The 57,885-nt window shown below is 51.3% G+C and overlaps 2 protein-coding genes across 4 annotated transcripts; one reads left to right on the top strand and one right to left on the bottom strand.

Moving 5' to 3' along the window:
- The first annotated feature begins 310 nt into the window (after positions 1-310).
- Positions 311-21,822, top strand: BOK (BCL2 family apoptosis regulator BOK). Of its 3 annotated transcripts, none has more exons than XM_074912431.1 (5): positions 311-684; positions 1,531-1,909; positions 5,874-6,002; positions 13,447-13,610; positions 14,366-15,251. In XM_074912431.1, the coding sequence occupies exons 2-5, from the start codon at positions 1,687-1,689 to the stop codon at positions 14,456-14,458; spliced, it is 609 nt and encodes a 202-aa protein (XP_074768532.1). In that variant the 5' UTR covers positions 311-684; positions 1,531-1,686; the 3' UTR covers positions 14,459-15,251. The 3 variants fall into 3 exon arrangements, with proteins under 3 accessions (XP_074768532.1, XP_074768533.1, XP_074768531.1); XM_074912432.1 differs by lacking the exon at positions 14,366-15,251 and adding an exon at positions 18,607-18,716 and having other exon boundaries at positions 314-684; positions 13,447-13,617; XM_074912430.1 differs by lacking the exon at positions 14,366-15,251 and adding an exon at positions 18,607-21,822 and having other exon boundaries at positions 325-684.
- Positions 21,823-42,904: 21,082 nt separating this feature from the next.
- On the bottom strand, positions 42,905-56,648 carry ETV5 (ETS variant transcription factor 5). Its single transcript, XM_074911867.1, has 13 exons — positions 56,530-56,648; positions 55,857-55,993; positions 55,671-55,758; positions 55,475-55,522; positions 55,326-55,376; positions 50,036-50,165; positions 49,668-49,919; positions 47,646-47,905; positions 46,885-46,944; positions 46,344-46,412; positions 45,838-46,007; positions 44,900-45,001; positions 42,905-44,718 (listed from the first exon to the last, which is right to left on the bottom strand). The coding sequence occupies exons 2-13, from the start codon at positions 55,899-55,901 to the stop codon at positions 44,497-44,499; spliced, it is 1,497 nt and encodes a 498-aa protein (XP_074767968.1). The 5' UTR covers positions 55,902-55,993; positions 56,530-56,648; the 3' UTR covers positions 42,905-44,496.
- Positions 56,649-57,885: the final 1,237 nt, after the last annotated feature.

The following is a 57,885-nucleotide window of genomic DNA, read 5'->3' on the forward strand; positions in this document are numbered from 1 at the left end:
CCAATCAGCAAACCCACTACCAGACTGTAGGTCTCTTTGCTAATCACCTCTACCGTTTCAGATTGGACGGGTATGACTGAAGTGTAACAATCTGCAGCCCCCCCAGCCCGGCTATCCTCTGAAAATGATTGGCAAACATCAGTTCTGCAAAATCTGCCGTGAGACTTCATCAGGAACTATTCCTATTTCAGCAGTGTGTTCACCGCTGTCTGTACCTGGGATGACCTGGGCCAGAAATTCTGCTCCTACTCTCATCCCCCAAGACGGGTCCTTGAATGAAGGCCCTGCGCCCGCAGCAGAACAACAGAGAACGTCCTTAAGAGAGAAGGGGAGGAGAAAGCGTTGCTCTCTGGCTCTAGCAACCCCACCTCCCGGTATTTCATCTTCCTTACAAGGCTACAGCGAGCAGCTTTCCTCTGCCGCCTGGGTCCCTTAAAAGCAGCAGAGCAAGCCCCGAGGATCCCGGTGGAGTGCAGCCGGGATGAGGCTGACAGAGATGGGGAAGGAGGAGGCGCTGGCGTGAGCCCCGCGGAGAGCACGGCAGAGAAGGCTGGTGCTCTCCAGAGAAGTGTGACAGTATCCTATGAATCCTTAAACCAGGTGTCCATTGATGCAGATCTTCCAAAGAAACATGAAACCAAACCCAAATGAAATCACTGAGGGGGAAAAAGTGCAACATGAGAGGTAAATATATTTTTCATTGGGACAAACAAAAATAACTGGTTTTATTTTGTTTGAAAATCGTTGCTGTAAGTAGATGTCTAAAACCGGGGACTGAAAAAAAATTGCTAACATCTGAATAAAGACTGGTCTGACTGACTTCAAAAGCAGCACTGGGTTAAAAAGTCAGATCAACAGATTAATTCATGTGCCTCTGAAGAAAATCTGAATTTTCTCTTTAGGCATACACACATTAAAACGTTTTTACAATCTGCTTTTGTGTTTTGCTCTCTCTGCTATTGCTAAAGGTTACTGAGAAATAGTATGCACATTGTTTTGGGAAAAAAAAAAAAAAAAAAAAAAAGAAAGGAAAAGAGAAGGAGTGGCAAAACCGAAACCTAAACTGAGAATGTAGTAAACTGTCTCCATCGAGACATTTCAGATGCTCTCGTACCCCTGTTCTTGCAATAGTGCCATTTCTTCAGAAAGATGCATGACCTACTGAGCTGGAATGTCTGTTGACGTCTGGTTGAGGTTACTGTAGCTGGTATTTGGGATTCAGCTTTTTCCAGTTTAATTGAAACAAGCTGAGATTGTCTACACATTCTATGAATTGTTTCCACGCCCTGACCATCTAGTCTCTCTGAAGGGTAATTCTAGGACTGCTGAATCTGAACTGGAAAAGAGGAAACACCTTCACAGTTCAAAACTGCAGCACTTCTGTGGGTCATGCTGCAAAGACAGAAGACTTAGCTCCTTGTCTGTAAGATGCACTGTGATACTACTATCTTCAGTGCAACTAAGGTTATTTGGGCTTCTGATTTACAGCTTTGCAATGCTAGAGGACTTACAGATGCTTTTATTCACCAGGTAAAATGAAAAACTGGTCTTTTGAGAAGAACTGCTGGGAGCTGTGACAAACCAAGAGACCAGAGGATTACTACACAGCTCCTACAGGTTCTGATCTAAGGCACCGGCTCAGCCTTCCAGCAAGTGTATGCTGAGGTGTGGGTTCAGCAGCCAAGGATGGAAGTACTACGCCGTTCCTCAGTCTTTGCTGCAGAGGTGATGGAGGTTTTTGACAGGTCTCCCACTGACAAGGAGCTTGTGTCCCAAGCCAAGGCTCTCTGCAGAGACTACATAAATTCGAGGCTAATTCGAGCAGGTGTCAGCTGGAGCAAACCTGAGCACAACGCACCAGTGCCTGGCGGTAAGCTGGCTGAGGTGTCCACCATACTGCTGCGACTGGGTAAGTCCCTGCAGGTATGGGAGGGAACTGAAACTACAGAGAGCAATTCAGACCAGACTAAAGTTTCTGGGGCTGATGAGTGCCAAGAGACTTTTCATGTGATGATACAGAAGTTTTTCTTCTCTGCTTTGAGCATTTAGATTTGGTTGTGTGGATCAGCGCTAGGCAGCTCCTTTACTTGCATTTCTTCAGTCTCTTGGAGCACTGCTCAGCACAGTGTTTCTGCAGAGCTACTTTTTTCCAAGGACTCGTAACAAGTTAAAAGCATGATGCAGCTCAAGAAAGCCCAACAGCAAACTGATTCTATCTGTGTAAGACTCCAGACTGTAACAGTTTTCACAGTAGTTTCAGTAGTCTTTCTCAGCTTGGCATTTCAACAAGTCTTGCAGTGTTTTCTCCAGATGCAGGTGACCTGGCTGCCATGACACAATGCAAGCTGGCATCTAGTAGAGTACTGCTACCTCTAGATTTGGGTTTCATCAGTCACTCTCCTGGCTGCAAGGACATTCAATTTGGGGGTTGTTGCTTAGATCATGTGTGTTGGAGCTTTTATAAAAGCCACTTTTCGGTGTCTGTGTGTTGACACACAGTGTGTTTAATTTTCATTTGCTTACCTTAATCATTCAGCAAGACGCAAGTTTTCTTGCTTTTTGTTGCAGTAAGGAGGAGTTGGCTGATGTTGCCCGGCACACACTGCCATTCAGTGTCCAAACTAGGCAGCCCCCCATTGTGGCTGCAGGGAGGGCAATTTGAAGGTTATGCCTATAGGCTGCTACATGAAGACATGCTCTGGAGTTGTGCTTGTGCCAAGAGCACCCTCTAAAAGGCTGCATGGCCTTTTGCTTTAGGTTTTAGCCTCCTGTGTGCTCAAGTTTAGCCATTTGTTTTTTGGGATCCTGACATCCTCATTCTTGGAAGTTGCTTCCAACATCTCTCTTTGCCTGCAGGCTGGTATATTAGTTCACATCTGGCTTGGAAACTACCACTAGCATTTGCATCTGATTAAATTACACCAATGTTCAAATAAGTCTGGTGAAGTAAGCTTTAGCTAGGACTAACAAACTCAGGACCAGGCTGGTCTCCCCACTTTTTCCTCTTTCTTTCTACTTCTGTTTGATATTATCCCAGATTTCTTTTTAAGGCATAGCTATGTTTCTTTTAACTGACTCTTTTCATTCATTCTTTGTCAGGTTTTCTCTCCTATGCTGACTTGACTTCTACTTTTGTTTCTGGTGGTTGTTGGTCTTTGGGGGTTTTTTTGTTCTTCTGTCAATCTCACTGCCTTTTTGTTCTTCTGTCAGTCTCACTGCCTTTTTGTCCTCCATTTCTTCTCTGCCTCGGTTGGGGGTTGAGATTTGTTTGCTTTCAACCAGATCTTGTGTGGGTGGCCAGAAGCATGTTAAAGGGCAAGCAGGTGGCAGACTGGATCTGAAGGCGTCTCCTGGATGACTCTCCTGTTACTTATTTGTGTCCAGATGGAAGGATTTGGCTGATAGTCCGGGGAACTTGGCGCCTTCTCTCAGCAAGTCTGTTTGGAGACCACCATGTGGTACCCATGCAACAAGAAGTGCAAGCAGTCCTCCTTATTAGGATGAAGAGTTGTTTTAGTCCTGTTTGTTCAGAAGCTCTGCCTGCTACATGGCCTGTCCTTTTCTTTTCCCCTTTGCTGCTATAACCAGTACAAGGCTGAGTGGTATCCAGCCACCTGCCAGGAACAGTAGTCCTTAGCTGCTTACTAAGCAGTGCAACAGGCCAGACCAGTTTTTTCTCTGTGGTAGTGCCGAGAAGCCTGTGAAGATGAAGAGTTGGAGTATTTCCTAGCCCTCTTGCCCACAGAGTGTCCAGTGAACTGGCTGGTGGGTCAGCGGAGGTGCTGGGCACAGGCAATGCAGTTGCAGTCTTGGAGAGTGAGAGCCCATCAGCTTAGTGAGGCTTAGCAGCTAATTAGTGCAATTAATGAGTCAGAGGTGGCAAAACCTAATGTATGGCCAAATGAGGCACCCCAGACCAACCTGTCGTATGTGTCAGAGGTCTGGTTTATCTGAACTCCTCTATTCTGTGGCCAAGACCCAGACAAGTGCTATTTCACCTCTGCACTGAGCTTCTGCATGTGGGAACCATCACTGCTGCTCGCTTGTTCCTCCATGGTTACTGGAGGAAGGAGAAGAAGCACAGAAATTGCTTTAAATGTTGCAAAGTGCACAGTCAGGCATCTGAACATGGACACCAAAGACTGCCACCAATGTAACGTGCTTCTGGAGGTCCTGGGGCTGCTGGGGCAGGGAGCCTCCATGAGCCTGGGACTACTTTCCTGTGCTTTTCTTCTCCTCGATGCTCTTGGCTGCCCTGTGCCTTGCTGCAGGGCAGGGCCCGCTTTAGCAGCACGTGTGCCTCCAACCGAAACCTCATCTCATGTCAGGCCTCCAGGTACTGCTTGTTTAAAAGCTGTAACAGTGGCAGGCTACCAAGTGTTGATCCCAGCCTCTCATGCCTCCCTCTCAGCTAACCACAGGCAGGGCTATCCCCATTTCCTCACATTTACAGGAAAGCCTGTGTTTTCCCTGCAAGGAGAAAACAGCTGTTGAGTAGTGCAAGTAATATTTCCTCATATCAGGGCTGACCATGTGTTGACAGGGTTTCCTCTTGCCATCAGACTGTGTGGGACAACCACACACACACAAAGGGCCCAGAGAGCTTGTCTGTGGAATTTTGTAGAGCTAGGCTTTGCCTGTGCTGTGCTGAGTGCCCAGTTAGATGAATTAAGGTCCAGTAGCTAATGACTCTATAACAAGCTCCTGACTGAGGTGTCATCTTCCTTTTCAGTCCCTGTCTAAATGAAATTTTCAGGAGGCTCAATTGCCCTCTGACTAAGGCAGGTCATCTGGATCATGTTGTAAAGCTGTTGTCATAGCTCTCCTCTTCCCCTGGATGCTCCAGAGTGCCCTCCTAAATCTAAACGGAATAAGACTCTCCATGCACAAAGGGTGTTGGTCCATGCAATGTCTGCATTCTGTAATGCTCCTACAGCAGCTCTACAACCCTCATTAAGTATCTGTGAACCCCTTTAGAGAGATAAATCCATTGGAAACTGGCTTTATTAATTCTACTGCTGAAAAATGGTTTGTTTTGCTACAGAGGAAAAGCCTTACTGCTGTTGCCCAAGCTCCATAGCACAAACCTGTGTGTGGGAGGAGATTCTCTGCTTGTCCTTGGTGTTTCCATCTTGGTCTTCAAGCTAGCCTAACACTTCCAACCATTTTGCAGTTGGGGAGAAAACAACCTGGAAGTGAAAGCACGTGCCTGTGTGTGTCAGGAACCTTGTTGCTGAGGAGTCAGCCAGGCGAATTAACATCTCTTTAACCATTTGGAAGAGAGAAAGAACTCCAGATTGTCACTCAGTGCCTGTGTGAGCCTAAAATAGCTGAGCTGATAGTCTCCTTGTTCAGTTAACGTTGTGCAGCTCTGGGCAGATCCTTGGCTTTCATGAACCTCCAGCATTCTTGAGTTGCTCTCATGTTGAGGCTTTTTTGTACAAGTCTGATGGGGTGTTGAGAAGGGGCATATCTGTCAAAACCTTACGTAGACATACATGCCTCCTCACTTCTGAAAAAAAAAGATGGCTTTGCTTATCTGATGCCCATCTCCTCTGTTGGAGGAAAGGCAGGCAGGCAGCCTGGGAACATCATTTATATCAGGGATTACTGTGGCCACACCACTGGTACAAGACCATTGCCTGTCCCCACTCCCTTTAGAAGTCCCAGGCACAGAGGATATTAGGAAAGCAGGTGGCAGGGGCTTGCATCTAAATGACTCTAAGCACACCGCTGCCTGTTTAAACTAAGGTGTAGCTGGGCTTAAGTCTCTTTGGCTGAAGGGATACACAGGGTGGCCCCTGCTATAATTCCTACATGGTGAGTGCAGAACTTGGTGTTCTTTGTGCTGACTCCTGCCTGTTTGTTTCCAGGGGATGAGCTAGAATACATTCGCCCCAACGTCTACCGGAACATTGCCCGCCAATTGAACATCTCGCTGCACTCGGAGACAGTGGTGACGGATGCCTTCCTGGCAGTAGCTGCACAGATTTTCACTGCAGGTACTATGCCCTGACAGATATGCAGACAGGGCTGGGCAGAAAGGAACAGGATGGAGCCACCTCTTTCAGAGAAGGCATGTTTCTGGGATAGCCTGCAAGGTGGGGCCTGGTTTCTAAAAGGGCTGTGGGCAGTTTGGCAGCATGCCCTGATTTAATGATTTAATGAGAGCTCCTCTGTGCTCTGTTGTTCTGGCAGGGAAATGCCCTGTTTTATTACATCCTCCTGGCAGGTTCTCGTTCATTCTAGAAGACATCTCCAGCCCTTCCTTGTTAGGAGGTGGTGTAACATCATTGCACGGGGAGGTCATTCATTCCAAGCTCCTTTGCTCACCATTGGCAAGTGGAGAAGGTTCATTACATGGGAGTCTCCCTTGTTCCAGCTCACGCTGCTGATGCTAGGAGCCAGAACCAACTCATCACAAGGGAGTTCCTCTCTTTCTGGCTTCCTTTCACACAGCAATAGCCAGAACTGCAATGGAGCCTGCTGCTTCCAGTTGCTGCTTCTCCCTTCTCATACTCAGAGAGTCTCGGCCCTCAATGCTAGCTGTTCTGGTCGAGCATGTGCTTTGAACTTTCTCACTGCTTAGTTCTTCTTCTGTTTGACTGGTCCCAGGTTGTCAAAAACAAAGATATACCCTGCGCTGCATTCCTGCAAGGGAACCTCAGCCTCTCCTGAAAACAGTCCCTGCCTGCAATTGGGAATGCAGTCTGGGAATTGAGGAAAGAGAAATGTTTTACGTGGAGATTTATGTCAGGCAAGTCCTGACACGTTTGTAGGTTTTCTGCTATGTCTGGTGGTGTCCATGGAAGGGACAGTTGATGTTAGAGAGTAGAAACAAAACAAAACAAAACATAAAGAAAGGGAAAAAAACCCCAAGACAACTACTCGCTAGCAGCATAGTAGTGTGAAAGCACTGAATCCAGTGACATTGATGTGGGGTGTGTCACAGGAGGCAGTGATTCTTGTTACTGTGGGAGTAGTTACTATAGAAGTCTGGGTTTCTGTTGTACTTTCAAATAGTCTTCCTCACTCAAACCCTTTTAATCTTTGCAATCAACTGTGCTTCTTTATATATATGAACTGCACAGGAACCACTGACACCCAGGAGAAGCCCTGTGCTGATGTCCTGGACTTCAGATCTGAAGTGTGTTGTGGCGGAGAGCACAGATCCTCTCCAGAATCACAACAGGTGATAAAATCGATCTCTGAGGGGGACTGCTCAAGCAGGACTTCAGGCAGGTTGAGCAGGGCAGATTTACTCCCCTGAATCAGGGAAATCGATGCTGTGTCATAGGAAATGGATGGAGTTGGATTCTGTGGCTAGTACTGCAGCCCTTGACATCCTTTTGGAGCATGACTGGAAGGCAGATTGCCCTTGCACTGGGCTGGCTTGGGAGGCCAAATGGGCTCAAAGAGCAAGAGCTGGGCAAGTATGGCAGGAATATCTGAGTGTGACTGTGTTCAAGGTGCAGGTGCCCTGTCTTGTCAGTTAGTTCTGAGTTTTACTTGCATCAAGGCTTACAGAAAAATGAAGGTCAAGTTTGCAGGCTCACATATTGGCATTGTAGGTAAGTAGGTTATCTTCTTAGATTACTATAGCTGACTATATCAGAACTAGCCCACCTCCAAAGCTGAAGTGACACAGGGAATTAAGCCAGAAAGGTGGATGGCAGGTAGAGCAGACTGTATGCTGCTATGCTGCATAAACATGATGTTTGAGAGAAAGCCCTGCTGGCTTCTGGGAGTCCTGCTCTCACCAATATATATTGACAGATTCATTGAGATCTGCATTTTGTTGATGTTCTTCAACTTCTCAGCTCAGGAGTCAAGTGAAAAGTGTGGATTTTTTAAAATGTTTTTGTTGAAAGTAAAGCTTGGTAACTCTTGGTTCTAAACTTGGGCTTGTCAGGGTAGTAAGAATGGGATCTGGACTCAGCCCTTTGTGGCTGGCAATGCTGGAGACTTTGGAAACATGGTAGAAGCCCAGGCTCAAGCTCCGTTGTTAGTGCTGCCCCTTATCTGGGAACACCATGCTGCACAAATGGCTGGCAGTTGACTGGCTGCACAGGGGTGGATTCAACCCTTCCTGGTGCTCTGTATGCTCTGTTTTTTCTTCTTTCTTATCCATGCCTCAGAGCAGCTAACAGGATAACCTGTGAGTGTGAAGCTGGGGTTGTATATTCAACTGCTTTTATCAATTCATTACTGTAATTTCTCTTGCTAGAAGGCTGCTGAGTGGCAGAGGAGTGGGACTGCTGATTTTTAACATTCCTGGATCCCAACTGCAGTCTCAAGACTCAGCATTTAATGCTAAATCCAACGGATCAGGGTTGGCTGTGGCAGCCAGACATTCATTCCTAATTTTTTTTCATAGAGGAAAGAGTCTCTTATTGAGCAAAAGAAACCAGACTCAAGGGCAGTCTGAGTTTTCATGCCAATTACCAACAGTTACATCTCAGCCTGTTTTTCACTGTCCAGTTTATTAAGAAAACAGCTACAGTTGGACACTGGAGTGCCTGGACAGTCTGGGTAGCCCTATTAGTCACTTGCAATGCTTTTCCAGCAAGGGAGTGGGGGATTTTGACCCTATCTTGCTAGAGAGTTTTTCTCCTTAATCTTTTACATGGCCTTCTTCCACAGTCTGGTCGGTTTTGAGTCTTCACACTGTAGCTCTGGCCATGCTCACTTCCTGTCCACACTGTGCACAAGTCTTGACTAAGCATGAGCCCTAGATGGACCTTTCAAGAAGGCAAGACCGAGGGCAGCTGGCATCCTTGCTGGTCCCACAGCGTGCCATATTAAACTTTAGAGCATTGCTATTCCAGTTATCTCAGGTTTGGCTTTACTCTGGTGTATCAAAGACAGCTTGAATCTCAATTTACAGCAAGGTTAAGCTGAGAATGTAGGCAAAAAGTGAGCAGGTCACAGAGCATGGTAAGGCTCAAGCTGTATTTTGCTTCCCTGTTTCCATACAACATGTTAGTCATTCAGGGTGAGGAGAGTGTGTCTGTGTGGAGATGCAGACCCCTGACTGCTTTGGATGTTGAAGGATCTGCAGCAGCATCACCTCTGTGACAATACCACTGGTTCTGGTGTGTGGTTCGAAGCAGCTCTGCAGCCAGCAGGAGACTTTCCACTGACTTTAACAGGCTTTGGATTGGGGCCTGGCTGAGCTGGCATTTACATCAGCTGGTAAAATAAATCCCAGAAGGAAGGGGTCACTTGGTGGAAAAACAGAAGAAGAAAAGGGAGATGCATTTTCCTTTCCTAAAGGAAACAGTTTCCTCCAGCCGGTAAGAGGGATCTCTAAAAGCTTTCATCCTGGTTTTAGGTGCTCGTCAGTTTTTAATCCAGAGTGCTTGGGCTGAAGTGAACCCTGTACAATGGGGATGCATGGTTAATGAGTTCTCAGGAGAAAGTACTTTTCCCTGCAGAAGCAAATGTTGTTAGAAATGCATCCCACTGCTTCCTCATCACTTAGGAGCTGAGCTTCCTGCCCTGTGCACATTCTTCTTGGCTTCTTTCTCTCCACCAGAGGAAAGTATATTGTGTCTGGCTGTATTCTCCCAGCTGCTGAAATGTAGCACTTGATCAAGTTTTTCTTAGGTCTGATTTGCAAGTTGGGCTTCGATGCCGAGTGGAGAGGAGGGAAGTTTATCTGAGTAACCTTGGATAGCGTGGTGCTCTGCGACTCTGCATAGTCATGTGTCATGGCTTCTTGAGCTCTCCCCTGGGGCAGGCAAGCTGAAATGCAGCAGGAACACTTTCAAGAGCAGTCCTCTCCTGCTAATTCATTTTTCCCCTGGGCTCACCAGTGTTTACATACCTTCAGCTCCATGACTGGCCTTGAGTCTGAAACTTGTATTTCTTATTTTTTAAAATGCTTTCTAAGCAGCCTTTAGCTTTTTCCGTGTCCTCTTGTTCCGTCTCTGTAAGCAGAAGTTTTAGAGCTTTCTCTGTTTTGATCACTCCTTTCTGGACTGGCTTTCCATTCCCTCTTGTCATTAGCTCCTGTGCATGCCAGTCTGCACAGTGGGAAGCTGTGAATAGATTGTCTCACTTGGTGATGAGTGCCTGTTTCACCCAGTGTGGACGGCAGCCAGACCTTTTGAGGAATTTATACCAAGACACTGTGTCTTCTCTGCTCATGTGCACTGGCCAGATACAATTTCAGCTTATGCTGAGGGACTTATCGAGCTAGTGTCACCCTGACCCTGGCCTGGACATCTCAGGGGGCAGAGGGACTGCCTTCCCTGTAGGCTGTGCTCCCCTGCCAAGGGAGTCCTAGAGTCCTAGAGAGAAAAGTTAATGCAGCTGGTGTCTTGGAAAAGTGCAGATGGGGGCTGCTGTGGCCTGTTTCCCTGCCTTGCCCTGCCTGGGGCTGGGTGGCTGCTGGAGCTCTCCTGGGGCAGAGGGACCAGCCACAGGCATGGCCCAGCCTTGGTCTAGAGCAGCTGTTAGAGGTGTCTGCTCTTCGCTTGCTTCAGGGCTCCCCTACAACATCTTGTGTGAACAAGAGCCTAAGCTGTGCCCTGCTGTCTTGAGTGAGGAGCCCAGCCAGCTGTGTCCATCTTCTGCCTCCAGCAGTGGCAATAGGAGTTTCCATGCAACGAAATCAGGAGGGGATTTCCTCCTTTCTCACCCCCCTGGCCCAGCTCTGCTGGTAACAGGAAAAGCAGACTGGAAGATTAGTTTTACCCTTCTAGGCAAGCTCTGTAAAGAGGAGGATAATGGGAAGTGAGCACTGAGCCTTTCACATCCATCACCACGGTAAGTGTCAGCCAGAAACTTGCCCTCTTTCTGCTGTCTGTGTGAAAGGGAGAGGGGCTCTGCCTGTGCGCTGGGAAGCGTTCACCCCGTGCAAGTCCTGCAGCAAGCAGCACTATGTAGCAACCTTGGCAGGGAAGCTAGAGCTGCAGGGCTGCATCCTCCCTGGGAGGAGACCCCTGGATTGACATGACTGTAGAGCAAACTGCTTTCCTGTGTATTAAGAAAATCATGGATCTGTTGAGCCTTTATCTTTCATAGGTGTGGATACACTTTTCTTCTGTTGGAAAGAGAAATTTGGGTTTAAAACAAAGTTAATCAATACCGTAGCTGTCTTTCTCTACCAGGGTGGCCTCAGCCCCCTGTCAGTCTTAGTTACTGCCATGTAAACGTATCAAAGCTTAATGGACCTGCTTCAGATATTTAAGAAAGAGCACTGTCAGTAAAAGCTTGGGAACAAGCCAGTGAACTCTTTCCTGGAATTTTGGGTAACTTTAGTTCATGCAACTCAAGGTGCAAGGAGCCACATTTCTGCAGGGATGAACTGTAAAAACTAAAGCTGTGTATAAGCCAGCTGAGGCTCTGGTCCAGGAGGTTGTGGTCAACAAGGTGTAACACCTTAAAGCCTCTTTCATTGGGTGGAGTGGTATTAACTTGCAACGGGACAGTCCCTTTCTTGCCAGGAGAAGCTCTCTGTTATTTTCTCATGTGGTTTCATAGCCTCTTTCTGACTCGTTCTGCTGGCTGTCACGGTGACACGCAATGTGAGAAAGACAGATAAATATTGTGAATACCACACAGGCAGTGAATTTCCTGAGTGACAGCTATGAGGAAGGGACACCGCAAAGCCTACTTGGAAGATAAAATAGAATAACCACCAATTTAGCTATATTAATAACTTACTCTGATCTTGGAGATTGTGCTGGTGAAGGACAGAGTATCACAAGAGACTGAGCTACTGCTGTTGCTACAGAGCCTCACAAAAAGGTCATCTGTAGACTTTGATCTTACATCAGTCATGAGTGAAAAATGACTTTTTGGAACACTGAATGGATTTTCTTCAGTCTAACAAGCCATTCCTGTAGATGACATTTGAATAGTTTCTCTAAAATTGAGTACTCTTTTATTAAAAAGAAAAAGAAAGCAATTCCTAAAAGTGTTAGTGTGAGGGTCCCTTTTGAGGCACTACTAAGTGGGAATGCTCTGAAACCTGCACATATTGTAAAGGAATGTGGGGAGCTCTGCTGCACCATAAACAGGCGTGAGGAGTCTGGAGTTCCATCCCAAAGAGCTGGGACAGGGTGCCTGGGGATCTGGGAGTGTGATGAAGGAAAGAGAGAAACTCTTCACTTCATATAAATTTTATTTGAAGGTTTGCTTTCTTAGCCGATAGATTGCTGAGCACATCCAGTTTTCTGATCTTGTGTTTAAGGACCCTCTGGTCCTTAGATCTAGTGACTGAACTAATCTTTCCTTCCTCTCACCTTTTCTCTCACTGCAACCCAGCAAGAATGGTTTTGTGTGTTTTTTAAATATTGAAACTTCACCTGGTTTCTGGCTACATTTAGGAGAGACCTAACACTGTAAAATACTTTACAGCATGCTTGTCAAATACTGCTACTCCAGATAATAAAGTCAGGGGGAGTATTCAACTATCTAGCAGATCCAAAGGAAATCCATGGGCACACTACCATGTGCTGTGGTAGTTCTGCATGGGTGCAGAAGGGTTGCATTTCCAGGTCACTGGTCCTGATAAAAGCCTGATGAGGGACTTCTGGCTCCAATGTTTAAGCCTGGTGGATTTATGCCTAGTGGTGTTGGTAAAGTGCAGGGGAGACCCAGGGAGATTGGCTGGTACCCAGAACTGAGCTCAAGCACTTATTGCTAGCACTAACAGGAAGATGACTGCTGCTGGGACAACTTCCATGGAGCATTTGCTGCTGGCAAGTCAGCCTAGAAGGAAGGCTGTTTTCTGGGAGATTAGATAACTGACTGACACTCCGTCCCTGTATTGCCGTGGCAAAATTCTTGAAGCTGCCTGGTTTTCCGGTGGAAACTGAGCCATACCCCTTATATCGAGGAGGACGCCAACCTTCTTGGCTCTGCAGCTTTGCCTCCCTACTTTTCTCTTGTGTCATGGTACAAGTGACTGAAGATGCTTATCTCATGTGTGCTTTGTGTGTCACATTGGAACAGTCTGGTCTGATCTAGAAAAAAAAAGGAATGTTTTGTCAGGGGTGTTTAAGGGTCTTTAAGAGTTTTGCCAGTGACAAAAACCCCAGGTTGCTCAAACTCTTTGAATTCAATCATCTCCTGTGAAGCATGTGCGTGGCTGAGAGTTAATGGCAATATAAACCATGGTGGTGCACATTTTGATGATGCCTTTGGGCTGCTTTTTCCAAAGTGCTGCTCCCAGTGCTGATGAGGGTCAAAGTATGCCCAGGTCAGATAATTTAATTCTGCTTCTCCTGGTGGAGAGTTTTCCCCAGTCCTGGTCCCCAGTACTATTTTTCCCCCGCGGTGGTGAACATGCACAACTGCGGCTGCACCTGAACTCAGAGCTGCATGCGTGCAACACAGGCATGTGTAACAAAGGAGGGCTGTTTCCTTTGATTATTCAAGACTGAGCTACGTGTGTGTGTGTGTAAATCTGAATGACCTTTCTTCTTTTCATAGGCATAACATGGGGCAAGGTGGTGTCTCTCTATGCGGTGGCAGCGGGGCTGGCAGTGGACTGTGTGCGGCACGCGCAGCCAGCCATGGTTCACACCATCGTAGACTGCCTGGGAGAGTTTGTCCGCAAGACCTTGGTGGCATGGCTGAAAAGGAGAGGAGGCTGGGTAAGAGGTGCTGTCTGATCAAGCTTGCTTCCACACATGCAGACCAGAAAATATCCCAGTTAATGAAAGTGAGAGTGCCCACACTGCAGCTTTATGTAGAAAAACATTGAATGAGATTCTCTTCCACAGCCCTGTCCTACTTACACCTGTGCTAGACACCACAGAGCTCTGTTACTGCCTTGTGGTCCTGTCCTCGATAACATCAGCTATTCTGGTCCTCAGCTTCCTGTGTAGCTGTACCAGACTAATTCAGTCCTGAACCACCAGGGCCTCTTCTGTTCCTGACCTGAGCACCTCTGGAGCTGCCAGGCAGCTGTAGCAGGAGATTGTAAATAGGGGTCATTCTCTTGGGCAGCTGTTTTCTAGAAAATGAAAAAAATTAGGCCTGCCAACTGAATTCCCCTTTCACCTGCCCCACAGTTCCCTAAGTCAAAGGGAAATAATATATTAACATGACTTGCTACTGTAAGGAATTTTAGAGGCATATTAAAACCTGGTAGTTTGTGCCATTACCTGACCTGATCCTGATGATGCTCCGTGAATACCTTTTGATGTAGCTCAAATTGTAGTGCACTCAGGCTTTGTAGAGCACTCATAAACCCATCAACAGCGGGAGGGCTCTTGGCTTTGTCACTGGCCTGCTCTGAGACTGTGTGTAAGGCACAGTGCTGCTCTGCGTTGGAGTGTGGCTCCATATCATATGGCATTAAACATCTGGTTTCTTTGTTTCTCTCTGTACCCAATGGGAAATACAGTGCTCCTGCGGAGGATGGTTCGGAGTAAGAGCTCTACTTTGGTGCTGTGGAATAGCCAGACAAGTTTTAGTGACTCCCAGGAGACTGAGATGACTGGTTTGCTGTTAGCAGTTGGCAGCCTGGGGATGTGCATATCTGTGCCTTTCTGACAGGGATATAGACACTCCTCGGACTGATGCAGCCAAAAGCACTTTGGTGTACTGCCTGGCAGATGCTGCCTGGAGCTAAATAATGCCATATGACACCACTGAGCCCATGGGACATCTTGTTCCCAAGGCATGCACTCTTTCCAGACTGAACCACAGCAGCAAATTCCCTTCTTTCCAAGAGGTGATATTTATTCCTGAGCCAGCAGAAAATGGCCAGGCTCCACAGAGACCCAGCAGAGGGGGATGTCTTTTTCCAAACTGAGCACTGCTTCTCTATGCTGAGACTTCCCAAGTGTACCTGGAGCTGAATCATTCAGGTTGGAAAAGACCCTCAGGATCATCGAGTCCAACCATCAGCCCAACTCTACAAAGTTCTCCCCTACACCATAATGTAGCATTGTTTTGATTTTGGATCCCTTACATTTACTAAGTGTCATTGCCACCTTAAATCATCCCTTCCCTCTCTAAAACTGTGTGACCTTGGGGACAACTGAGTCAGGGAACTGTTTGGTTGGGCTGAAAAGTAACCTTTGATTTGAATGCCCTGATATGTTACATTTTGCGTCTGTGCAAATAATTGTGCCGAGGTAGGAGAAGAGGATATCCTGGGAAAGCGACTGATTTAAGTTGCACTGTTCCTGCCTGTGAAATCCGTGCCTCAGTGTCATTTGAGGCGTATGTAAACTGCGTACCTGTAGAGCTGCTTGAAATGTATTCTCTGAGACAATTTTTCCTTTGGAAAAAATCCAGTTTCAATAAAATTGCAAAGTTGCATAGGAACATGGCTCCTCCTAGTTTTCAACTATTTTTTTTCTTTGTCTTGGTAAAATGTGCACATTCTGATAAGTTAGCATCTTGGTTTTAATTTTTGTATGACATTATTAGAGTTGAAAACAGGGTGTTTTGATAGTTCCAGACGGATATTTTTGTAAAGTTTGTTGCATAGCAAACAAGCCGCAAAACCCATCCCCAGACCAGAAGCGGTTCTTTGCAGCTGATGAGATAAATCCTGCCCACTGCTAGCTCCTTCTGCTGATCCTCCCTCTTGGGATGGCCAGCGTGGTTCTGTTGGAGATGTTGAACCTACACTGCTTGCTCTTGGGATCTGGCCCTAAGAAAGGAAAGCCAGTCTCCCTGTCCCTGATCAAACAAAATGATTGTAAAAGCTGCTGGGTTTTGCTGATTGCAGCATGTCTCCAGTACCCTTATCAGCAATTTTGGGCTGCAACAAGGAGATATTTTCTAGAAATAAGTGGTTCCTTCAGTCTGGGGAAAGGTTGCTAATCCTCTTGCCATCTTATGCTGTGCTTCCCTGAATGTTCTTCCTCTTGATCCAGGCACTGCAGCATGAAATTTCCCAGCCTTGTTCACAAATGGGCCAGACGAAACAGCTCGGTAGTGGGGACCCTTTCATCCGCTGCCTGACCTAGCTGGTTGGTTTGTCTTGGCACAGTGTCCATGTTTCCCCTGTGCACATGGCCCCCGTCTCTTACGCGTCGGCTGCCAAGAGAAACCACCGTGCTCTGAGCTGTTTCAGAAAAGCCACTGTGCAGACCTTGGAAAGGCATTTGAAAGTCTCCACTCAGCAGTTGGTTCCTGTACTGCTTCCACAGGGTGAGAAAGACCCTACTGCCCCAAAGCTTAACCCAGAACAAACCTCTTAGGAGAAACAACAGATGTTTAATCCTTTGAGGCATCGTCTCTCCCTGAGGGGAGTCTGCAGCCTCAGTAGTGGCTTTACAGTAGAATGGAAAGATTTATTTATTTATTTACATACATTTGCTACAGAGAAGAACATGGGACTTGAACTTGTTTGGATAATTAACAGGTGAAGATCAAACTGTCATTGCAACAGTTTATCAGTGCCTCACAAGACTCAAAGGCCTGTTTTATTAAGGAGCTTTGAAATTTTCGATTCCAGTGCCTTATCAGGTATGCTTTATTTGGATAACAATAGATAAGGCAATTGTTAAACAGCCAAGCAGTTTTGTTTATCTAAGCAAGCACCTTACAAATTCGTTAAGTGCTTCTGACTGCAGCTCCTCTTCATTGGCTGCAGTGAGGTTACTGCCTGTGGTAGATTATAGCACAGCTTTAAGGAGTTCACACTTTCTCATCTGGAAGTTAACCCTCTGCAGCTGTAATCAACCCAGTGTGCATATTTGAGCCTTATACTGGTTGACGTGAGGCACTAAAGCCCTTCAAAGTTTAAGTTTCTTACTGATCAGCTGCCATAATATCTGAATACATGTTCAGACAGGTACTTGCATGTCATGGCTTCTCTTGGCTGAAGAGACAACTTGACATGACTGTTTTAGGTTCGTGCTGGTCCCTCAAATTGGACAGGCTGAATCAGTTAATATTTTTTTCAAATTCAAATAGGGTGAATTTGCTAAACCGTCACTGAAAGCATTTAAGCAGACCCACTGTACTTTCTTGCACAGTACACACAGTCTTTCTTCCATCTATAAACACCAGTACCACACTGCAGCATCTTCTGTTATGTGCTATTTTGGCTGCTTGCTACGTTTGCTCGTGCTTCTGTAGCTATAGGCTGCAGCATTTCCACACCTTCATGTTCAGCCTCAGGAGCACCCCATGTGCTGATTCAGCTTCCTCCTGTCATCCTGTTTCTTCCCATCCCTGCGTGCCTGTTTTCATTCCTTCTGCAGTCTCTACTTGTCAGTTATTCTGGCTCCACATCTCCTAATGCTCCCCAGAGAACAGCAGTGCGTGGTGATTCAGCACGCCAGCCTTTCAGACTTCCTCATGAGGGAGGAACTGCTGGAACTGTGTGGGAGGCTGTTGAGGCTGCTGTCAACAGACCTTTGGTCTGGAGATGATGGTGGAGTTGCTTAGTGCAGCTGTACTCACTAACCAGACATGGGGATTTGTCCCTCCAGTCCCCCTTTTCTTTTCTGCTAATTATTACCAAGGCTCACCCATGTCTTGAGCACAAGTGGAAATACTGGAAAAGATTATCGGAATATTCAGCAGCTCTTGTGTCCTGTTTTACTGGAGAAATGTCTCAGGGTTGAGAGTCTGACTTCCCTCTGCTTGGTCAATGAGATATTTGTGTCAGAAGGCAAACTTGGAAGACTGCTAAGCTAAACTTGTAAAGAAAGGTTTTGGGGCTGATGAATATTTGTCTTCCTTGTGACCCGATTCTTGTTCACACCCAGAAGTCATTTCTGAACACCGCGTTGAGTTGATGTGCTAACGTTGCGCCTTCTGTTACAGAACTACAGTCCATATCTCCTTGTCCTAGGCTGGAGTTTAACCACAAACTCAGTTACATTGCTGGCAGAACTTTAGTTTGTTTCCCCCACCAGAAGATGCAATTTTCTATCAACCTCTCTCCTGTTCACTTTGCCCTCAAGATATTTTCCACCTTCTCCTCCCAATGACAGCTGAGATCCTGTCTTCATGAATTTACTGGATTGTTGTTATTTTTTATTCATTGCAGGCCAGCTTCTATTCTTGTTAATACTTGAAACCAGCTGCCCAAGGGATCTTTAAATCTGGCCCACGCGTCTGGGAGGCATCTCTGCCAGCATACATATTTCCACAAACAAAGCTTGCATTGCTTTAGATTTAAATCGGGGGTTGGCTTGCTTGAATGAGTTCCAAATAAAACATTAAGGCAAGAGAAAAAGTACAAGCAACTTGAGCTGATATTAAACAGGACAACCTCTGCGAAGCATCTTGCTTTACAGAAAAGGAGCTGATATTGCCAAGGCTTCCTAGCTCTTTTGAAAAGGGGAAGAAAGTTTCTTTTATTTAGCTATTCAACATGGAAAATGCTTGACGATGTTCTTGTAGTGTTTCTTTCCTCGGGGGTGGCTGAAAAGGGGGATACTTCACCCTGTTGACGCAGAAAGTGTGTTTCACAGAACTCTTGAGCCTGATTTAATAACTTGCAGTTGGTGGAAATGTCAAAGCAAGCATTTGTGGCTGTTGACAGTGTGGCAAAGTGGTGCTGCAGCAGTGGTGGCATAGTGCCACAGGTTGTGGGACTTGGGAGAGTCTGCAGCGGTGGCTTATGTGGTTCTGGGCATCTCTTCCTGACGATCTCTGTTCCCTCCTCATTAGGCAGACATCACAAAATGCGTGGTGAATACTGACCCCAGCCTTCGCTCCCACTGGCTCGTGGCCGCTATTTGCAGCTTTGGTCACTTCCTCAAGGCTATCTTCTTCGTCCTGCTGCCTGAGAGATGAATCCAAGTCACCAGGTGCAGCCCCCCTACCCCATCTCCTCCCCAACTTCAGAAGCAGTGGTAATGGCAATCTCTGAAGAGGAGGAAGAGAAGAACCAGGACAAACAAAAGGCTTGTTCTCCTCTGCCTTCAGCTGGGAGCAGATGATCAACCACAGTCTCCTGTTTGCAGCCACAGGAGCCTCTCTCATCATTAATCCTTTCAAGAGTCTTGTTTCCCGGAGTGACTTGTGTGTGTGGCCTGGATGTTGCCAGTCCCTTGGCACACTGATTGCAGCTGTGTGCAGCATGGACTATCAGACATCTGTTCCTTATGGCTGTGTTGCATGCTTATGCTAGTGCCAGGCAGAGGGGAGGAGGAATGGGGTATTATTTGAAATGGGATAAAAAAAAGGAGAGGGGAAGAGTCCCTCCTTCGTTCCATGTGATTCCCCTTTCAGTCCTCAGACTCGCTTTACATCAATTTTTGTTGTTACATTTGTGCTTAAACTCCATCTCCTCCTTTATGCCTAACTGGACTTGCTGGGCTTTGCCCCCAGCATAGCACGGTGGAGGGGATAATGCAGCTGTGGGTTTTTAAAGTGATAGAAACAAACATACTGTCATCAAATGCTTCTCCCTGTTGTATCTTGGAAATCAGACTGAGTAGCTGTGTGAAGGGCAGGACTTGAGGGCAGCTGCATGTGATGCAGTTTGCAAGTGTATTTTGTTGACCCCTCTTGCTGTGCTCACACGCCATTTCAAACAGGAGAGCAAGGGGCAATGCCTTCAAGCAACACTTGGGATTGAATTTCATAACAAAGAAAAATGTTTTCTCCACTGAGATTTCATCGGAACTAAGCAGCATGTAAGTAGGAAAGGCTGGGGGGCATGAGCAGGAATTAGGGAAACAGTAAGTGAACTGTCTGGTGTTGTGAAGGGGGAAAGCTGTGTCAAAAGTAGCTGATTTATGTTTCTCCTTTAATTCTTTGGAAGTACAACTTGCAGTCTTCTTTGTGGCAAACAATAAAAGAAAATAGGTGGTGTTTGACCATAGCAAAGGGTATTGTATTTGTTTCCAGAGTTAAAAATTCCAAAAAAGGCCAGAACAGTGCAGAGAAACGCTCAGGCCATGCTAAAAATACTTCAACTTTTCCCCTGGTAGAACATGTTAACGTGTTAAAACTACAACTCACCCGGTTCATGCTGGGAATTTAACCCCTGTTGTTACCATGTCAGAAACGTGCTGTTTTCACCAGCGGAAGCGGGGCCTTGCTGCTGGCAGCAGGGGAAGGCTGTGGAGCCTCCTCTCTGCCAAAGCCTTGTGGGAGACACCCTGCTCGGTGCCTTGCTCCCAAGAGCATGGCGTCACAGAAAAACAGTCTTCTGGATTGAGAACATGTGGCATTACAGGAGATTTTGCTGTGTTTTGTTTTTTTTTTTCCTGATTTTCCTCCCACAGGCTGTGTTTAGAGGGGCTTTACTGTTCCCGTCTAGAAGTTACAAATGGGTTTGAGAATAAAGCAAAGCCTTTACTTTTTGGTTATAGCTGTGCGACAGGTTTCTTCTAGCTGTTAGTAGTGCTGTGCTCTGACCAAGAGAACCCCCGGCAGAGGATATGTAGGTGCTTATACCCTTGCACGGTCCTGCTTTTGGCTGGGCTAGCCTTTTGCTCTTCTGCTGATGCCTTGGCGTCAGGCTACTGGGCCCAGCTTTACCCCTAGTATTACATTCGCAGTGAAGGGTGCTTGACCAGCAAAGTCTACTAGTTCTTTTTCTGTAGTAAAGTAATTCTTGTGGAGCAGAACCCTTAAAAGACAACCTTCCCCTGTCCCCAATCCCCCAGCAAAAACACCAAGAAGGAAAAAGCCTCCTGTTCTGTATCCAAGCTACGTGCTGCCTTTGACAGTGTCTAGGCAGACCCTGGCTACACTATTAAAAGCTGGGGGTGGTGTTATACTGACAAAATTCCCAGTGTGGTTGTGGCTGATGGTACCCTGAGGTTGGTGCATTTTTGTGTTTGTAAAGCTTACAGTACTTTCCTGAATAAAACCAAATTGCCAAAGGATTTTTTTTTTTCTTCCTGACATATCGACATTAGGGGTTGTGCTGACACCTCTCCCACCTGGGATTTTCTTCCTTAGATTCCTGATAGATGTGGCAATGGAAAATTAGACCAGGTATAAGCTACATGGTGAACTAAACTGCTCAGGCTTTGAGCAGCACAATGAAGATCACCTCGTCTGCAATAGATGCAGTAGAAGCCCTGTAGTTCATTGCAGGCGGATGCAGCTTTGTTGTCTTGAAGGAGCTTATGAAAAAGGGACTTCTGGAATACCCTGGTTGAGCGCAGACTTTGATTTGGACAGTTTCTCAGCTCATAAAGTCCAGCTTGCCTTATCATGCCTGGTGTTTTATGAAGTGTATGTGAGTTGATGGAGCTAGCACAGTCAAACACTGGGACTGTCAAGACCTTTCTCGATTTAGATGCTGTTTTGAAATGTAATACTTGAGGCTATGACTGCCTTTTCAGTAAACCAGGGACTATTAAGGAATATAAAGAGTTAAATGCACCAATTAAGTGGGTTTAACAAAAAGATAGTGATAAGCCAAATAAAGCAGCGTTGCTGGAAAGGAATGTGTGTGGGTGGGAAGGGGGTTACAAAGGCAGGCAGACAAAGACTCGGTCTGGAAACTGCTGATAATAAAGAGGTGGTGAAGCTGCCCACAAATTCAGACTTCTCTGGCTTTTGCCTGTCTTGTTGCATTTGCTAGTCCCTGCAACGTCTACCAGAGCTGAGCAGTGTGCTGCATGTCCTGCACTTAGTGTTCAACTAGGATGACACTTTTACCCTTCTCACTCCTTAACCACATTGGCACTGGTCTCGCTACCAAAATAAACAGCAAACAGAAGTGCGTTTAGGAAGCAGCAGTTCTGAGCCAGATTCAGCCATTTGTGTTGCATTCAGTTATAGTTGTAATATTTCGGCATTTCAGAGTCCTTCCAGAGGTCCTTTACAATCCCAGTAGTTCTGTGGCTCTATGATTTTTCTATTCCTTCCTCTCTTCTGTCCAGTCCTACCTGATGAGAGACATCAGGGTTGTTTATCACTCCAATAAACATTTTCCTTTCATATGATCGGTGAAGGTCCTAGGAGTGTGTCTAATTTATTTAGCTGTTAAAGAAAAGCAACACAGTTAAGACCAAGATTAGTACTATAATGCTTCTTTATATTGAAAGCCTGTCCGTTGTTAAAAACTGAAACACCCCAAACCAGCCATCTCACCTTTTTTCCCCCACTGTTTCCAGTTATCTGCTGGGGAGAATTGCTTGTAGTGAAAGTTGCCTTCCTTTTTTTTAAGCTGTTTTTCTCACACTGAATGTTCTCAGCGATTCATACCTAAGCACAAACTGTCAGGGGGGGCTGGGGTGCTATTGCACGCTGTCCCCCATCGCTTTCCAGTCCACTGCCCAATTTCCTCCCCTTTTGCTAAAGGGCAGCAGTCACAAACCGGGCAGGACAGCGCCAGGGAGCATGCCTGCCCTTCAGCCCCTTAGGCACCAGTTGCTCAGCACACGTAAAACCCCGCCGGGCCCTGGCTGCCTCCGGCCTGGCGGGGGGCACAGGACTGGCTGGGGCTCCTGGGAGGGGAGGCTGTGGCAGTGGGGACCGCATGGAGGTGTGGGAGGTGTCTAGGGAGTAGCAGGAGGAAGGAGAAAGGGCTGGAGATGGGGAAATGGCATCTTAAATATTTTGGTGGATGTGGAGTATTTTGCAGATGAGAGTGGCCTGTTATTAGAGCAGGGAATGCCAAGGTTGCAGGGTTGAGCCTGCAGGAACCTGAGCTTCAGCACTCCTTTGTTCACAGATGGACTTGCTCTGGTAAGGATTATCCCACCCTCCCCGGCGCCGTCTTCATTCTGTTTATTTGAATAAACCTACATTGAGTCAATGGAAATATTTGCTTTATCAAAAAGGTAGGGAACAGAAGAGCGGCCTCAGCTTGGGTATTTCAGTGACGGGCATTTGAGCAGTGCTTATCATGTCCTAGACCTGACATGGCTTCAACCACAGCCTTGCTTATTCCTCTCCCTTGTCAAATATTTGCAGTAGGTTCACCTTCTTCAAAGCAACTAGAAGAACTGAAGTGGTCTCGGTCTCACAGCAGATGTCTCTTGTGTTCCTGCACTGCGTTTTCTCCTGTAAATGGAAAGAAAACAATCTGTGAAGCCCTTAATTTAACAGACTGGCATCTGTATTATATACTGAAGTATGGAACAATAGCGTCAGGGAGCAGCATTGAGGTTTCCTGGAAAACTGCAATACAAAACTTCCTCATTTTCAAATTTGTTGTTTAGACCCTGAGAAAAAGCTCTGCCTATTTTTTTTTTTAATTCTCTTTAAATATGTAAAGTATGCAAGTGGGTTTTTTTGTGCACAATTAAACTGTATATGAAGCAGGTTTCAAGTCCCTTACATGGCTTTCTGAGAAGCTCAAGCCCCTAAGACATTCCGATGGCTTTGCCAGGAGCCTTCTTGATGTGGCTCTCATCAACATGTCTCCTTGAATTCCTTTACTGCCGTAGTTTTTTTAAATTTAGTATTTATAATTTTTATAGGCATAAATTTGCAACAGATTAATTATTCTCTTAGGGTAACATGAAAACAATGCATGCTACTAAATCGAAGACAAGAAAACAGTAATTTAATGTACTGCTGGCAGAGTCTATAAATTTCTTCTATGCAAGTGGTTTGACAGATGGAGTTTAAATACTCCCTCAGAAAAGCCTGTAACCTTTTTAACTCTAAACATTTTGACCCACTGGGATTACGAGCCCCTTGCACAGTTAAACAGAGGGATCCTTGGTTGAACTTTACACTGTCACCCAGGACCTGGAAGTGCATTGCACGTTCAAGCAGAGTCTGTGGGAAATAGGGTGGTCCTGGGTCAATCACAGGACATGCAGTCCATGTCCAGGCAAGGTCAGATGAAAAAAAAAGCTTCCCCTCTCACAGAAGGGAAAAAAAAAAAAAAAAGTGTTGGGAAGGGAATTTCCAGCTTCTTACAAGCATATTTCAGAGCTTTAGCTCACAACAAACTTCATCTCTTTTCTCTGCCCATAGACCAGCAGACAGCACTAGAGCTTGTCTTCTCCATCACTACAGGAAGACTTGATGATACATCTCTACTTATGTCAAAAACTGAATTGCGAAGCTAGGCTCAGAGAAAAAGGACGGAAGCGATCAATCCCCTGTTGTTTCAAATTCCCACTTCCAGCCGTATCTCACGACCTTCACAGAATTTTGTTAAGCTCCACGTTTAAGCAAGATAAGGTGTGTTTTCTACCTCCAGAACAACCTTATCCCCTGCTGGAACAGGGTGCTGGGCTTGATCTTGAGTCCCTTTTAGTCAACTGAAGGGCAACTGGTTTGGATTTTGGAGGGCTACGGGCAATACCGAGGACCTTCATCGTCACTGATCTGATGGGAGCCAAGAGGACCGGCCGCTTGGCAGGACCAGGCCCTGCAGTAGCTCTCTGTCCCGCAGCACAAGGCAATCCCTCGCAGTATCTTGCCTGACTTTCGTTAGGCAGGAGGTGGAGGTCCCGCAGCCAGTCCCTGAGATGCAGATCCACCCCCTCAGTGCTCTGTGACACTGTCCAGGTAACACAGAGCCACCCAGAACTTGAAGACCTCTCAGCATCACGGTGTTCCCTTTTTACTCCTAATGTGGAGGTGTGAGTCAGTGGCTGCCACAGGGACAGTTTGTTCCCATTTCCCACCAGAAGTGAGCCTGGATTTTCTGGTAATCTAAGAAGGGGATTAAAAAAACCCAAACAAAAATAGCCTTTTATTTTGATCTCCTTGACACTTCAAAAGAGAAATTAAGTCGCCGATAAGCTGCTAGAACATACTTCGCTCTCGTTTTCTCAGCCAGGAGATGGCCAGACTGCCCTTTTTAAGCCTGGCAAGCTTCTGCTGGCAAAACCCCTTGCCTGTACTCTCAGGCTTTCCCTCACAATGCTTGAAGTGTGGGTTTGCTACCAGAGCTCCTAGGGAAAGGTGTCTGACCCCCATGGCCATCTGACCTAGCAGGTTGTTTTCTCTCCCAGAAAAGGCAATGCTTTCCAAGATGTGCTATGGCAGATTTGGATGCTATCCTGAACAGCATCATACCCGCAACGATGGCCCCATTGCCTGGTATATTTTCACTTTTATTAGAGCTGACAGTGTGCATTTATACAGGGTGGGAAAGGAGAAAGCATGACGGGTGTTTGAACAGGAGCAAACAACCCTAGAAGTGGTGTGTTGTGTTCAAAGCCTCTCCTGCCTCTGAAAGGCTGCTGCTGTCAGGGTTTGGGTACATGCTGTTGCTCCCCGTAGGTATTCAGTGGGTTGACATGTGCTGTGAGCCTGTAATTTGTGGCTAATGGTAGATTACTTGAAGCTGGGAAAAGATGCTTTGAATAACTGTGCCCTTGGTTTTTAATGGCTTAACTGAAGAAGGAGAAAAGTACTACTAAAAATACTTAACACGTTCAGTATAACATTTTGTCTCTGAGGGAGAGCAATGGATTCACAAAGTTGAGCCAAGGCTGTATGTTATTACAAGCAATAAACCTACTGGAGTCTGTAACTAGCTAGATCTAAATTATGAGACATCCCTCCCAAACCCTGCAGCAGCACATCAGCGGGGAGACTGAAAAAATTGCATGGCAGTTTTGCTTAAATTTAAGCAATTTAATAATAATTTTAAAAAAATTAGTAGAATGCCCTGTGTTATTTTGACATTGCATTCACAGCCTTGAGGTTTTCTGTAGGGGTGATGACTGGGCAGAGTGAGGAAGCTGTGTGGGATAGATGAGGTGGGTGTCTCTCTCTGTGTTAAGCCCCTTAATTTCTGCTACAGTGAGCTGCTGTGAAATAGTTACATGTCTAGTGCTGTGAAGGCTGTGTAAGGGGAGGCAAAAGTCATGGTAATACTGCAGCTGCAGATGGTGGGCCAGCATCCAAGCTGGCCGGGACAGCCTGGCCCTCAAGGGGACGGGCGCAGGGCTGGCTGGGCTCAGGGAGATGCTCTGTACTAGGTGACATTTTCAAGTCAGTCTCACTGCAAGCTCCCCAGCTGGCACTGTGGTAAGAACATCTGGCAAGAGTGGGCTTGAGCCTGCAGTCAGGTGAGATTCGGCCCTGGAGTGGGAGGGAAGAGTGCTGCTGTCCATCAAGAGGGCTCAGTGGGCAACATCACAGAATTGCAGAATCATCTGGGTTGGAAAAGCCCTTGAAGCTCCTCCAGCCCAACCATGACCCTCACCCTGACTGTTCCCAACTCCACCAGATCCCTCAGCGCTGGCTCAGCCCGACTCTCCAACCCCTCCAGGGATGGGGACTCCCCCCCTGCCCTGGGCAGCCCATTCCAACGCCCAACAGCCCCTTCTGCACAGAAATCCTTCCTCAGAGCCAGCCTGACCCTGCCCTGGGCAGCTTGAGGCCATGCCCTCTGGGCCTGGCGCTGGCTCCTTGGCTTCAGAGACTCATCCCCCCTCTCTGCACCCTCCTGTCAGGGAGCTGTAGAGGGCCAGGAGGTCTCCCCTCAGCCTCCTCTTCTTGCCCCCATCCCTCCCTACAGGCAAGCTGGGAGTCTCCCTGTGCTGCACAGGGACTCAGGCACGAACTTACTCTCTTAGGTTGAAAAATGTTGCATCGGTGTAAGTGAATGCTCAAGTCTAGTTTCTAACAATTTCCAAAGTGGAGGAGAGCTGGGATGGGATTCATAGTGTCCAGCTTTGAACTTAGCTCACTCTTTAAGTCTGCCTTTGGCCTGCCATCAGAGCTGGCAGAAAGGTTGCCCCGTTGGTTTTAGGTTTCAGCTCTAGTTTCAGAACCGGAGCTGGAGAATAAGGAGCATGCAACCATTCAGGGGATGGGTAAGGGCACAGCTGCTTCCTGAGAGGCTGCTGCTGGGAGAAGGCGGCTTGGCACCCCCCTCAGGGCTTTGGCCCTTTGGATCCTTGCTGCATCTCATGCCAAAGGGATGTTTATATTCGCTGCCTCCCAGGGCAAACATGGCTCCAGGGCTGAACAGAAACAAAGTCTTGGGGACACCAGCAGCCTGAACTGACAATGTGTGAAGACTAATTTGCAGTGACTTAAATCAGCCCATTTAGGAGCTCATAAAATGTAAAGCACTGAAGGAAAGCAGCTGTAAGGAGAGCAGCGTGGTCCAGGAGTGTCCCATGGATTCACAATGTACTTTCCAAACCAGTTATCTTGCAAAGCATTTGTTGACTCCATATATTTATGTCTGCAGACATAAAAATTTCAATCACCCCCTCTTCTGAAGGGAAGAAGAGCAGCTGAGAAAACATTTGCCCTTTTTCAAAGAGCTTTATTTACTTTAGGATCAGAGTGATTCAGCATGGAGGCACCAGTTGGGGCTGGAGGCAACGCTGCGCTTCCCTTGAAGATGGAGTTGAGGATTATATCAAAAGTGGAATTTAATCCTGCTATCTTTCACTTAAAAGATTTAGTGAAGTGCCTCCAATTTACTTCAGCAACTTCTCCAAGGACAGGGATGTCCTCAGGCTTTGAAGGAGTAAAATACTGGGCAGCTTGTCTCAAGGAAACATTTTGAGAGGTAGCTGTGGTCAGCTGGAGGACGGGAAGAGTCTTCCCGTGCTTGCAGTCTTTTCCCCGGTCTCACAGGGAGCTGCGGCTGGCCCCTGTCTCGTGTCTCCGCAGGGCTGCAAGCTCTGTGTGTAGCTGCGGGACTGCCGACACGCCAGCCTGCAGGGACACAGCAGGAGGAGCAGGACTACATGCCAGTGCTGTTTTCTGCCGTATTTCCTGGCTTTTTCAGTTACTGGTGATGACTGGCTATGCAGGAAAAGTCACATTAAAAAGAACACAAAGTGTGTTTACCTTAAACTCTCACGCTGAAATTATTTCATGGTGCCGTGGTTTCTGCATGGCCCACCCTGACCCATTACCACTGGTAGTGCTGAACTGCTCCCATCCCATGAACAAAACCTGATAGTGAAGGAAGAAGGAAGCACTAAGGGAGCAAACGGGATGATTTAATGTCCTACAGCTGAGCTGGAGAAGACGTGGCCCTTTGAAGGGGTCGAACAGGACGGCACAGCTGGCCTCTACCTTTGCAGGCTGCCTTGTTCCCAGGCTGACGCCATTCTAGAGGGAGGCTCTGCCCTGTGGGCTCGGTGCTCAGGGTGCTGGTTTCAGGCCAGGAAGGGCCTTCAGGCAGTGCCAGAGCGCCGGGCCCCTGTGCTGCGGGCAGGCAGCATGCCCCAGCCGCTGCCATGCCTGGCTGCCCCGCGGATGTCAACAGGGGACAGCAGCCTGTAAGAACGGGCCAGCTTTGTCTCCCACCTTATCTGACTTGAAGTTTAACTTACAGAATACAACACTGGCTTTAAACACTTGGGAAAAAGTTACACATGTCCACTCCAGGCTCTCAGTGCTGGGCTGCGTGGGTCTGTCTGGCTTTGCATGTCCCTTGGGTGACTGGGAGCCCCAGCCTGGGAGGCTGGACCAGGCACGTAGCAAAGCTGCTCAGAGGAGAATGGGAAGATGCTGTTACTTGCTGGTGACACTGGGAGACCACTGAAAGACAACTGGGCCAAAGCTGGCCAAAAAAATCCCAGGAATTTCACAGCAACCAGGGAACAATTTCCAGCAGAGAAAAACTGTTCTTACCCTACAGTTACATTGTGTGTGATGAAGACTAGATGAAGCTGTGGCTGCGGTGAGCTGGTGGCAGGCACAGAGCTGCGTGGAGGAGTCAGGGTTCAGCAATGCTGCAGCGCATGAGCGTGAGCCTTAAAATGCAGGGGAGCATCACACAAGACACCAGTGCAGCAATCCCGTACAACTATAGCATGAAACAGCCTCTTGGCTTAATCCTGGGTATAAATGTGTGTTGGCTCTTCCACGCTGATTTACCATCCCTGTCCTCTACAGAAAACTGTCTCCCCTGGGTACTTTGAAGGAGTTGCTTGCTTCAGCACCTGGTGCTGTGCAGAAGTGTGGGGCTCACACGAAGGTGGGACACGGCTGTCTTTGAGTGATGCTGAAAAACCAGCTCCTCTATCTTCCTCCTGCCCAGCGCCGGGCTTGCTGAGTGCCTCAAACTCAGAGGTGAGCAAAGGACTCTCTGACGAGGGATGGCTACTTTGGGTATAATCATCTGTGCTGTTAAACCAACAAAATTGGTACTGGATTTGGAATGTGGTGAGACCAAGCAGCCTCTCCCGTCATGAGAGGGAATTTTAATCATGTTTTACCTTTCTGTCAGCTCCTGAGCATGGGCTTTGCTGGAGCACAAGAGGCTGAACTGAGCAGGGTTTAACCTGCTCCCTTAAAAGAGGCAGGTTTAAAGGGGCAGTGTTATCTGCCTGCCCCTGCCCTAAAAGCCTGGTGTGATAAAGAGCAGCAGCCTCTCCTGGAGAGACTGGGGGAAGACTCCGATGCCACTTTCCACAGCCAGAGCCCGTGTCCGTGTCCCTGCAGACCTCTCAGGAACACCACTGTCCCACCACCATCGCACTGGGGAGGGCAGCAGCATCAGTGTGTGTTGGGGGAGCTCTCAGTCCTCAGCAGAGGTGTATGTATGGCACAGACAAGTGGGATTTACAGCTGCTGGCTTCCTGGCCTTTTTTTCCAGGAGCAGCAGCATCAAGAGTGCACAGAAGACTGAGAAAAACAGCTCAAAAGAGTAAAAACATTTGAAAACGTGCCTGTTCTCCAGGCACTCCTGGGAGAACATAAACAGTGTGTTTGGGAAAAAGCCCCGACACCTTCCTCTCCTCCTTTAGTAACAGTTCAACCTGCTGAAAATATGTTATTTGACTTAAAAAGCAGTCTAGGAACCTAAACATCACCCCGAGCCGTGCAGGTCCTGTCTCTTCCAGTCAGTCCCAGAGACCACAGGCAGGAAGGCAGGCAGTTGTCTGTCTTGGCCTCCCAGGCAGAAACAGTGATGCTGAGTAGACTCACCCACAGCAAGATGGTCCATTTTCTTTTAAAATGTTTGTAATCAAGAGCTCTGGCTCCCTGGTGATGTCCTATAAAAGCCATTAAATAACAGAGACACCATCGCTACCCTTGAAAAACAAAACAAACCATCATAAAAACTGCGCACCAGAAGGAAGCAGAGCTTGGGCTGCCTTTCCAGGCTCAGGGTGCTGCTTCTGCAGATACAAATATTTATGAGCATGCATTTGTGAATGCAATTGAAGCTGTGGAGCCGAGTTACCACCTTGATGTTACCTGCACAAACTCAAACCCTCAATTAAATCTGGGGTTTATGCCCTTTGGACAGCAGCCGCCCCATTTCCCAGCCAACACGTGCTCAAGAAAGCAAAGCAGATGCAAGAACAGACTCATGTCTGCTTTTGATAATGCCCCTCACATTTTTCTTCCTGCTTTTCTCCACCACCACTGGTCCAGCACAACCTCAGGCCCAGGTGCTGGCACTATCAGGTTTTGTTCATGGGATGGGAGCAGTTCAGCACTACCAGTGGTAATGAGTCAGGGTGGGCCATGCAGAAACCGCGGCACCATGAAATAATTTCAGCGTGAGAGTTTAAGGTAAACACACATTGTGTTCTTTTTAACATGACTTTTCCTTCATAGCCAGTCATCACCTCATCACCAGTAACTGCTGGTCTGCAGGAGAGCGGAGCAGAGCTCTTGGGACCCTCCACCCGTGACTCTTGCTGTCAGACACCCGGGCAGGCTACAGGCTACAAAAACATGCAGCTCTTGCTCCAAAGAAGCTTGATATGACTCATCTTGGTGATTAGATGAGCAAGGGAGAGGAATCCTGAGGGCAGATCTGCTCCTGCTGTGCAGCGTTATGCAAGCTGTAGGAGAGCTGCTCCTCCTGCCTCAGAGCCCTCAGTGGTTGCCTTTGAAGAGGAGAGAAGCCACCAGCAGCAAGACCCAGAGCAGCCTTCCCCAAGAAGACAGACACCTGACAGCACAGGCAGAGTCCAGCTGCCTTGAAGGGCCTTGGTGAAGCTCTGTGCTGTGATTCATTTAAAACCAACAGTGCAACCCCGAAGAAACTTTCTCCACAGCAGTTTAGTTCATAAACAAGACACAACGGGCATAGTTTCTTTAATACGCTTCATCTGTAAAGAACCAAAACACCATAATTAAAACACATAATTTATTGTCTTTGGCCCAGATTGGGTTAGATCTTTTCTCAACACACATGATGCAAAGGGAAATTAGGACCCTCAACCCAAAATTAGCAGAGCTTTGAGCCTCAAGGAGCTGTTGATCTTATCAGGCTGGCTCTGCCACTCCTTCTTCACCAGACCTTTCTTCAGATGCACAGACTATTTGAGGCAAAGAAGTGTCTGCAGTGCCTCAAAACTGGCTTTGCTGTGTTACCCCGAGCTGCTGTTGCATAAGCAGTAACAGGGATGGTCAGCAGGGATCAGAGCTGGCAGCAAGATCAGAGCTGTGAGCCCGGACCAGCCACCGCTGGTGGGACTCGGGCCAGGAGCAGCATGTGAATGCCCTGGAGAGTCAACCAGCTCCCAAAGCTTTCAAAGGCTCAGGGACCTCAGGGTGAGGGAAGCAAGCAGGAGGGAAGCACAAGATGATCCCACTGATCAGCTATGGGAACTGCAAGAAAAGTTTAAGAATCTCTGAAATTCTGGAATTTTTTTTTAAGCTCTGCCAGAGTTTTTTCAGTGACAGTTGTGATTGCCTTTGAAGGCCAGATCCAAAGTCCAGTATAAAGCTAAACAAAATTAAAAAATTCATACCACACAATAGAAAGTAAAATACATGTCCATTAAAGTGTGACTGCATTCCTGTAGCTATGAGATCAGACCAGGAGTCAGAGGTTATTCTTGGACTTGTGTGGCTCCCGTATGTCCTACAGGAAAGCAGTCTGCAGGGAATTTTGCTGTTTTCATTTTTCCAAAGACACAATCTATTCAAAAAATAAAACAATAACTCCAAAAAGTTATTTATGAAGTGGGAGGACTTGTTTGAAGAGCAGAAGTGGAAGGGCCTGGAGAGCTCAGTAACTCCAGCGGAAGAGAGCAACACCTGGCCCAGAAAAGTCTGGGTCTCCTGCCCACAAAGCAGATAAACCTCCTGGCACAGGAGCAGGCAAGTGGCAGACGTTCCTATTCTGATCTGTAAGGACCTGCCAGTGACTGCTGCTGGAGAAGGGTTCTGAGCTGGGCAGCTCTTTAACCGGGCCCAGGATGGGAACTGTTGTTTTAATGATCCCTTCTTGTCTTGTAATTCATGAAATAGCTTCTGAAGCTGTATGGAGAAGATAAGCAAGGGTGCTATGCAATATTTCTGAGAGCTCCTGAAGGCTATGTGTAATTAGATCCAAACCTGGGTGTCAGCTGGGTCTTAAAGTTCTTTCACTTGTAGTAACTCATATGAAATCCTTACCCTCATTCAAGGCACAGCTTCCAGGAGGTGGGAGACTCTCCTAGTTAAGGAGACAAAAAGAGGATCACGCTGAGCTTAGGTTAATCTCCAATCTTGCCAAGGCTGCAGCAGAAGCCGCCCATCACAGCGCTGCGGAGCCTGTTGGTAGTGCCCAGGCAGGGTCTCTAACAGGGAACCTGCCATACGGGTCACACCAAACACTCCTGGGTGGAGAGGCTGCAACTGGGGGTTAAAACCACCACAGCCCCACCTTGTCAGGACCACAAGCTCTACCCCGCACCGCAGAATCAAATACGGCAAGTGTTGACAGGGGCAACAACAGTTCAAGTGGGCTGTTAAGTCTGACCTTGCTTAGAAGGAGGAGCTGGCAACAGGAGGACTCCAGACCCAGGGTCTCATGAACCAAGGCTTGCACCTCTCTGTTCCTACCCCAGGGACAACTGTGGCCAACTCACCAGAGCAGTGGGAAGACACAGAGCTCACTCTGTCTCCCAGGAAAGCAGAGTAGGGTACAACGAAGGTGATTGTGCATGTCACCAACCATCTGCCATCTCAAAGACTCCAGCCTCTCTTTGTTTGCAATTCCTGCTACACACTGAGTATTTTTTTGCTTTACAAACTATTTCTGGAAATACCAGCCTGTCATTTCAGGAGAGGAGACATTGTCTCGTGTCTCTCGCAAGTGGTGTTCTGACTTAGTGTGACCAGAGGGCTGCTGAGCCAAATGCTCTGGGCAAAGGCGTGCACCCACTTCTAGAAACGAGGGGCTTTGGGCATGAGGTTGTTAGTGCTGGAAGGGTAATGCTGAACCCACCAATGAGACGTAGGGATGAACACTCTAGAGCAGTCCAGTAATTTGCCGTTTCATGTTGACAACAGCACTAGAGAACAACGATCACACTGCTCCTCCCACGACACTGCTTTTGCTGCTGCACCGACGGGCCAGGAGGATGACGGGCTGCACCCTGGGCACTGGGTGCTGGTGGTGGCCACCTCACTTGGGTCAGATTTGAGGTGGATGAGTCTACGCTTTTGGTGCGTTGCTTTGCTGATGACTGGCTGGATGCATGGAATCAGGTTACAAAAAATGCTGTAGTGCTGCTAAAACCCCACGGTGCTTAGCCTGGTCTTGTCTCAGAGGAAACACTATTTAAACACATGATCATTCATAGTACTTAGATAATGAATGCAGGATTAAAAGAAAAGTCTCCATGTCTGGATACACCAGTGCTTTAGGCAACAGGAAAATAATATTTCAAGGTTGGAAGATAGAAATGTGTGAAAAAGAAGTCCCCCTTTTTTGCACACAGCTGGTGCTTGTAGCCAGGCTTGGTTATTTATGTTCAGGCTCAAGATACTCCTTAGCTCCTGAGCCTCTTGAGCAGCTGCCTGAGGAGCTCCCTTGGGCAGTCCAGCCTTCCACTGCTGCTGGGACTGCACTCTGTCCCAAATACTCCCTTTTCTCAATGCCATATTTACTTTTTTTAGCAGCAAGACTGGCCTTTTTCATCTGTTGCTTGCTGGAAGCAATAGCAGAACAGATTTATATCTTTCCTCTCAAAAACAATGGCTTTTGGCTCACATGCTTGACCACCCCCCTCCCAGCCCTTACGCCTGGTCGTTAAGTCACCCATACCGTGGCTGATAAATGTTGCATGTGAGTAAAAATGACATTATAGTGCTACAGCACTGCTGAGTCTGCACAGGTCTCCACTAATGAGGGTGAGGCTTAGGTACACCGATGGGGGCTGGATGCCTCCATACCCTACTGGCCCAGACTTACTCAGCTACTGCATCATTATTATTTGCTTAGTCAATAATATTTTCACTTTTTCATCTCATTTCTTTTAACATTTCTATCTCTGTGTCCTTCTGTGTGAAAGGAGGCAGAGGCAACCTTGGAGCTGCTGCTGCTAAATCTGTGCCCAGGACTCCCTCATGTGACAGCAGTTTCTATACGTGTCTCTCATGCAGCTGGGATGTATCTGCTGGAAAGGGCTGACACCAGGTCTCTTGGCCACTGTGACCTGTCCCTGAACTGGGGGTACACCATATCATCAGCTGCCGCCCCAATGGTAAAGGGATAAACGTGCAACAGACCCAAGAAGAGGTTGTCCAAGGGGCTTGTTCTGATGCTGCCACGTGGCAAACTGGGTGAAATTATCTATTACCAAAATGTTCAGAGCTGAAAAGTGGAAAGAATATGTTTCTTATGTGAATAAAGGTATAATAAAGCTGCAAAATCAATGTCTCCTAAAGGCTGACAGCTCGGGTCTGGCACGGAGCATCTCTGCAAGGAATTTGTGCCCTTGGGAAGCTGGAAGCAAGACTGGGGGAGCACAGAAAAGATGCTCTTAAGGAGTAATTTGGGTGCCTGCAGCTGCTGCAGGCTCCTCAGGCTCCTGTGGGGGCAAATACTCAAGTTACTCCTCCTGTTTGTCTTTGCCTACACATAAAGGATGTCTCCTCCTTACCATGGCCACTGGGTTGTAGCAGGGGGGAGGAAGGAGCTGTGCTGGTGACACAGGACTGCAGCCACGGAGGGGAGCATCCAGCCCAGCCTGCGAGCTCTGCAGACAGGCATCCTGCACCACAGGGAGACTGTCTCCAGGCCAACACGGGATGAACGTCCATAAGGCTTCTCCAGATCATGGGGTGTTTGAGGACAGCAGTCCCAGGCGGCCAGGTGGCAGCATCTCCATGACTTTGGGAGGAGCAGGCGTTCTGCCTCCCTCCAGTCACCTGTTTTCCTGACACTTAGAGCTGTTTGATGTTTTGGAGCTGTATCTCCCCAGAAAAAAAAAAAAAAAAAAAAAAATCTTTAAAAGTAGCCACTGTTTAAAAGTTGCCGGAGGGAATTGACAGATGGAGCATGGTTGCTGGAGCTTTGTTTCCTTTGGAAACCAGGCTAAAAATACCCCATTCCTGGCTGACAGCTCTGTCACAACAAGCAGCGTGCAGCGGGAATGCAGGGCATCTCCTCCACAGCCTGTCTTTTGGTTAGTGCATGCAACAGACCACACCAGATTTCAGCTGAAAATTTGCTGATCTTTCAAAGAGTGTTACTGACTGCCATGCTCTGATACTTGGCTCCTGATTTTTGCACTAGGAAAGTCCAGGCGATGCCAGTCTTGGTGGCGATGCCATTCTGGCAGCTTTGGGGTTGCTGTAAGATACATGTGGTACCCACAGACCTCCGCTTCTCAGCTCCCTCTGTTGCTTGTCCCATGCTACTTTTCACCATACAACATCCCAGACTTCGAATTATGTCTCTTCCACGACAAAGGTATGAATTAATTTTGAAATGCTCAGATACGTGGGCATGCTTTTAGGGTAGTTAGCTTTTGCTGCCCGCAGGTGTGCAACCTAGGACATGCTTCAACAGTGCCACAATCAGCAGTTTTAAAGAAAAATGACCTCATCAGGCCAGATCTTGTCAAATCCTCTCACCTGGTGAATGAAATCAATTTACTTTATTGATTTAAAAAAAACAAAAAAACCCAAAACAAACAACCTGAAGCCAACAAATCTTGCTGGAGCCATACCTGCTCTGATCCAAAAGCTGCTGCCAACACACCTCTGCACTTAGAAGAAGTTGAGCATGGGCTGCCCCACGTGAGAGATGTGCACTTTTAGGTCCTGGAAGGGCTTTGTTGTAGGAAGGTCTGAGAGCCAAGTGCCCAGCATCCAGACCAGGGGCTCCATCTCAGGGTTTAGCTGAGGCGTCACTGCAGAAGAGAAGAAAGAAGAAAGAAAGAAAATTCAGGGATCTGTGCTCTGCAGCTTGCTGTGAGCTGCTTAAAGATGGGTGGAGGTGAACAACAGGCACCTCAGAGATGCTTTTTCTGCATTTGCTGTGTCGGCTCCAGACTACAAAAGGAGATAGGAAACTAAGAGCAGTCATGGAAGCAAGTCTAGCTTCACTTGTGTGCTAGACACATGAGACAAGCTTCCAAAAGACCCATATCTGATTCCGCTCTGGTACTGATTTAAGAAGAAAACCTCATCCATGATGGGGAGGGGAAGTCCAAAACCTCAGGGTGAGAAACTGAACTCCACATTGCAGTGTATCTAATATTGCGGCTTGGCCTTTCTCAAGCAGCAAGAATGCCCTGTTCCCATTGACAGATTTAGGACATGAGACATCATCTCAGGGGAAAAAGAAAGTCAGGCTGTATGTAGTACATAAATCTGGTGGTACTCATAGGTTTGAAAGTTTGGCTGTGATTTCTGTAATGTCTCCCAGTAGCTGGCGAGGATGCAGTGTCGGATGTGAAGATATTGCTGCTCCTTCCTTCCACAGCCTCTCTGCCCTGGTGCCACCAGGGAGGGAGTGGTGGATGGAAGAAGCAAGACTGAGTTTGATTTTCTGAATAAAAGATCTGTTTTGCAGGAGTGCTGGACACAGTGGTAGCTCCCCAAACAAGCTGCTAGCCTGGTACAAAGCATACCATCACCAAAGTGTTACCACACCTACAGCCTTGAGGACCATTGCGTTCCTCAGCCCAACAGCTTCAAGTTCAGTAACTCCCGGAGGCTTTCCCAGCACAGACAATGGGACATGTGGATCTCCTTAGAAGACCCCCCCTGATGAACACCCTCTGGGCTTCAAGCCATAAAGACATGCTCCTGGTTGCACAGACAATTAGAGAAACAGAATCAGAGCCAGCTTACAGACGTGTGGGGCCTTCACCATAAAATGAGGTGAAAAGGGCTGGTTATCCAAAGGGGAGGGAATAATGCAGGAGTTATGCAGGTCTCCAGCTCTGGCTGGAGGCTGGGTAACCCGCGGGGTGCAGGCAGGTTGAAGCCCAAACAGAGCAGCAAGCTGTTCTCTTGTGTCGTTACATTTAGAGAAGCAACCAGGCTATGTCTGGCAGAGTGACAAGGCTCCTTCTTTAATGACTCATTTCAGAAGAACAGCTTTGGTAAGCAACAATTTTGCACTTTGCTGTGATTCCAGAGGGTGTGAACTAAAAAAAAAAAAATATTAAAAAACCAGGAGCATCAGTTGAGCCTGACGAGAACGGAGGCCACATGGCTGCGGGCTCAGCCTTGTGCTGCAAGCCAGGAGAGGGACCCACTGCCATCCTTGTGCCACAGGGAAGACCAACACATGCAGAAATGGAAGTCCCTGCAGCAAAAGCCAGGTTGGCTCCGCAGCGTGTTGTTGAAGCGGCGGTTAGGATTTCAGTGTGGCTGTGAGGATGTCCTCCTCCCACTCACCTGCTGCGTGACTCATCCTTGTGATCTCATTCCCTATAAGCAGGAGGGTGCTACCAGGCTGGCTGGGCTGAAAGGCAGGGCCACAGCTGCACGGGGAGATGCTGGCCTAAAAAGGTGATGCTGCGAGTGAAAACGTGCAGTACAAGTTTCATGGCGTTTAGTTGTGAACCTTAGGCCAGGCTGGGAGAAAGCCCGTGTTTGGGGTCCCAAGGTGGTTTGGGGTCCCAGGGTCCCCTGTTTCCAAGCTTCCCTTTCAGGAGCAGCACGCTCAGCAATGGCAAGGCAGCCAGCATGCCTGTGAAACACTGCTAATCTCATTTTGTTATCCTGAAGTGCTCAGAGTGAAGCCACAAGAGCTTGATCTCACAGGCTTTTAGCATCTCTGCAACAGCATGAAGTGCACCCCCTGCACGTTGTTGCCTGTTCTTACCTTCCACCTCTATTGGGAACATCCCTAGCATCCCCCCCTTATTTTCTGGTGCTGTAAAAGGCATCTGTACAATGATCACCGATAGCAAAAGAATGAAAGACTGCCATAGAAGGCCTGGGCTCTCCAGTTTGTTTTCAAAGAAAGACCATTTTCTTTCCACTTCCACCTTGAAAGCAAACAGTTCTGAGGCCCGAGAGTGTACCGCTAGCCTGCCCACTGAGGTTTTGCTTTCTGCTTGCTCCCTGTATACATTGCTTTTCTTTCTCAGCCTCCTCTGAGCAGCTTAAGAGATGAAGACAAGCTTTGGAAAGGGTAGCTGAGTCTGCAGCCTGGGCTGCTGCTGCCCTCTCCTGGGTCCGAGACAGCCAAGAAGCCAAAAGGGGATCTTTTTAAAAGAAATTCCTGCAAGCCTGGGTGCACGTCACCCTCAGCACGTCCTCTTGCAGCCTTTCAGCAGGGGAAAGTCTTGGGACAGCAGGCAGGGAATGGCCTTCAGAGGGTGCCAGGCCCAGGGATCCTGCCCAGGCTGGTACCAGGGTTGGCCTGGCTGTGCCATTCGAAGACCTGTCACTGGATCCCCTCCTGACTCCTAGTGAAGGTTATGGCAGGAAGATGGATGATCAGGGGGGCTAGCCAACAGCTGTGCTAGCCCAGTATTGTGGGAGCTTGTGCTTTCTGGCTTCAGCTGCTACCTGTTTTCTCCAGGATGGTTTTGTTTCTATTAAACTAAAAAGCCTTCAAAATAGGATAATACAGCTGATATTACTTGTATGCCAGACAAGCCCCAGCTCTCTCCTCCGGACCCTTGCCCTGACTTCATTGCCAGCTGAAACAAAACCTTCTACTTGCACCTTTTGCTCTGGCTTGCCCACGCTGTGGGTGTCACCCACCTGGGACCCAGAGGGTGACACCCAGCTGCCAGTGCAGGAGGGACCTCGCCCCAGCTTGCTTCTGCTGCAGCGAGGCAGGGGCACCAACCACCGCCCCACCAAGCCTCTGAGAAGCTTCTTGCTGATTGCCTCTGAAAAAGGGGCCGAGGAATGACAGAGCCTTCCCCATGGCACTGAGAGCATTTAATACAGCAGTTGGCTAATGGTTTCAAAAGCCACTTAGTGTCTTATGACGGTATTATTGCCTTGTGAGTGTCTGGAAACTCAGCACTGGAGGACTCAGCCACTGAGGTATTTGTGCAGCCCCTGCCTTCTTTTCAATGGGAGCACAGGAGAAGGTGGTTTCAGTGGTCTCCCTCTACCTACAGCCTGCCCAGGAAGTGGGAGACGTGGAGTGGGTAATCCGGACCCCCAAGTCCCATGAAAGTCTGCCTGCCTTTAGCCTAAAGCAGAATAAAGCCCCAGGACAAAGGCTGGAGCTGAAGCCCGCCCTGCAGCGTGTGTGCTTCCAGCCTGCAGGTAAAAACACAACCACGATTTGGATACCAAAGGCCTTTCCAGCTGTGCTACCACGTGCTTCGGGGCCACAAAGCACCATGGTGGCCCGGAGCAGAAGATGGCTCCCCACGAGGTGGTGCTGGGCTGACGCGAAGGGAGCCACATGCCCTGCACACCCTGGGAGACAGCACAGTGCCAGGTGGGTGGATGGGCCTCACCTTTTCATTACTTGCCAGACCAAATTTTTGCCTTTTTTTTTTTTTTTTTTTTTCTGGAGCTCACCCATATTAAAGTTGGCTTCATGCATGCAGCCATTCATGTTGCTCCAGGTATTTAAAAGCCAAATTAACCCACTCGTTGAAAAAAAAAAATCAGGTGTTTGAAAAGTGAGAGAAGAGAGGCGTTGCTGCAATGGGAACTCCCTCCCTGGCTGGGGCAGCTAGCGGCTGCATGCACAAGCCACAAAGCTCAGGCTTGAGGCTACGGTGAGGGGCCTTGGCCAGGTGGGAGCTGCCTCTTGCAAAGCCTCTGGTCTCAGCAGCCACGCCGGGCTTACGGGTCCTGTCGGCTAGCTGCATGGGCAGTAATTCTTCCCACAAATGCTCTTTCAGTCAGGGATGGAAAACTCCATCATGGGCTATTAAATATGAAGCCCTTGAGCCACGAATCCTGCCCCAGACGGAAGTGCTAGATTATTTATACACTCCTGTATAAGAGCCGCTGCAGACCTTTGGCTACCTCTATTGCTTTTTAAACGTTTTCCAGTCCAGCTATAGCCTTCTGAGACGGGGAGAGCAGAAATGCACTCAGTGAATTATGGATGTGTAGAGGGCCGTAATGATGTTCTCCCTGCTACAGGGTCTTCTTTTCCAAATGATTTTTAACATGTGTCTCTCATTTGAACAGCTTTTGGACTATCTGGTAAAGCTGAGCTCTCCTTCCAGTTAGGGAATAGCTTGGTGCACATTTTAAGACTGTAAAGAGAAGAAAATAGGAAAAACACATTTATCCCCATTCAGTACCAGCTGCCATTTTATTATCTGTTCACACAGTATCACAGATTGTTGTTCACTCTGAATCACTGATGGTCTTGTTACCACACGACCTGAGTGGGAGGTGGAAGCTGTGATCTGCGGGGTTGGAGAGGCCAATGCCAGCACCAGGATTTTGTGCATCCTGGATGCCTGAATCCTCCCCAAAATGTTGCTTCGTCCTTCCCATCCCCTCTGTTCACTCCTCTTCACCCTCCCCAGCAGCGGGGGGGGGGTGTGGGGGGTGTGGGTGGAAGGCAGGCAGGAGACAGATGGTGTTGGGGTGTGTGAGGAGGGGACCAAGGTGGTGGGTCCGGGGATGGAGCAGTGGTGGCCCTGGCTGTTCCCCGTCCTGGAGGGTGCTCCCTGGCCTGGCTCCCCATAGCACTGTGCGCTGGCATGTGGCTGAGGAGGGCTCATCCCCATGCCCTGGAGTGGCGGTTGAGGGGCCAGGAGGTGTGCAGGGAGCAGGGATGCTTTTCCACCTGCTTCATTGCTACATCCTCAACTCCTGGCAAATGCTAGCCCAGCCTCCAGGCTGCCTGAGGGCAACTGTCCCCATCCCTGGGGGGGGACTGCAGGCAGGACATGAAGCAGCAGTGGCTTGTTCCTCACACTGGGGAGGGGGTGAGTGGGACTGTGCACCCAAGCAGCTCCATCCCCTCTTGTGTGCAGCAGAGGGAGGTGAGATGTGCAAGCAGGAGCAAATGAGGAGCAAATTCTTGATGCCTTGAGTATTTAAAAGCCAGTGTGGCATGAAATCCTCTGGGATCTGAACCCCTTTTTGCCACACTGATGGGTTGGAATAGAAAAAAAAAAAAAAAAAAAAAAAAAAAATCACCTTTATTCCTATCCTCACCCTTTGGCAAGAGTAGTGCATGGGATGCTCCTGGGGGCCCCCCAACCCTGCCTGCAGCAGGATTTGCAGGGCCACTTGGGTTGTGGTGTGACAAGCTGGTTGACGAAGGCTTTGAAAGGCTTTGCCTTATCTGCTCATCCTTGTCATCCACAATTGGTCCCACGCACTCGCTGTGCTGCCAGGCTAAGGTCCCACCACCCCGGACCATCTGCCACTGCCAGCACTGCCGGTGGCCCCGTTTTCCCCTTGCTCCCTCCTGAGCACCAGGACTCAGCCTGCTGAAATCTCCATCTAGATGAGATTACTGGGCACAGTCTGGAGCTCAGGTTGCCAGCAAGGTTTTTCACATCCCCTCATTTAGCTTTTTGAAGTCCTAGGCAGGGGACAAAGCTCTGTGGAAAATAAAAATGGGAGAGGGTGTGGAGGCCGGCATGAGCTAAAGGTGTGTGCCCAGGTTGGGGGGAGGTTTCACTGTACTGAGAGCCCTGTGTGGGTGCAGGCAGCACCCAGCCATCCTGCTATGGCCCCAGCTCCGTGAGGAGGACTTGCCCTGCAGCGCCTTCCCACCTGAACGTGTCCCTGCTGCTAGACAGCCACAGGTTGCCCGCACAGGAGAGTCCACCTGAGCATCAGTTAGAGGCTTGCTTGCCAAAACACCAAGGCTTGGTGCCATGGAGCTCCCTAGGGAGTGTGAGAAGATGTCTTCAGGGGCTGAGCAGCTGATTTAACTCCTGGAAGGCTTCATGCTGGGTGAATTGGTTTTGCTAGGTGTTGGGACACTACTTTGCCCTGCTAGGGCTAGGAGACAGCCACTCTTTTCTGCTCAGCCTAATACATCAGGCATGATGGAGGAAGAAGAGCAGCTCAAGGACATATTAGCAATGCGGCTGGTAGCCAGGCATGGATTGAGGTGAGGTGTGGTCTATAAAAAGCATCACGGCACATAAGGACCTTCCATCTCTCCCCTGCCATGCATAGGGATGGAATTTGGCCGAGCTGTGAAAAGAACCTGCAGGAGAAGGGCCATGAGTGTCTCCCACAGCATCACCCACCACCCTGCACAGGGCTGTGAGCCTGTGGCCACCCCCAGCCCAGCCTGCTTTGATCAACTGAAATAAAGGCCAACACGACAGGGCAGTTCTAGGGTGTTTGAGCTTTTCTCCAGCCTGTCAGGGGAAACTCAGACCCACCAGCTGAGGCAGGCCCTCATAGAGCAGCCCTTGCTCTCCCCGCACTTCCTTCAGCCTTTTGCTGCTCCTGCTGCCCTATGGGGATTCTTCCCAGCCTAGAAATGGGGCCAGTAAGCGTTGGGGGGCCACTGCCAGGACCTCCTGAAGGGGCTTTCCTCCCTTGTTGCCAACACTGAGAGGTCCTCCCCAGCTACAGCCCTGACTGATGGCGGCCGGGGGTGGGGGTGTGCTTCCAGGGGAGAGCAAAGGGGACAGAAGCAGCAGGACACACTAGCTGAGAAACCCTTGGGAAGAGGCAACATTAAATTGCACCTCACTGGGGAGAAGCTGCCCCCATTTCAAGTGGCTCCTCTTGCTGGACATGGCTCTGTGAAAGCTGTGACGGCATCCAGACGCCAGAGCAACAGCCCCAGGCCCGGGGAGAGGGCGGGAGGGGCCAGGAGAGGACAGCCCTGCCCCAGTGACCTGGACCCATGCCTGGTCCCAGCTCCTACATACAGACAACACCTGACCCAGCACCCTGCAAGCAACAGCCCAGACCCTGGACCACTTCTACCCCCCTCAGGCACATCCAGAGGCTCCCACCCAGCCCATGGCGCCGGCAAAGCAGGGCCAGGCAACTGTGGAGGAACAGAAAGCAAGATCCTTTATTGTACACAGTACAGAATGTAATGCAGCTTTGCAGGAGATACATAGCCCTGCTCAAGTAAAGATTATTTCAAATCAGTCCTCAGATTAACCCCTTCTACACTGTAGACCTTGCCCCACCAAGGGAATGGTTAAAACCTTGTCCCTGAGGTGAGGTTCCTGCAAGCAAATGCTCCCCAGGGGTACAGGCCACTGCAGCCACTGTGGGGAGAGCAACCAAGTCTACCCAGAGTTAATCTTCATACTTTCCCGAAAAAGAATGAATCAGTCAAAAAACAACAAAAAAAAAATCCAACCAAAGCTAACTAAGGAAGAGAAAAAATTTCCTATACAGCATTTACAACAAAAACATGTAGCCAGTGGGGGTTGGGGGATAGGCAGGTATGGATATATGAGTGGTGGAGGAGTGTTAGGAGGTGCAGCAGGGAGTGGGGAGCTGGAGGGAAGCAGGGGGGGACACCCTGCTGTCCCTGCCTGCCACAGCCTTACAGCCCAGCTCCGAGGCCATGCCGAGCAGGGGAGGAGCACAGCAGAGCCGGCACCGGGGTTCAGCCCCAGCTCCCCCGGGAAAGAGGACTTGAGCGGTGAAATGGAGTGGACCAGATACTTCGGCAGCCATCCTGGGGAGGCGCGGGCACCGAGGGCTGCCCCTGCGAGCGTGCCACCGGGAAAGCCGGGGGGGATGTCCCCAGGGGCTCCGGGAACAGCAGCCAGGCTGCAAAAAATAGCTTTGCCTTAAAATACAAAAAATCTACAAAAATCAGTTTAGAAACCCTTTTTTTTTTTACCTAAAACATCAGAAGAAAAAAAAAAAAAGGGAGGGTGAGTGTGTCAGGTTCTCCTCCCCTGAAATGCAACCCTTGGCCCGCAGCCGAAGCTGGGGAGGAGTGAGAGGGGCACAGAGAGGGCCTAGGGGGTGCTGAGAAACCGTTATATCACGGGGGGGGGGGGGGGGGGGGGGGGGGGGGGGGAAGCAGGAAAGGGCAGTTTGGGAAAAAGGCAGAAGGCTCCTCAGGGTTGGGGTAGGATGCTGCGTAATCAGCCCCGGGGTGCTGGCCCAGGGGGCCCCCCCCCCCCATCCCTCCTCTGTGCAAATCAAAGCCCTTTCCACCACACAAGGCAGCTACGCAGATCGCGCTCGATGCAAAGCAGATTGTCGTGACAGTTGGCTATAGGCAGCCACGCTGGCTCAGGCCAGTCCCAGGGCGGTGCCGCAGCCCTCAGCCCTCGCCGTGCTGACGAGGAACAGGGCCTGGGTCAGAGACTGCATCTTTAGCTCCCAGCACCCCAAAACATCATGCCGAGGCTTGGCAGGAGGTGCTAGCCACAGGCAGTCCTACACACTAGCCCTTGGACAGTAAGGGTGGGAATTCAGCGGCAACACACAGAGGGCATTTTAGATTCCTCCAATTTGTGTGTGTGCGCACACGCGCGCAGTTTCTTGGTTGGGTTTTTTTTGTTTGTTTTGTTTTTCCTCTCCTTACGAACAGCAAAAAAATATTCTTTACAAAACCGTATTTGCCCAAAGTGGAGGCGCTAGTGCTCGTGGCTCTGCCGGCTGGCTGAGTCAGTACGCAAAGCCCTCCGCGTAGGGAAGGCTGCCGCAGGGATCCATCTCCAGGAGGTACGCCGGGCTGTCCTCGAAGTGCGTCAGCGGCACCGTCTCCTCCTCGGGCACCGGGCAGTCGGGCTCCGTCTTCAGGAAGGGGCGCTGGTTGTCAGGGTAGGCCATGGAGAAGAGGGCATCGGGGTCACAGACGAACTTATAGACATACCGCTCGCCGGCCACCTGTGAGGAGGAGGAGGGCATGAGAGGTACCCCGCACCTTCCCCCCACCCCAGGGAGTAACAAGCACGGCCTGACGGGTGCTGGGCCTGGCCCCCATCCTGCTGCACCCCAGGACACCGGGGTGACAGTGGGGGACGCTCACACCCTTCACACCCCCCCCAGTGGCAGCGGGGTCACTCGCCTTCTGCATGATGCCCTTCTCGTAGTAGTAGCGCAGGGAGCGGCTGAGCTTGTCGTAGTTCATGGCTGGGCGGTTCTTCTGGATGCCCCAGCGCCGTGCTACCTGGGGGGGGGAAGAGAGGTAGCAGCCATGAAAGCTCCAGTTGGGGCTCGGACCTGGATCTTCGAAGGAAATCACAACCAAAACGCAGGGCAGGGGCTCATTCGTGGGGGCCGGAGCAGCCAGGGGCGGAAGCATCCCCACAGTCCCGGAGCAGTTCCCCGCCTGCCGTGATAAAAGCTCCAGCTCCAAGTGCCGGCTGCCACAGCACCGCTACCGCCAAACCGGGGGCCGAATCAAAAGACATTTGATTAGGGGAGCCTGCCAAAAAAGCTGCTTCAAAAAACCACAATTTCCATGCACAGCCTAAGAGATATTATGGGTAATTACCCACAATGCGCAGCTCAGCACTACAGCTGCTTTCAATTACTCCCCAAACAGCTTCTTCCTCTGTGTCACCCTCCTGCAGAGCCACACGGCTCCGGCACAGCACCACGCCAGCACAGAGCCGCTGCCGGGGACCCAGGGCAGAGGATGGGAGGGAAGGACGGAGGGAGGGAGCTGTAGCCGAGCGGCAGCTCTCGGCAAGGCACGGCACAGAGGCAACGCTGGTGACCGCCAGCAGCTCTGAGAGGAGAGCATGTGCCGTGCCGAGAGGCTGCGAAGAAGATTTAAGGCCAATTTCTACGTCTCAGCGCAGACGGGAGGCTGGCTCTTCTCTCTCACCCTCAAAAGCTGCCCGGAGAGTAAAGAAATGCGTCTCATGCACGAGCATGAACTGCTGCGTAGGATCCAGCCCCGGCCCCGCACCCCCGGGCTCACCCTGCGGCTGCTCCTGGGCAGCAGCCCCCGCTTCAGCACGGCGGGTGCTGGGGCAGGACCCCCCCACCCAACTGTACCTCCTCAGGCTCAATCAGCTTGAACTCCATGCCCCGGCCGGTCCAGGCGATGAAGTGGGCATTGGCGGGGTCATCCAGGAGGGTGACCAGGAACTGCCAGAGCTGCAGGGACCCGCGCCGCTGGTAGGGAGGTCCCTCACGGTATAGGGTGGGCTCCTGCTTCACTTTACCTGCCCACACCGAGACACGGCTGGTTAAACACCCCCAGCCCTGCCACCCAGCAGGGGACACGCACAGTGACACTGGCTCGTCCCCGTGCCAGGAGCCCTTGTGCAGGATCAGGACACGGGGTCAGGGAAGGGAGAGGTGCTGGGGACAGTGCTGCAGGCTGGCAGGGCGCAGGGTGGGTGGCAGGGACGGGGCACTGCAGCGAGAGGCTGGGCAGCTCAAGAGTGCCGTGCCAGTACAGATTGGACTTGAAAGCCAGTCGCTGTGTAGCCCAGTCCCAAATCTCCCTCCAGGAGCCCTGGTCACCCCCTAGCTCTCCTCTGGGACCTGATTCTTACCCTCCAACCTCTCCGGTACCACGCACGTGTCATCAAAATACAATCGTGTGTCCTTTTCATATGAAAATCCTAGGAGGGAAAAGATCCTCAGTGAGCACAGGGCCCCTCTGCCACCCTGGCCAGACCCCAAAAAACCCCTGGCTTTGCCCAACACAGCATCAAGATCCTGTTCCCCAGCACCAAGAGCAGTCCTGTCCCCAGTTATTTCAGTGGCATCGCACCAGCTCACTGGTGGAGCACCATGCAGCTCCGTCTCCCCCATCACCCCAGGGAGCTGGGGGAACCAAAACCTTTTAAGCAGCTCTATCAGGCACGTTATCCTGGATTACAGAGCGTGGCACTGCTGTGCCCTCGCAGCATGCTCGTGGGGGCTGGCAGCTGCATGGCACAGGACTTAGTTTTAGTGGCTGTATGGATTCTGCTCGCATGTGGGCTCCCACAGGTGTTTCGGCTGGGGGGGGTTGCCTACCCCAAGGAAGAAATAGGATGGGACACACTAGGGATGCCCGGGAGCGCCAGAGGGGGCCAGGGATGCACTCACCATCATGGCTGCTGGGGAAGATGCCCCCCCTCAGGTATGAGGACTGGCAGTTAGGCACTTCTGCGAGGGAGATAAAAGTGCCATTAAGGACACATGCCCCGTGGGTCCCACCAAGTGCCTGGCAGCATCTTTTCCCCAAGCACATGCTGTAGCCCAGCCCAGGCATCTCCCTGCCCTGATGTACCCTGGGCCCGACCCCAGACCCCAACCCCAACTTGAGGGGAAAACCAGTATGATTTAGGGGGACACACTGGAATGAGCACTGGGAGCAAGGTCTAAGCCAGCTCAGATTTTCACCATGTTATTTGGGCCCCGCAGGAAGGGAGGCATTGCTGCGCCTCCCCTGCCATCTGCTCTCGGCCGTGCCACCCTCCATCCTGAGGTCAAGGTATTTTTAGGTCCTAAGGCGATTAGAAGATTTTTCCGTGATGCTGGTGGGGTCTAGCAGCCAGAAATCACAGCTGGCCCCAGGCCAGGGCTGCAGGGGGACCTGCTGGGTGCCATGGGGCACCCCAGCCTGTGGCTATGGCACAGACCACACCATATGGCCATATCCCCCCAGCTTTAGCAAGGAAAGAGGTGGGGGATGGAAAAAAAAAAAAGGGAAGAAATCATCTACTGCTGCAGGCAGCCTGGCACTGTGGAGCCCCGGCACGAGGCAGCACCCACTGCTCAAGGCTGAGCCCCACGCCCGCCATGCTGCCATGGCAGAGACGGCCCCGCTCCCCCGGAGTAACCCGCACCCCCCAGAGCGCACCCACCTGAGTCAATGCAGTAGTCCCGGGGCTCCTGCTTGATGCCCATGGGGGGCTGGAAGCTGTGGCCGGGCGGGCCAGGCAGGCCGGGGCCGCTGTGCTCATAGAGGGGGTCATGGTACTCCTGCTTGAATCCCTGAGGGGGGCGGGGGGTTGTGGGGCCGAGGGGCTCCGACAGCTGCCGGTGGTAGACAGGGCGGCTGTCCCCCGGCACCCCGGGCTGCGGCGGGAAGGGGTGGCAGGGCTCAGACAGCTGCCTCTGAAACCTGGGGGAAGGGAGAGGGCAGCAGCGTTACCAGGGAGCGGCAGGGTCAGCCCTGCCCTGTGCCACCAGATCCCACCCCAGACCAGGACCCCCGTGCAGGCTCAGTGCCCTCAGCCCAGGGTGGTTCGGGTGGCGTTGTGTCCCATCTGCAGCGGGCTGGGACAGCTCCTCAGGAGCATGGTCACCACGAGGGCTCGTCTCCTGGGGGATTCAGTGGACTGCTGGGGAGCCACGTTCCCCTCCATGCCTCCAAGCACTGGGGACCCTCCGCCAGAGGAGCGGGGTGGCACAGGGGCTGTCACCACAAAGCACTATGCGCTGCGGCACAGGGCTATCTGGGTAGGAGTGGGAAAAGGAACCAGAAAAACACCCTACAACAGTAAAATCTCCGTTAAACCAGTAAAAACTGCCCCCAGGGTGGCAGGGACAGAGCCACAAGGCCTGGGGGATGCTGCACCCAGGCGGGCACTTACACAAAGCCAAATCCACTCCACAGCTCCAGCCGGCCGCTAATCCGCCTGCACAGCTGGGATTAAACCTTGAACTCGGCAGCAGGGAGCACTATTTTCAGCTCCAGGGTGCTGTCACCACCGCCTCGAGCCCCAGCACAGTCTCTGCCGGTAGCAGTGGATAAGGGACCATCTTGAGGGGGTGCTGCCGCATCGCCTCGTCCTCCCGCACCTTGAAAGGCGATCTCTGATCTCCGCGCCCGGCTCCTCTTGGCCGGCCGTGTGCCATTTGGCTTTGTAACCGGAGCCCTCCCAGCTGCCGGGCTGGGATTACTCCATTTCCGAGCTGTGTCCCTCTGCCCTTCCTGAGTGAAACCCAAGCCCCACGCTGGCACGGTGCTTCCCGAGGGGTCGGGGCCAGCCCCCCGCATAGCTCAAAGGTCGCCCAGAGCCGAGCCCCGCTTCGCTGGGGAGGGATGCTCACCCACTGCGGGCACATCTGAAGGGTTTCTGTGGCCCCACTGTGTGGTCTTTGCCAGGTTGTCACATCCAGCCCCATGCCTGAAGGGGACAGCCCGCTGCTGGTGACACAGCGGCCGTCACCGCAGCAAAGGGCATCCAGGGGGCCACAAGAAAAGCTGGAGGTCAACTGTGACCGGTACCATGGGACCTATCCACAGCATGGCCCGGGGTGAGGCAGGGCACCAGCAAAGCCTCCAGGGATGCTGTGGTGATGGGGGACAAAGCCACAGCTTGAAGAGGAAATGGAGAGCAGGATCTCTCCATCCACAACCTCAAAATCATGGAGAAGCCATGTGATACACTGGGGAGCTCAGGATCGACCCACAGCCTGGAGGTGCTTGGGGGCAGGACAGGGATGCCTGCAGCTCCTCAGCCCCACAGGGCTCAGCTTGGATGGCAGAGAGCTGCAGCCCTGACTCAGCACTATCACCTGCCGCTGGAGGGAGAGATGCAGGCAGCAGCCTCTGCCTCCCTCACCTCTCCTGAGGGGGGAGGCAAAGGATCTGCCCAGTGTCCCTGAGGTTGGCAGGAGCAGGTCCCCGTTCACAGGGAGCTGTCTCGTGGGGACAAACAGCCACAAGACCCCAGTGGGAAACACCAAGTCTTGCCGCACTGGTTTCCACAGGCTCACAGCATCCAGTCCACGGTCTGTGACCACAAGAGGATGGTCATCCCTGTCCCCTCCCCACAGCTCAAGGACACAGATCCATCCCAAGGGAGACAAGGTCCCCAAAAACACCCACAAGATCCCAGCGCTCGCTTGGGCTGGGGCGGGGGGGCGGGAAGTCTTACCTGTGTTCTGTGGGGTATTGGTTTTCAGACATCATCTTTGGCATGTGCATGGGCGGGTGAGGTGGCCTCGGCACGGCGAAGGTCTGCTGCCTCTGCTCCTGCAGTGGGTGCGGGGCCGGGGCCGCCCCATGGGCAGCTGCCTGCACGGCTGGGCCCGGCGGCGGCAGGGCCGATCCCTGGTGCGCGGGGGACACCGGTGTGGTGGGTGGCGTTAATGGCTTGAACCCGGCGGGGGGCTTCCTGTCATAGGCACTGTGGAGGGGAGAGGGGCTGGGGGCTGACGGCCACGCCAATGAGGACACCTCAAAGTCCCCCCCACACTGTGACCCGAGGGGTCTGCAGGCAGCAGCCACCCCTGCGCTACCTACCAGCAGTTGTAGAGGCACTTGTCCCCGTAGCCGGGGCAGAGAGCCTGCTCGTGGCTGCAGGACGACAGCTCTGAGGAAGGGCTGTGCAGCTCCCGCTTGATCTTTGCCGGAGGTGGGGCATGCAGGACCACTGCAACAAGACAGAGGGGGGGATACAGGCTCACTGGTGTGGGAGAAGGCGATGGGAGGCGCCACCTCTAAGGAGCATCCCCGTGGTGCTTTTTTGGGGATCGGGTGCTGAATTACCCATCCGGGAAAATCAGGCAACCAAACCACGGCAGGATGGTGCCCCAGCAGAGCCCCAGTGTGCCAGTGGACCAAGCTGGGGTGGCAGGGCTGCTGCTGCAGGAGAGGGCAGAGCTCTCAGGGCCGGGACAGCCCCACCATCCCAGGACATTGCTCACGGAGGGGGAATTGCTCCTCACCAGGATCCAAGAGGGAAGCGTCATGGGGGCAAGAGGGGACAGAGCAAGGGCTGAGAGAGGGCAGCAGGCAGCTCGACAACAGCCGTGGGTGAGACACACCTGGGCCGGGCCAAAAGCCACTCAGCGAGGGGAGACGAGCCCGGGCACTGCAGGCAGCGGCTGCCTCCCTGAGCCCTGCGGCAGGGAACAGGGGGGCTTGACAGCCTGGAGCTCCCAGAGCTTGTGACCCACTCGCCCTCACAGGGGCACACCCAGCTCCCAATTAGCTGGCCAGAGGGTCAGCAAATGGCTAAATAGGATCCACCTCCTCCCTGGTCCTCCAAGACAACCGGGTCCCAGGGTCCCCCAACTGTATAAGTTCAAGTAGCAAACACCCCATTAAACCCAAATCCTTCCCGGCCCTCACAAGCCCACTCGCTATATATAATTTTAAACCAAGTAATATACGCTTAACCTAATTAATTTCTAAAAGCAGGCGCTCTAGGAAAGGGAAAGCGCCTCAGAGATCTTTACCTAAATAGTGCCTGCAGAGGAGAGCCAAGACTAATCGGAAGTGGAGTATTAGCTTCATGTGAAGTCTAAACACAGCCCAGCTACAGTGGAGAGGAGCAAATAGCTCCAGGACAACTGTTCACAGCTTGCCAGGTAATTAGCTGCTCCCCTAATTTGTCAAAACCTTTAAAGAGCTGCTGACTCCCCTCTCTACCCCCCCCCCCTCCCCGAAAGGGCCGGCACAGCTGGTACCAAGGGCATAAAACCCCCCGAGGAGGATTTGAAACACAAAGCCCAGCGCTGAGCCAGCAGAGCCCCCCGCACGTCTTCCACCCGCTCCCAAGCCGGATTTATCCCCTCTCCTCCTTCCCCCCCGGTGAGGTTTTGCCACTCTCAGCATTTCTGGCCTTAACGGGGGGCCGGCGTGGCGGCGGCCAAGCCCGGGCGCCCTGCGAGCCGCGGGAAGGCGAAGGGGAGCTGCCTTTGGAAGGGCTCCAGCTGCCTATTGCGGGCATGTTTCTCTCTAACAGGCTCCGTGTTGTTGGAGCGGGTTGTTTTTCCGCCAGCCATACAATGGGGTCTGGTTATTCATTGAGGGGAAAAAAAAAAAAAAAAAGTCTCCGAGCGGGCACCACCCTCCATTCACAAACAATTTGGAGCACTCCATTCATGTGGCCGGGGGAAGGAAAAAAAAAAAAATTTCCCCAGAGCTTAGCGCTGCCATTCAAGAAAAGGGAAACGAGCCTTAAGATCCTAACAGAGACCAGCTGGCCAAGCCCAGACTTTGTGCAACGTTTGGATTCCTTACACAAACACGGCGGGGCCAGCCGGCACGGCTCAGCAAGACCCGCTCTGGCCGCCAAGCTCACGGCCGGCCCGCCCGGTGGCAGGAGCCACGGGGGGCACCGGGGCCAGGGGTGCAGCTCTCGGGAGGAGGGACCTGGTTTTGGGTCCCTGGTGGCGAGCGGGGCAGGCGGCAGGAGGGTGTCCGGGGCAGGAGATGCCCTGCCCCAGCCTCAATGCCTCAAAGGCACGTGGGGCGCGTGAGCGCTTTTAACCTTTCCGGTCCTGCGCTCGGCACTGTAATTAAAAACTAAAAAAAATATATATAAAAATAGGCAAAGGGAGCTGCTCAACTACAGACAAGGCTGGAGAACACGCCTTGGCACACTCATGCCAGGACCAAGCCATGGGAGTAGCAAGCGCACCCACAGGGGCCTGAGAGCCCCTCTCTGGGCAGCTTGAGCCCCCGGGGAGGAAAGGACCCCAGGGCAGCTGTGCCCAGCCAGCAAGGTGGCACAACCAGGAGGGTAAGATGGGGGGCTCAGGTGAACCCCCTCCCTCAGTGCTGTACCACCAGCCAAGCTGGAGATGCCTCCAATGTCAACCTTCAGCCAGGAGCTCTCCCGTGGGAAAGGTGACACCCCAAAGCCATTCGGGGCCTTGAATTGCTGGTGAATCCCTTGGTGGGGGACAGGGCAGGTTGTTCCGTTGTTCCCCACCTCTGAAGAGGCTGAGCCTGCAGGACACTGGCTTTGCTGGTGGCACCCGCTGCCCAAGCCATGGGGAAGGCAACCAAACCACCATTTCCAGCCCAGGCACCGGCTGGGGACCTTGGCACCCGCTCAAGCTGTCACCTGGGAGCCGAGCTGCACGCCAGCCCCTCCATCCCCCTGCGTTACAGGACGCACCCAAGGTCACACCAGGAGAGGAGCCAGAAATAGAAGCCAGACTCCTGCTTTCCTTTGTTTAAACAATCCTTCCTCAGAAACAAACCTCCTGCTTTCATTCTGGTGTGTAAGAAACACCGCTCTGCACCCTGCCCGTGGCTTTGGCCACACCCTGCCCACGCAGGTGGCCACCAGTGCCCTGGGAGCAAACCCCTGCAAAAGGCAAAAATCCTCTTGTGGTGCTTGATCTTCCCAATATGACCCCATCGCTTCCCACTCATTTGAGCAACCGACTGAGATATAATATCGTACATTATACCCTTCTCCCCAGGACTGTGCTGCCAGCAAACCCGCACCTAGGCCCAGCCAGGGATGCAGCGCAATGGCTAGCGTGGTGAGCTCCGTGGGAGTCACCCAGGGCCTCCTCGCCTTCCAGGGAGAATGAATCTGCCACTTCTCTGGGTAGCTTATAAAGCACCAAATCTGGCCTCTCACTGCTCAGTCCAGGACACCAAGAACAACACATCCCTTATTCAGAGGAGCCCTGCTTTTCCCGTCTCTACGGCAGGATTTCTTCCCCGGTGCAGTGACCCGCTGCACGTTATGGCACTTTCCTGACAAACCCCGACTTTAAGCCTGAGTCTGCCAGGGACCTTGGCTACAGAGTTAGGAACAGCGAGTGGGCAGCAGCCGAGCTGTAGGCAGCTGCTGTGCGATGAGGGTTTCTCAGCAAGGCAAGAACGATGCCGCAGTTCGGAGCCTCTCCAAGAGTGAGCACAGCACACGTGGCGGTGTTTCCCAGGGCAGCAGGGTCAAAACCCAGCCCAGTTTGTCCCTTTTTGCTGCTGTGCTAGGGAAGCCTGGCTCTGGGAATGCTAGGACCACGGGGCAGGAGATGGAGCTGGTTTGCTCAGGATGAAAGGGAGCAGCAGCCTACAAAACTCCTGGAATCAAGTCCAACACATGTCTGCAAACATCCACAGGGACTCGGGAAGGATTTGTCTTCCCCCAGGCGCTAACAGACACTGAAGCCCAATGTGACCCCCACCCAGGAAAGCAGCACATCCCTGCTAGCAAAAGCTGGGGGCAGGCTGCACCAGATTCATCCCTCTCTTTCTTCCTACACTGCACACAGTTCCAAACCGGAGTGAAATGAGAAGATGGGGCCAGAAAGCTGTAAGATAGAGTCTCTCTCCTCTTTAAACTCTCTCCAGTGTTGGTAGGGAAGAGCCAGGTTCCCCATCCCCCTGCACCCTGGTCTGAGCACCCCCAACCCCAGCCAGCACAGCCCCTTGCACAGCAGCAAGGGAAACCTTTGCTTTCTCTCTCCAGGAAAGTTAAGGAAGGTTATTATAGTAGGGAGTCATGCAGGGAGATCTGCTTTCAAGTGACAAAGTAATTTCAACACTGGGTCTGCAGAGGCCGAGCAGGTCAGGAGAACATTTTAAGAGCCTTGACCAAATGTCTTTTTTTTTTTTTTTTTTCTTTTTTTCCCCCCCTCCTTTCCCTGCATTACCCAGAAAAGTTTGTCTCTTCTCTCTGAGCTCTTCAGGTTACAAGGAAACAAGAGACTGCCAAAAGGCACTGGAAACAGCTTCAGCTCTAAGAGCCACCCTCCCACGCACGCTGCAGTTTCTACTGCTCCAAGCAAGAGCTGCCGGGCTGCGCTAGGATGTCAACAGCCAGTTGTGTTTCTGACTCTGGGCTCGCCTTTTATCTCAGGGGAGACAAGGAAAAAAGCGCATCTGAAACTTGGGCTGTCTGGAACAGTTTAATGGCAAGCTTCCCACTCAGAAGTAATCAAAGAGCAATAATTAACATGCATTTACTGTAGGAGAAGATACCCTGCTGCATGCTGTGACAAAGCTGGAATGAAAAAATCTGTTCGACTGCAGGCTAAATTTGATTTCCTTTAAGTTCTGTGGCTGTCTGGCTCAGCAGCAAAACCCAGTCACCAAAACCAAGCTACTACTTCTGTTTGCCAGGTAACGACTCAAAACATCCTGATCCCCCCCACCCCACCCCCCCGCTTCCCCTCCAACCGAGCCCTCAACGCCAGGAGAGCCAGCGCCCGAGAGCCGTGCAAGCACCACACGCCATTAAGCGGCCCCTGCCCTCACCGCTAACCCGTTCTGGCAACGAACCGCGGCTCCGAACCAACTCTCGCTCTTATGCAATTCAAGAGGGACTGCATTTTCACTGGCCTCCTTTTAAACACGTTTGCTTGCCAGTGATTAATGCTGCTTAAAGCGGCTCAAGTTTCACCGCTCAGGTCCGCTCTTGCCAACAGTGCTGGGCCAGGACTGTAAAAAGCTCCAGAAACTGCAGAGATTGTGGCTAACCAAGGAGCCCAGCACGGGCTCTTGCTTCCACTTGAAAAGGAAAAGGAGCATTTAAGAGCATTTATAAGCAAATCAACATTACTACGAACAAGCAGTGAGTCTCAGAGGAGCCCAGAGATCAGTCAGAGCTATTTCTATGTGCCTGACTATGATTTTCCCCATTTACAAAAGACAGGACATTGCAAGTTTCATCTTGATGAACCCAAACCACATGCTTTCTCCCAAAAGTCTGTGATTTCATGGTTACAGCCCCAACAACAACCGTTTTCCCAAAGAAGCAGCTCCAAACACAGCACGAGGTTTTGCACAGGCACCCAAACAATTCCCCTCCAGAGAATGAAAACCCAGAACAATCACTTACAGTTGTCAGACTGGAAATCTGGGACAAATTGTTCGTCATCAGGGACCTGAGCTAAAAAAACAAACAAAAAAGTGGTTTTATGGCATTTTCAGTCCTCAAAAAGCTCACAGAGAGATTTTACATGGCAAAAGGCGGAGGTGAAAACTTGCCTTCAGCTAGCCAGGCCTCTTGGAGCTGGCTGAGATCCTGGAAGAGCTCTGGAACAGAGTGAAAGACTTATGTGCTCCACAGAAGAATAAAACTGCCATTATTCACAGGATTATTTCTAAACCAACGAGTGCGAGGAGAGTGGGTCTTGCGGGGCCACAGCGAGGCCACGGCTGCCCGGGCCCCAGCCCTGCCTACCTTCCGAGTCGTGGGCCAGGTCGGTCTCTAAAAACTTCCTTTTCCTATCGGACCCCGGCCGGCCTCGGCCCTCCTCTGCGCAGGACTTCTGCAAGGAGCAGGGTGAGAGCGAGCGCTGCACTCCCCAAGGACAGAGGGGTGCCCAACAGGGGGTGGGGAAGGGCGGGGGGCACTGGGCAAACTTACCCCGGGGCCCATGAAGGGAACCTGCTGGTCGTAGAAGCCGTCCATGGTGCGGGGGAGGCGGGCAGTGCCCCCGGCCCGCTCAGCATCGACGCCGGCCCGGGAAGGGGGGTCCCGCCCGGGCTCCGGCAGGTGCGCGGCTGCGGGGGGGGGGAGGGGAGGGAGGAGGTCAGGATCAGGCCCTGGCCCCTGTCGGCCCCGGGGCTGGCTCGGTGCGGGGCCGCTGAGCCTCCCCGGGGAGCCGACCCCGCTTCTGCCGTGGCGGGTCGCAGGCCCCCAGTTCGTGATATCACCCGATTTCTATAGAAACGGCCGTGACATCACGCGCGGCGGGAGCAGGAGGAGCAGGCAGGGCCGGCACCGCGCACCCCCCTCGCCCGGCCTGGCCCAGCCCGGCCGCCGCCGCCTCCCTCCGCCCCTGCCGGTGCTCGGCGCTGCAGGGCCGGGCCGCGCCGCAGCGGGGCCCGTTCCCACGCCGCCCTGCGCGCCCCATTCATAAACTCCGCCCTCCCCCTCCACCCGCCGCCCCCCCCTCCTCTCCCTTCCCTTCCCTTCCCCCGCGCGCGCGCGCGCTCGCGCGCGCCCCCCGCCATTCACACCGCGCGGCCCGCGCCATTCATAAACACCGCCCCCGCCCCCCGGGCCGCGCTGCGCCCCGCCGCCAGGCCCCGCGTACCCGGCCGGGGCGCTGCGGGCTCGGGCCGCGGCTCGGGCTCAGCCGCAGCGGGGCGAGCCGGGACCGGAGGGGCCGGGGAAGGCGGCGCCGCTCCGCGCCCGGGCACCGCGCTGCCGCTCTGCGCCGGCCCGCAGCCCCCGAGCCAGCGGCCTCCGCCGCGCCCCGCCCCGCGCCGCTTGTTTACCCTCCGCGCCGGCCAATGGGAAGCCGCCGCCCGGCCGCTCGCGCCGTCTGATTGGCTGCAGCGCCGCTGCGCGCCCGCCCGCGCGCCGCTCCGCCGAGCACCATTGAGGCCGGCTGGGTGGGCGGGGGCGACGACAGCCAATGGGAGAGGCTTGATTTGCATGGCTCCGCCCAGAACGTTTTTCATTCATAAAAAAATAGAAGGGGGAAGAGGCGAGCGAGTGGGGCCGGGCAGCGCAGGATTTAAAGGGGCCGCGGCCCTCTCGCAGGAGACACCTGGGGGCGGGTGTGGGGTTAACGGGCGGCCTTGGGGGTCGGTGGGACAGCCCAAGCGGCCGGATCCGGACCCGGACCCGGGGAGGACATTGCTCCCTGCAGGCCGTGCCTAAGAACCCACAGCACAGCAGGCTCTGCGAGGGTGGACCTCGGACCTCACATGCCGTGGGGCTCTCTCCGCACACGCCATGGGGTCCCCTCTGCTGGTTTGGGAGGCAGTTTCACACGAGTGAGGCACCGTCACACGGGTGCCCCTGCGAGCAGGGGGCTAACCCATGTCTGAGTGCTGGCTTTAGCAGCCCTTCCCCTGCAGGCACCAGGTTTGCCTCTGAGAAGGGCTTTTTGGAGGGGGCCATAGGAAAAATAGTTACCACCTGCAGGGACTTTGGGGCTGTCTCGGCCACGGATCCTCCCGAGGAAGTTCGTAGACACAAGCCCTTGCAGGACTGCAAATAGCTCAGAGGATTGGGAATAAGTTTAGGACAGAGCTGTGCTGCTCGGGGCCTGCCAGGCCCCCCACCCCTGCATCACTTTGCCAAGTGCCTCAGTTTCCCCAGCTGTAACTGAAGGTGGTGAGACCCGCCAGTGGCTGCTTGTGGAGGACGCAGTGTGTTACACAGGGTAAATGAACTGTGTGGAGGCCTCATGTTGCAGAGCAAGACTGGGAAATTATTGCTGGAGAAGGGACAAAAAAGGGATAGTGCTCAATTACATACTGCTCTTCTCAGCCTGGAAGTAGAGGAGCCTTCTGCTTGATCCTGGGAAAATGCCCAGGGGCTAGGAAGCCTGTTGGTACGGGGTTGTCCTCACCATTTTGAAATCCTCAGCCTCAGGTCATGGGCTTGCTGGTGTCCTGGGAGAGCTGCCCAGCATGTCTCTGGGCTGCTGGTGGGAATT

This window comes from Athene noctua, chromosome 8, assembly GCF_965140245.1.
Source record: "Athene noctua chromosome 8, bAthNoc1.hap1.1, whole genome shotgun sequence".
NCBI classification, from domain to species: Eukaryota; Metazoa; Chordata; class Aves; order Strigiformes; family Strigidae; genus Athene; species Athene noctua.

Bases quoted from the DNA above. Each gene is read 5' to 3' on its own strand.
- BOK (XM_074912430.1), top strand. From the start codon at position 1,687: ATGGAAGTACTACGCCGTTCCTCAGTCTTTGCTGCAGAGGTGATGGAG. The intron at 6,003-13,446 runs GTACTATGCCCT...TTCTTTTCATAG, and splicing joins TGCACAGATTTTCACTGCAG to GCATAACATGGGGCAAGGTG. The intron at 13,611-18,606 runs GTAAGAGGTGCT...CCTCCTCATTAG, and splicing joins TGAAAAGGAGAGGAGGCTGG to GCAGACATCACAAAATGCGT.
- ETV5 (XM_074911867.1), bottom strand. From the start codon at position 55,901: ATGGACGGCTTCTACGACCAGCAGGTTCCCTTCATGGGCCCCGGG. The intron at 49,920-50,035 runs GTAGGTAGCGCA...TCCCCTCCACAG, and splicing joins AAGTGCCTCTACAACTGCTG to TGCCTATGACAGGAAGCCCC. The intron at 47,906-49,667 runs GTAAGACTTCCC...CCCTTCCCCCAG, and splicing joins CAATACCCCACAGAACACAG to GTTTCAGAGGCAGCTGTCTG.